The 72,089-nt window shown below is 43.4% G+C and overlaps 1 protein-coding gene, 1 long non-coding RNA gene and 4 other non-coding genes across 6 annotated transcripts; 3 read left to right on the forward strand and 3 right to left on the reverse strand.

Moving 5' to 3' along the window:
* Positions 1-4,774: 4,774 nt before the first annotated feature.
* Positions 4,775-5,952, reverse strand: LOC142783978 (uncharacterized). Its single transcript, XM_075882595.1, has 2 exons — positions 5,626-5,952; positions 4,775-5,502 (listed from the first exon to the last, which is right to left on the reverse strand). Exon 2 carries the CDS (start codon positions 5,291-5,293, stop codon positions 4,823-4,825), a length of 471 nt encoding a protein of 156 aa, XP_075738710.1. The 5' UTR covers positions 5,294-5,502; positions 5,626-5,952; the 3' UTR covers positions 4,775-4,822.
* Positions 5,953-12,212: 6,260 nt separating this feature from the next.
* TRNAT-CGU (transfer RNA threonine (anticodon CGU)) lies at positions 12,213-12,285 on the reverse strand. The gene has a single exon. It is a non-coding gene; the product is annotated as a tRNA-Thr (tRNA).
* Positions 12,286-13,102: 817 nt separating this feature from the next.
* On the forward strand, positions 13,103-13,175 carry TRNAT-CGU (transfer RNA threonine (anticodon CGU)). Its single transcript has one exon. It is a non-coding gene; the product is annotated as a tRNA-Thr (tRNA).
* Positions 13,176-13,558: 383 nt separating this feature from the next.
* Positions 13,559-13,631, forward strand: TRNAT-CGU (transfer RNA threonine (anticodon CGU)). The gene has a single exon. It is a non-coding gene; the product is annotated as a tRNA-Thr (tRNA).
* A 1,349-nt stretch (positions 13,632-14,980) lies between these two features.
* Positions 14,981-55,939, reverse strand: LOC119164616 (uncharacterized). The gene is made up of 2 exons (XR_012888592.1): positions 41,959-55,939; positions 14,981-19,256 (listed from the first exon to the last, which is right to left on the reverse strand). It is a non-coding gene; the product is annotated as an uncharacterized LOC119164616 (transcript).
* Positions 53,828-56,487, forward strand: LOC142784069 (uncharacterized). Its single transcript, XR_012888593.1, has 2 exons — positions 53,828-53,903; positions 55,913-56,487. It is a non-coding gene; the product is annotated as an uncharacterized LOC142784069 (long non-coding RNA).
* The last annotated feature ends 15,602 nt before the right edge of the window (positions 56,488-72,089 follow it).

Below are 72,089 nucleotides of genomic sequence, written 5' to 3' on the forward strand. Positions count from 1 at the left end.
TTTTCTTCAACCACACATTCATCCATTCAGGGGAAGCTTGCATGCAGTAACTAGTTTGGAAAGCAGGTAAGGTTCGTGGAAAGTCACCTCACCTACCCTGATTTGTTCCAGGTCAACGCTCTCGAGGTGCGTCAAAAGAGGCGACAACACGAAAGTCATACTTCGAATTCTTTAGGGCTGTTGGCTCCCCTCGTCAAAAACTCTTTGGACACGCCTGACTGACTGACGGCCTAGGAAGAGCTGTCGGAAATCGAGGCAGCTTGATTTGTTCGACGTGCCACGAGACGCGCTGAATAATTAGCCGAGAGGTTGGGATTCGTCGTCAGGTATGTTTCCCACACTCTGTGGTGCTTTCAAGTCTTTCACTCCCCCACGCCCTAGCCTGCCTAGCGCTGCAGGCTCTATTCTGCACGTGCGATGCAACGTTATCGCACTGTGCTGTGTTGTGCGTATTATTGAATTATGACCTACGTTGTGTTTCTCTCTCGCCGTGTGACGAACTGAACGTGCATCGTTTCTATTTCCTGGGTAGAAAAGAAGGCAGTGTTTGACTTTCTCTCTCTTTCTCCTTCTCGTTTTTTTTTTATCTTTATTCGCTGCGCCGTGCTCCCTGCTGGGCTGCAGAAATTAGGCGCCTTCTTCTAACCACTACCCCCCCCCCCCCCATTTGGGGGACGGAGATGAAGACGGCAATTTCTTTGGACTGCCCTGATGAGCCAAGATCTCCTAGGAGACAAGACAAGACAAGACTGCCCTGGACTGAATGGACATGCAGTCTGTCCATTTACAGTGATCTGCAAGACGGCTTTCCTGTAAGGTTTATTTTCTAGCCAAAAACTATCGTTCACAGACTGCTTTTCTCCCTCATTGTGTCTTTACCTCTTCGAATTCCAGCGAATGCACGCGAGTACTACAAAATGTCACCTCTCCAAATTCCAGCAAAGGCACGCGAGCACAAGATCTCAAAAAGGTGAATGGCAAAAACAAAATGAGCGAGAAAAGCAGTCTGTGAACGAGAGTTTATGGTTGGAAAACTAACCTTACAGAAAAGCTGCCTTGCAGATTATTGCAAACTGTCTATTGTTTTCTCCTGCAGAGAATTTTAGGAAGATCACGGCTTAAAACGCGAGCACCGAGACGCTCTGAACCAGCTCTCAGAAGCTCTCATCAAGCTTCCGTGATGCTACCTTTAGTGTGTAAATAGTGAACATAAACGTTGCTCTTATCAGCCCCGGCTACTCTGCTTGACTTCTACCTGAGACTTGGCTAGCTCCTTCGAACACATCACGAGCAAGCAAAAGGGCACGGAGTTGTAAAGATGAAAATGTGCAACATCACATCGCTTTTATTACGTGACATATTCGTTCTCCGCCGCATTCGCCCGATCGTGTCCACATATAACTTTCCCGTTTTATAGCGACGACACACCGTTGATTGCGGTCACGTCATTGAATGTCATTTAAACAGCGGTTGCATTATTTATTTGCAAATTACTTCTTCATAAAGTATGGTGAAGTAATTTATTATTTGGCCACCTGAGGAGCTTTCTAACTTGACTTGTTTTTTTATCAAGACTTGAATATAATGTTAAACTTTATTTGGTTGACTCTGAGCATTACCTTCGCAACAGAAGTACATCTGTCAGCGACAATCATTCTTAACCTCTCCCAGTGCCAATAGGTCCGTTCAAGTTACGTGATGAAAACCAGTTTGCTGAACTATGTCATATATGACATGTCGCTCAAATGTCGGTCTCTGCATTTTTGATGAATCCAGCCGTCTTTTGTAAATTGTCTACTGGCAAGTTTTTTAAAATTTTGTTTTGTTCTTTTTAAAACTGGTGGTCTCAGACAAGCTTATTACGCCGCTTCTCACCACTGGATAGCCGTTGTTACGCGCGGCGCCTGGGCCGATGGGGGAGGGCCGCGTTCTTTGTTCATCAAAAAAGTCACCGAAGGGCTGCCAGCCTGCTCTCCGCCGTGTACTGTCCATCTTAGCCGGGAAGTAAGGTGGCATTCCGACACCATAAGACGTTCGACGAGACGACCACAATGGTTTCTTGGTGTCACAGGTGCAGTGTGGTGGCCACGCCCTAATCAAAGACCTTGACTTGAGCGAGTGTGAGCGGCACCGTCAGAAATGGTGTGTATGTCTCGTGATTCAACAGCGCATTCTGGACCGATTCCCTGATTAAGTCAAAACGTACACTTTATAGTGAGCCACCCAGCTCATTCGCAAGAGACCTCTCGCCCTGTCTGTACAGAATGTAATAAATACTCTGTTAAGTTTGCCATCTTACTCCTGAGTGCACATGCGTTTTCTTTTTTGTCTCTCTACACGCCCTTTCTTGCCCCTATTTCTCAACCCTCAGTGCTAGGCAGCAAACCGGATGCCAAGATATGGTTAACCCCCCAGCCTTCCTTTCTCTCTCTTGCCATCTTACTGCCTTGGCATCTCCATCCCGGGTATCCAATGTCTTGAAAGGCCGGTACAGACAAGTTAAAAAATAAAACAGATGGTGAATATTTTCTGCAGCATGTTCAGACGCTGCATATAAGTGGTCATCCTCGAAAATTATCAACTTTAACACCGCGGACAGGTGCTGATATACCCTGAGTAGGTTCGAGCATGTATTATGCCTCGACACTTTTAATCTTCATTAAACTTCTCCCTTTCGATTTCATCCTTCGGGGTTTTGTGTGGTTCTTCATCTAACGCCTAACCTCCATGTCCTTCCTCATTTATTCCTCCTCCTCTCTTCATCTAACGCGCTGCATTCGTGCTGCACTGCTACCACTTCATTTCTTCTTTATGTACGCCCTGTTTCGGGCACAATTATAGGCTGCCATCTTGGACTGATAATGAGGCCGTTTTCCATCCGTATGAATATTCCAATTGTGCTATGGCGAACTCGCACGCATCAAAACGATGGGCCATTACATTCAACGTCATATGACCATAATCATAGCTAATTACGACACAAAAAAACAGATAAATTGCTTCAAAGCCTAAGATGGCAGTGTCTATGCTTTACTGTAACTGTTACATTTATTTTTTGTCAATTTGTCCAATATGTCAGTTCATGCAGCGGCCGCCGAACTCGTTCCGCTGTTCATAGTGGTACTCTCGGTCTCTGAAGCTGGATGAAGATAACTAAGAAGCCTGGTTTTTACTGGCTACATAAAATGTGAAACGAAGCTATAAATCACGATGAAAAAGAAGACAAATCTGTGAAAAGTCAGTACTGGCGCATAAATGGCGCGCCGATTGCGCCGATGAAAGACGTCGGCGGCGCGGCGAAAACTATCGGCGGCGGCGCGCCGACCAGTCGGCGCACACCTCTACTCTTCATTGGCATGTGTAGAGTGGGCCGGCGTCGGCTGGATATTGGCAAATGCAACGGCAGAACGTCGGCCCCAGGTTGGCTTGAACATCGGTACTACATCGGAAGAAGTTGCTCTTTGCCGATTTGCCGACCTTGGACCGATATTGCAGCCGACGTTAGCCAATACCGGTCCAAGATCGGTCCAACGCCGGTGTGCTGCCTGGGTATATCTAACCAGGACTAGAGTAACTGTACATGATCCTAAAAGCCCCTAATGCTGTCGCTAAAAGCCCCTAAAAGGCTGTCGCTGAGACTGAAATCGGTGCGGGCAAAGAACGCGCGGGCGCCGCGCTACTGTGCACGTGAAGTTGGCTTCGCCGCGTGAAATTGAACATTTGACGTCATTTTGCCACACGTGACAATGCTGTTAGGACCACTGTTAGGAATTTGCTCTGTCGCGATGGTAGCGGTGGCGAAGAGCGGCGAGCCGTCGAGCGGACTTCGCTGAAGCCTTAGCCCGAAGGCGAAACAGGGAGGCAATCCGTTTTGAAAACAGCAACAAAAGTAGCGTTTACTGTAGCAGGTTGTCGTTTTTACAGAGCCACACGTGACAATAGCGGCGCGAGCGGCAGAAGGAAAAGGTATGCGCAACTCTGTTACCTAAAGGTATATCTAACCAGGACTAGAGTACGTAACTGTGTATGGTCCTTGGGACCATACACAGTTACTCTCGATTGTAAGCATTTGACAGAAGTCTGTCTGGTTGAGTATGAAACTGGGAGATGATATCGACTCCAACCAAAAGTTTTGAAGGAACCCGACGTTTCGGAACCGACTTGGCTCCTTCCTCAGGGGTGACTGCGTAGGCTATGTAGAAGCAGCGTCTTCAAAGCACTCGAGGGGTGGCTAATGGCCCCCCCCCCCCCCCCCCCCTGTCTTTCTCGTTTTGCCGTGGAGCGCAGTCCGTGTGTGTACACTGAGGGGAAGGGTTTTCAGAAAGCGGTTGACGTTATAGGCTGTTCTCTGTATGTGCCACGACTCTAGTAACAACCTTTTCCTTCAGTTCGGCTCGCTTTCGAGGATGGCCGTCGCTTCGAAATTTATCTGGTGGTCTAATGTCTCAGCATATTCGGCGACTGCGCTGCGCTCTTCATAGAACTTCCGCACATCGTTGGCGTGTTGCTTCAGTCATTCTGGTAGGTTTTTCCTGTCGCCGATACACGATGCGGGGCACTCGGCCCACGGAATTTTATGAACGACATCGGGGCTCCTGTTCATTGTTGGCTGGTCTTTCGGGCGGGGGTGGAGGCGGCCCAGCGTACACGAAGCCACGTGCGCGATGCGAACTCCCTCCCTCTTGAAGATCCGCGCCAGCGTCTTGCTGGTACCGTGAACGTATGGAACCGGTATGCGTATCGGGGGGGGGGGGGGGGGGCTGCCAATTAAGGTTGAATGGGGTTTCCTAACTCTCTGTTGCTCTGCGCGGCGGGTGGCGGCTCAAATGAAGTTTGTTGGATATCCGTTTTTTCTGAGGTCAGCAACTACGCGGGCCTCTTCTTTCTTTCGCTCTGTGTCATTAGAGCATAAGTTCCGGGCTCTTTCGAGTAGCGTGGTCACAGCCGAGGCGTTGTGGCAGGCAAGGTGGGAACAATCGAATTGAAGGTAGCGGCCAGTGTGCGTTGGCTTCCTATGAATGGTCAACTCGAGGCCGTTGCACCTCCTTGTCACCTGGACGTCAAGAAAGGGCAGACAGTAGTCGCTCTCACACTCGGTCGTGAATTGTATGGCTGGGTTCACGGAATTCAGGTGTTGTCTGAAGTTTTCAACTTCAGCCGTCTTAATGACGCAAAAGCAATCGTCCATATAACGCAGAAAAAGCTTGGGTCGCGGCGAGAAGGAGCTGAGTGCTTTCTCTTCTATGTACTCCATGGTCAGGTTTGCCATCGTGACGGAGATGGAAGCTCCCATCGCGGTTCCGCTGTTCTGTCTGAAAATAGTTCCTTAATTTGTAGAAGTACGTACTGGAGACGCAGAACTCCAGTAGATGACAGAGCTCGTCAACCGCCAAAAGAGTCGTTTCAATCAGGCTTGCGTCCTCCTCAAGTGCAGCACGGGCAGTGAAGAAAAAAGAGGCCCGCGTAATTGCTGACCTCAGAAAAAACAGATATCCAAAAAAACTTCATTCGAGCCGCCACTCGCCACGCAGAGCAACAGAGCATACGGAAACCCCAATCAACCTTAATTGGCAGCACCCCCCCCCCCCCCCCGATACGCATACCGGTTCCATACGTTCACAGAACCAGCGAGATGTTGGCGCGAATCTTCAAGAAGGAAGGGGTTCGCATCGCGCACGTGGCTTCGTGTACGCTGGGCCGCCTCCACCCCCGCCCGAAAGACCAGCCAACAATGAACAGGAGCCCCGATGTCGTTCATAAAATTCCGTGGGCCGAGTGCCCCGCATCGTGTATCGGCGACAGGAAAAACCTACCAGAATGACTGAAGCAACACGCCAACGATGTGCGGAAGTTCTATGAAGAGCGCAGCGCAGTCGCCGAATATGCTGAGACATTAGACCACCAGATAAATTTCGAAGCGACGGCCATCCTCGAAAGCGAGCCGAACTGAAGGAAAAGGTGTTACTAGAGTCGTGGCACATACAGAGAACAGCCTATAACGTCAACCGCTTTCTGAAAACCCTTCCCCTCAGTGTACACACACGGACTGCGCTCCACGGCAAAACGAGAGAGACAGGAGGGGGGGGGGGCATTAGCCACCCCTCGAGTGCTTTGAAGACGCTACTTCTACATAGCCTACGCAGTCACCCCTGAGGAAGGAGCCAAGTCGGTTCCGAAACGTCGGGTTTCTTCAAGACTTTTGGTTGGAGTCTATATCATCTCACAGTTACTCTCGGTTGCTGACCGTTCATGTACATGTGACCAATGTATCACTGACCGATCACCTTGTTTCCCATCCTTAAAAAACCGCCGCAATAAACACGGCATTGTCTCGTCCGCCACCTCGAAGACCGTCTGTGTGCCGTCACTCGCCGGTCGCTAGGCATCTCCGTCGGCTTCGCCGCACTCCAGCCCTACACAACAATGCGCAGTCATACTTGATATTTGGAAGTTGAGCTTGAACTTGTTGCGCGTAGTTAGAAGTATTACTTTGCCACTTGTCTGCCCAATTTCATGAAAAATATTCCAAGTCAATTTTGGGATTACATTGCCGAGAAAAAAAAAACAATATCAGAAGTGACAGTGGACAGATGATTACTGAAAAACTACTAAGCACTTGCTTGCAATCTCTTTATTATGTTTTTCACAGTGCCTTTTCTAATTCTAGTGATTTTTCACAGTACTGTGATGGTGATTTTATAAATGTACCGGTTGTACTTACTATGCTGCTAAAAATTTCAAACCCAAATGTTCCAGAGGAACTGATAATATCTCTAATTCGTTCTTCCATATATATATATATATATATATATATATATATATATATATATATATATATATATATATATATATATATATATATATATATATATATATATATATATATATATATATACGGTAACCTTATCAAAGTTTCTTATAATATTTCGTATGTCACTGTTGTAGTCAGAATTACCGAGTGACTGGAGGACAGCCTGAATCGCACCAATTCATAAGAACGGGACCATATTCTCATAGAAATCTACCATCTTATTTCTTTAACGTCATCATGCTGTAAACTTAATGAACATATCGCAAACAGCATAACCACATATTTAGATAAACATCCTGTTTTAAATAATTGTCAACAAGGGTTTACGGAGGGGGCATTTGACTGTCACACAGCTGATCACTGTTGTTTGTTTCTTTGAGAAAAATTAACAAGCCGACATAATTTTTCCTGACTTTCGAAAACCCTTCGATACTGTCCCTCATAATAAATTAATTCTGAAACTTGAAAGTGCAGGAATTCCAGGATTGTTTATTTCTTGGGTTGCTGCATATGTATCAAACTGGCATTTATTCATATAGATTCATAGTGAAAAATAGGGCTCTTTTTCAGTCACATCGGGTGTGCTGCAGGGCAGTGCCCTCGGCCCTCTCCTTTTTATTACCGTATATATAGTAATAACGACATTGTTAACATGGTCAAAGGTGGTGTCCAGATTTGATTGTTTACTGATGATTGCGTGCTATTTAAGAACATTAATTCTGTGAGTGACCAAATTAGTGTACATAGTAGCTTAAATAGTATTCTTAAATGGTGGAGGTACTGGGGAATGACACTAAACACAAACAAAAACATAGTAATGCAAATGACACAAAAAAATCACCTTTGCTTCATACGTATGAATAAGGTTCATCATCCTTGCTTGAAGCAACCCAATAAAACTATAACAACAAATCAACAAGGAATGAGCATGTAAGCAAAGCTTTATCCTTCAGAACATTTCGCCTCCTGAGACATAAACTTAAAAAAGCACCATCTGATATAAAACTGCTATGCTACAACATGTTAATCAGAATTTAACTAGCATATGCATGTATCATGTGGGATCCGTACATAAATAACCTCGAGACAGAGAGTGCAGCAAAAGGCCGTAATATTTATATTCTCAAGACAGGATTCACCCACAGAACTCATGAAAGTTAACCATATTGAACCACTCGAGATAAAAAGACAGAAGCAGAGACTGGAAATTACTTAAACTGCTTTACACGAACAATTCACCACTAGACTCATCTTTATACCTATCGCCCCTTTTAACCCCAACCACTAGTCACCGTAGACAAGATGCATCAACACTATACAATGCAAGAATGAGCATATTTAAGCATTCTTTTTTCTCTCACACAATAACCGAATAGAACAGTCTAATCGAATCAAGACCATAATGCTGATTATTATTTTGTTTGTATAGCATTTCACCAAACATAATGACTCCATTTCTGTATTATAGTTATTGTTTTGTTTGTTCTTTTTTTCTTCAGTATGTTCACTGTTCTATACCATTTTATTACTCTCCCTGCTTGGACTACGTGTCCGCAGTATTTAATGAATAAATAAATAAAATATCTGGTGAGGTGTGAAGGTGATTAGAATTAAACAAGACTGTGGCCCATTCGGCCTTTTTTTGCACGCTCAGTTGCATCTCTTGCATAGTTCCAACGTAGCCTAGTAAACCGAAGAACGACCCATTTTCATTGCAGCCCCTGTGTTCAAAGTGCACAGCACAAGTTAGAATTACTGCTATGCCAAATTACCGAATATTGATGTCGCTACATGGAGGGACATTGAGGTGATACAAATAAAAGTACAAACATAAATACTCTACAACAACAATCTGTTAAAAGAGATGATCTCTCCTCGTTCCTTTGAATGAATGGATGCTATGACTGTCTACTTTATAACACCCATAGCATTCATTATATTGGGGTTGTTTCAAGCCAGGCATCCCAGCCAATTTGTTAAACATCTCCGATATATTGAAAAAAAACTGTGCTAACTTCTTGCATTTAGAACACTAAACTAGCAAAATACAGTGAACTCCTTTCAAGATAAACTCTGTTAATACGAATTCTCGCTCAAGACGAATAAGACGGGAATGTTTGTTTGGTTTCCCATAGACTCAAGGCAAATAAAATGTGCCTAAGATGCATTGCGTAACAGGCCTCTTCTGTTAGGACGAAATCTCACAATGACCAACAATGGCGACTGTTGTGATCTCGTAACAAGTTTTGCTGTAAAAAACAAATAAAAATAGAGCCCCTGTAAGGCGAACTGCCTAACTACAGGGACCCTTAAGCCATTGTATTCTTTTATTCTCTCTACGTTCTTCAGTTCCCCGACAGGAGTACAATGGAGAACAGAAAAAGGCAAGAGCGTGGCTAGATAGATATATGGGATTTAACGTCCCCAAACCACCATATGATTATGAGAGACGCCGCAGTGGAGGGCTCCGGAAATTTTGACCACCTGGGGTTCTTTAACGTGCACCCCAATCGAAGCACACGGGCCTACAGCATTTCTACCCCCAGCAAGAGCTTAGCTAGAAGACGAAATGTGAGGGCATGTGAACAAAAAATGCCAAATGAAACAAAAAAGAAAACCGAAACCACATTTGTGATGCTAGCAACTCCACCAGCGGGGTCAGATGCACTAGCTGTCATTGCCATCACACACGTGGTCATTGCTTTGCATAGGAGCTGTGCGCGTCATATTTTTTCCCAGTGATGAATGCACCATTTTCATTATGAGAAGAAGTTCACTTTGCACACTGAATATAGCTGCGTCATGATTTTTTTGTGTGCACAAGGTTTGTAACCGTAAGTAGCGAAAAACCGAGATCTTCAGCTGCACATCAATCGGGAAAATTTACTGTGGGCTAAAAATGACAAAATATCGAAACCTTGAAGCAAAGCTTGCCGACTTTCTTAAGCAACTCTACATATATTTGCTTTTTTGAGGAAACAGCACACAATGGGGGCGTATCCAAGAGTGATAGCAAACCCTGTAAGACAGGCTCACAGAACAAACTGAAAAATTCTTTTTTCATTCTTTGAAGGACAATCGCACTTGTCTTTAGTCTAATTGTCAGAACAGGGTCATACAGTTTTGTTGTTAAAAAGTGGTAGCAATTTATTTGTCAGCATATTTACTATGAACTCGAAGGACTCAGTAGATTTGTGTAAATGCTCTACTTGAAAACATTGTTTTCATCAAGCTGAGCCAATTAATTGTGTTCTTGTTTTTTTCCCTGCCATTGTACGTATACTTACTCCATTCAGTGCTTTCATGCAACTTGAATGCACTTTGCACGTTGGCATTACATTTTTGGGGGCACTTGTGATAATTAAGCCAAATTCTTTATAAAACGAACAAATGATTATGGTCCCTTCATCTTAATGGGAGTCTACTGTATTTCGAAGACGAAAAATGTTAAGATTGCAGAGAAGCCTTCTGAATTTGGCAAATTGTCGTGAGAAAATTAATTCTGACAGTAGAGCTTCTTGTTTCAATGCCGAATTCAGTATATACCGTATTTACTCGCATAATAGGCGCACTTTTTTTTTTAGAAAATCTGGCTCGAAGTTAGGGGTGCGCCAATTACGCGGGGTAAAATTTTCGAAAATTTTTTCATCTCGGTTCTCGCGCTTTAAATGTGCACACTGTCAAGTAAAAGGCGACTTTATCGTTTATTAATTAATTCAGCATAAAACAAACATACCTACGTACCTTTTAATGAACAAGCGAGAGCCGTCAACTGCACACACACACACGTATAATTTATTTACACAAAAGTCGTAGCTGTTCCTCCTTTTCCCTATTCGGAGTCCGAGTCGGAGATCACACATTCATCCTCGCCGCTTGCAGCCTGGTTGCCGTGCCCCAGCGCGTACTGCACTGCCTTCAGGTTAAACCCAGCCGTGTAGCTCACGTACTTCCCCATGGTGGAACCAAAGTTCGCCCACGACCACAACATACGCACACCGCTTGCAAAATGGCGTTTCTTTCTTTTTCTCTGATGGTGGTGATGGCGATCGAGCCCCCGGCGTTGTACACGTGACCTCCAAAAAGCGCGGCGATTTGGGCGCTATCAGTAATTGATGGAACAGCCGTTTTTTTTTCGCTCATGGACGCTTTTTTTTTTCAAGTTTTATTTCGAAAAACACGTTGGTTAGGTCGTTGCACTTCGAATTTTTTTTATTTGCTCGTCGATTTGCCTTCTTTTTTTTTTCTTCAGGGTACGGGGACCGCGTTCCAACTGTACCGCTGGGGGGTAGAATCGTTTCTGATCACGGCCAAGTTCGGGGTGCGCCTATTATGCGCAGAATTAAAAAAAAATCGAATTTTGCGCGACCAAACTTGGGGTGCGCCTATTATGCGAGTAAATACGGTACATTAAAAGAACTGGCCAGAAAGTGTGATTAGGTCCTAATAGAGACAATGAAATGTACTCACACATTTCAGCATGTTTTTCACATTCTTGGTAGGTCTTACATTTTAAATCGTATTTAAAAGTAAGAAAAACAGTCATGTGGACCAGCCTAGAAGTAAAGGATTGAAGCTGAAATGAAGTATGTAGTCAATCACTTTCCTACACGTATTATTGTATGTGCACCAGTCCTCAAATTTTAAGTAAGTCATCCCACCTCGCTCAATTCTGCGCTGCTTACGATATAAAAGAGTTGCACGGTGAGAAGCAGCGCTGATATTGCAGCTGTCAGTGGATCGAGTCGAGCAGCAGCGCATGGAGTGCATGCATGTGCAGTATTAAACCACCACACTAGAAAGCGAACCACCCTTGCACTCAATGTTTGCAGCATGTGACTAATTCTGATTAAGAATGCTTCGCGTCTTTTTCTGCCTCACCATTCCGTGATTGGACTTACTGACTGGTAATATATATATATATATATTATATATATATATATATATATATATTATATATATATATATATATATATATATATATATATATATATATATATATATATATATATATATATATATATATATATATATATATATACGGTAGAAAAAGAAGTTGACAAACGTGCGAAAAAACACTAGTTTTACTAACATTTCGGCAGGTGGGCCTGCCTGCGTCGGAGCGAACCATTCACTCCGACGAAGGCAGGCCCACCTGCCGAAACGGTAGTAAAACTAGTGTTTTTTCGCACATTTGTCGACCTCTTTTTCTACCGCATTTTCCACCGGATCCATTGAATTTCACCCCACCATATATATATATATATATATATATATATATATATATATATATATATATAATGAGATATAATAGACAGTAATGCCAAGGAATGTACAGGGGAAGTTATTAACATTAATGGAATGTAAATAAGAAGAAAGAAAAGTGGATGAAAAAATTACCAACTGTAAGCAGGAATCGAACCTACGACCTTCGAATTACGCGTTCGATGCTCTAACCACTGAGCTATTACAGCGGCCCTCCCTCCATCCACTTTTTTGGGTTTATCTGTGAATTTAGAAGTAGGAGCGACAGTCAGCGCCATCTATAAGCCAAACAACGAGTGTGAAAACACTCTTATGCGCATGTTTGGCGTCACGTAGCACGTGAACTTATTATGAGCGGGCAGCTGATTAATTGTCCCTCTTATACAACCTAGACACACCAAGTCTGCCAGTACGAGACCCTCGTTCAATGAAATAGGGGAAAGAAGTGTATACCTAAGGGCTCGTTTTTCCGTGTTTTTAACACAATAATAATGAGATATAACAGACAGTAATGCCAAGGAATGTACAGGGGAAGTTATTAACATTAATGGAATGTAAATAAGAAGAAAGAAAAGTGGATGAAAAAATTACCAACTGTAAGCAGGAATCGAACCTACGACCTTCGAATTACGCGTTCGATGCTCTAACCACTGAGCTATTAAATTCTTTCTTCTTATTTACATTCCATTAATGTTAATAACTTCCCCTGTACATTCCTTGGCATTACTGTCTGTTATATCTCATTATTATTGTGTTAAAAACACGGAAAAACGAGCCCTTAGGTATACACTTCTTTCCCATATTTCATTGAACGAGGGTCTCGTACAGGCAGACTTGGTGTGTTTAGGTTGTATAAGAGGGACAATTAATCAGCTGCCCGCTCATAATAAGTTCACGTGCTACGTGACGCCAAACATGCGCATAAGAGTGTTTTCACACTCGTTGTTTGGCTTATAAATGGCGCTGACTGTCGCTCCTACTTCTAAATTCACAGATAAACCCAAAAAAGTGGATGGAGGGAGGGCCGCTGTAATAGCTCAGTGGTTAGAGCATCGAACGCGTAATTCGAAGGTCGTAGGTTCGATTCCTGCTTACAGTTGGTAATTTTTTCATCCACTTTTCTTTCTTCTTATTTACATTCCATTAATGTTAATAACTTCCCCTGTACATTCCTTGGCATTACTGTCTGTTATATCTCATTATTATTGTGTTAAAAACACGGAAAAACGAGCCCTTAGGTATACACTTCTTTCCCCTATTTCATTGAACGAGGGTCTCGTACTGGCAGACTTGGTGTGTTTAGGTTGTATAAGAGGGACAATTAATCAGCTGCCCGCTCATAATAAGTTCACGTGCTACGTGACGCCAAACATGCGCATAAGAGTGTTTTCACACTCGTTGTTTGGCTTATAGATGGCGCTGACTGTCGCTCCTACTTCTAAATTCACAGATAAACCCAAAAAAGTGGATGGAGGGAGGGCCGCTGTAATAGCTCAGTGGTTAGAGCATCGAACGCGTAATTCGAAGGTCGTAGGTTCGATTCCTGCTTACAGTTGGTAATTTTTTCATCCACTTTTCTTTCTTCTTATTTACATTCCATTAATGTTAATAACTTCCCCTGTACATTCCTTGGCATTACTGTCTGTTATATCTCATTATTATTGTGTTAAAAACACGGAAAAACGAGCCCTTAGGTATACACTTCTTTCCCCTCTATATATATATATATATAAATATATACATATATATATATATATATATATATATATATATATATAACACTATAAAATTAGTTATCAGTTTCTTTACAAAAAAGGTGTTTGTGTGAAACGTATGAAGCTCAATAATGTTACTGCAATGCAATTTATCTGTAATATGCCTCTCTAAAAGCTTTGACCAAATGTCCCCTTTTAATAACATAACATGAGTGATGAATACATGCTCTACAGAAGGTAAATTTTGCATTAAATGTTTCTAGACCACAGAAGTTTTTAGGTTTCCCACCATCTGGTGCTCCGATTAAAATTGAGCTTTACACCTCAACCGAAAAGAAATAAACAGTTCTTATATGGCAAGTTTTACCATTAAACTTATTGTTTTAAGGGAAAAAAAACAAACAAAAACTTTTCATTAAACTTCCCCACGGATGGTTATTGGGAACTTACATGATGATATGTGGGGTTTAACGTCCCAAAACCACCATATGATTACGAGAGACGCCGTAGTGGAGGGTTCCGGAAATTTCGACCATCTGGGGTTTTAAATCTGAGCACATGGGCCTACAACATTTCTGCTCCATCGGAAATGCAGCCGCTGCAGCCAGGAGGAAAACTTACATGAGGGAGCTACTATATGGCCCATGGGGAAACAGCCATTCATGGCGAACTTCAAAAATTTTTATTTAAAAAAATGTAATGATAAAATTTTCAATACAAAAACTACCTTTTTTGCTTTTAATTTATGTATACAGTTAAACCGCCTTATAAGAGGCATGCTCCGGGCAGCAATTCTTCTCTTTTATATGAGATGTCTCTTATAAGCAGGGTACCTCATAGACATTTTCTTATCAACCCTCATTTTACTGTAGGTACACTGGTGTGTCTTATACCCATTTCTCTCTTACATCAGCATCTGTTATGAAGAAATTCAACTGTAAGGCTCATTTTCAATTTAAGTACCACATAGAGTAAATCGCATTTTAATGTGGATCAGAATGAAACACTTCTCAAATTAGCGATTTTTTTTTTCTGATACAATTTTGAAACTTCGCTGGTCTGAAAGTATCTTTAATGTAAAGTACACTTTCAGTAGCATAGGTATTCATTACTCAAATATTAATAGATAGTGTGCTTTTAGAAGAGAAAAATGCAAACAGAAAATTTTGACAAAATTCCTGGAGGCACGTTAGGTAGCAAAATTGCCGTATTATTGAACTTTGAAAACCTTACACAAATGCATTTGTTCAATTTGTAAACAAACCTTGGTATTAAAAGAGAAACACAATACATTCAGGATACATTTTCTGATAAACAATACAGAAACAATGTTCTGTGAAATTTGGAAGGCTCTCACGAGACCAAACATGTTTTTTCTCAAAATATTCTAGCCACTCACTGTTTACAATGCAATAAGTAAGCACAATTTTTTTTAATATACTGGTCGCCAGAATGACTGGGATATTTGGTGAGGTCTGTAGATGTAAATTCATGCACGAATTAAGACGCACTGCTGACGAATGTGTCTAATTCACATGACACAATTCCAAGGCACTCAATAATACAACCAAAGAAAAAGAATTAAGTAATGTGGTGCTTTGAGCCAGTTGCACCAGTTATTAGTAATTAGCATGTGGTTAAATACATTATTATGCAGTCAGACATATCTCGTTTTGACATAAAAAGACTGAAATCATAGGCTACGATTGAGTGTAATATCGGTTGCATTCATTTCAAGAAAAGACTTCTCTAATGTGGCATGTCAAATGATCCGTTGAACACGTAATGCCTTCACTGAAGTGATCGGCTACACAGCACACCGAAGTTAAGTCATTTCGACTAATTCCAGTTCAGCTAATGAACAATGTCAAGAACTCGACGAAATGGTCAGGCATTGGATAAGATGAAACAAGGTCACTGACCAAGTCTGACGATGACCTGATGTTTCGGAAAATGTATACGTGTTCCTTGTTAATTGAGCTGGACTAGAAGTCGATGTCAATTATGAAGCCAGTAGGTGATGCAATGAGCGTACGTAGATAGGAGGCATAGTCCCAGTTATCTTACTCATTGTAGCTGGCAATGACTGGATGATTAGAAATTCGAGAAACCGGCGCAATGATGTGTTTTTTTACTTGGCGATGACAGTAGCATTATCCTTGTGGTTATGTTCATGTGCATGCTCAAAAACGTTTCCTATGCGGCTGTTATTAGTGACGTAATGTTAGTACCAACGTACACATGACGGCAGTCAGCACACTATCTTATAGACGACTCCTGGAGATGACTCACTCAGTCGCCTGTCTTTCACAATAAAAAGCTGGATCCGAAGCTGGTAGGTACGTACTTGCGCATTGCGCAAATAATATTTTGAAAATACCGTATATGTGAAATAGCCTCGCTGATTCCTTCAACATAAGGGATGGCCGCATGTTCACAGGCTGCTGCGTTGCTCTGTGAGCTTGGCGGTAGCATACACTTTTCAGCTTTAGGGATGAAATGATAAGGATAGCCGTTGCGGCTTAGCTCCCGATGTATCGTTCCTAATTTATTCTTAACTGTATCATTATCTTAGTAGATTCATGCAGCACGTGTTCATCAGGATTTTGCGTAGTAGAGGCATTCAGTTTGATATTTTTTTCGTCTTTTCCCGGAGAAGCATGGTACCTGCTGCACACTTGCAAGAAATTTTGTGCAATTTTTCAATGCTGCAGCTGACAATGATGAAGAATTATGCTTGAGTTTTTTGTTGTGGTTTGGTGCATTTGACTACCTACCCGTAACACAATTCACACTGCATGATGCCTGGTTCTTTCTTTGCTGCTCTAAAACGCTGTAGTAATCACATTAATCAAATTACTTTTTTGACATGAAGCCTGTTTAGAGCCAGTTTGCAACGGAAATTCAAGCATCGGTGTGGCTCAATAGTAGAACACTGGGCTAACACGCAGGAGACTCAGGTTCTAATTTCATTGTGTTTTTTATGGTATTATTTTAGTTGTTTTTTTTACTAATTTCTATAGTGGTTATAGACACCAGCGGTGGCAGACAACTATGGCACATAAAATGATCCTAGGTGTGATCTCATGACAGCTTTCGCTGTAAAAGTGACGTGACGTAGAACAACACCACAGTGTCGTCTTCACTCAGTGTGATGTCCTTTACCTTTAGAACAAATGGGAAAAAATTCTAAACAAGCGATAAGGTCTTGCTCGCTAGAGGACTCTGAAAAAGAAAATGCTACAGGTCTTGTTGGTCAAGGACAACTACCATGAGAAAATGCTGACCCTACTCAGAGACCATCACAAGTACGCTGCCATAGCTTATGACCCTATAAGCAGGCTGCGACTAAGCTGCAAAAGTTGCTGTCCAGGTTGCCCAAACTGGTTCCTTCGCACCAAATTCAACTTTACTACCATCTGCTCTGCACGAATGCTTCAGCCCCGGTAATGTATGGCCTTCCTACAGTCCACAAGCCTGGCGTTCCACTTTGTCTGTTGTCGACTTGACCAAATCACTGCTCTACCGACTAAGGCCACCTTCACGAAATGATGAGTTGTCTAGCTGGCAGGACCTCAATGCACATCAAGAATTCGTCTGCATTCGCTTAAAAGGTAAAAGACCTCACACTGAGTGGGGACGACACTATGGTCTCATTCGACGTCACGTCACCTCACTTCTTGCGAGTTTCCACTGGACTTGACAGTAACCACATGCAAACAAGCCCTAAAAGCAGGCAGTGGTCTTTCTGATCACACCATCATTGACACTCCCGATTTTGGTGAGCTGCTGCGATTTTGCCTCAGCAACACATATTTTTCACGCAATACCTTCTTTCATCAGCAAGTGCGCGTTACGGCAACGGAAGCATCATTATCAGTCACCACAGCTAATGTGGTAATGGAAGCCTTGGAAGGAAAGGTCCAAGTAACCTTCACTCTGGCATTAAGTGTTTTACAGGTACATCGATGACTGCTTCTTTATTTTGAAGGAGCAAAACATTTAGCAATTTTTGGGCTGCCTGGATGCCCAGAATGCAAACTATCAATTTACCATTGCACACAAAGACAACATGTCTTTTTTTGAACGTAGAGGTTCGCCAGGATGGGAGTACCCTAACTTTCTTTGTAAATAAAAAAACCCACCCACACAAGCCATTATCTCAGTTTTAATTCCCACCCTCCCGTTGGCCACAAGACATCCATGGTCTTATCCTTGGTAACATGTGCTGTATGGGTATGCTCAGATAATGATACATTTAAGAAACAAATTACGGACGTTCCATCGGGAGCTCAGCCACAATGACTATCCTGATCATTCCATCCCTAAAGCTGAGAAGCAGATGCTACAGCCAAGCTCACAAAGCAATGCGACAACCTGTGCATGTGCGGCCATACCTCACGTGAAAAAAATCAGTGAGGCTATTTCACGCATATTTTCAAAATATCATTTGTGCGATGCGCACATGCGTACCAACAAGCTACAGAACCAGCTTGTTAATGTGAAAGAAAGGTTGCTGAGTGAGTCATTTTTAGGAGTCATGAATAAGACTGCCGTTACGTGTACATTGGTGAAACAGGAGCACTAACATGACAACACTACTAATAGTTACACAAGCAATTCCATTGCTGAGCATGCACATGGACATAATCACATCATTAACTGGGACAATGCCACTGTCATCGCCAAGAAAAAGAACATCTCATCCCTCCAGCTCCTAGAATCTCTGATCATCTAGTAAATGCCAGCTACAATGAATTAGATATCTGGGACAATGCCTGCTATTTACGCATGCTTGTTGCGTCACCTACCGGCTTCATAATTGACCACGACGTTTGGTTCAGCTCAGTGAACAAGAAAACTGTTTCCGGTTCCAAAATGTCAGATCACCATGCTACATCTCATCTTGTTTTCTTTTTGGGACACACAACTAGTAGGAACAAGCCGTGGACTTAGCCGCTGCATAAGCTGAAGGGACTTCAGCGTTCCCTTCTGCTGGCGAGGTTAGAAGCTATCGCACTGAAGTTTCATTACAGTAAAAGTACTGAAGAACCTTTCACTGAGATCCAGGAAGGTTTAGGGGTGTACTGCATGCATGTGTGCCCTGAGCTCTTTGGGTGAGTTGAACAAACTGAGACAAAGCGTGCATCGCTGAATGGATGGCATCAAGGTGGTGGCACCACCATGGTGTGCGTGCAGGTGCGCAGTGAGTGCACCGTGCTGGGTGAAGTTATGTGGGCACATGGGACACTGGTAGGGCCGTTCTCCCGTGTGCGTCCGCAAGTGGCTCTTGAGGTTGCACTTGTGCGCGAAAGTGCGGGCGCACAGGCGGCACTGGAAAGGGCGCTCGCCCGTGTGGGTACGCTGGTGCACAATGAGGCTGCACTTGTACACCGTGGTGAAGGAGCACTGGCCACACCGGAACTGGCGCCGAGCTGGAATTGTCATCAGGGCTGGAGGAGAACCTGCAGGACACACCAATGTACCACACTTTTCGAAAATATCACTATTAAGAAAGTCACAATGTTACCCTAATAGAAGAACATTTTCCTAGGTGAGTTGGTGCATAAGCTTACTAAACATGTTGATTGCGGTACAAAGCTTGATACATGAACCCAGGAAAGATCAACTTGGTTGGCACCCATCTGTCCTTTTTCCTTGTCACCATGTTTCATGTTATACGCTGCAAATAACATGTTAAGTAAATACCATATCACTTTCAGGCAGAGCGAGCTATGAATTAAATGTTTGATTAGTGAAAAAACGTTCACCCACCATAACACCCAAATGCAAAAGTTACATCTCTGGCAGAGTTGAGTCACACCGTTCTTTTGGATATTTAGGTAGCAAACACATGCTGCATAACGCAGATGAGTTGGACATAGCACTGACCCGTCGCTAGAAAATGTTCTTGAGAGGGGGGCGGGTGAGTACATTTGTTGCAGATCTTGAAAAATGCCTATACTGATTATATTATTTTGCTCAGTAAAACACCCTCCTCCATCGGAATTTCGGGGGAGCCCGGGCTACTAAGGCCACCCCTGTCTGTCTATGGGCTTAAACGGGGCATTATGGTGGCATGCACAGCACGTATGTGATTAGAGAAAAATGTGGAATAAAGAGAGGTCAGTGCCTTTTTTCCCACATTTTTCCACATTTTGCACTGTTAGAGCATTATAATGAAACAAATGCCATTGAATAGTGTTGTGTCCTCTTTCTTTTATAGTCTTGTGTCCCAAATGAAAAGCTTAATTTACAGCTGAGTTATTGAAACAGAAGTGCTTCTACCTGAAAAGATTTGTGCTTTGATAATCCGCTTCGAAATGGTTAGGCATCTAACTGAAACTTGACGAGTTTCCTGCCGGAGTCAGGCCATATTCTAGCTGGATATTCATCAACTTCGAGTGTTTTCTTTGGCGGTGTAGATGCAAAATAAATTACTGGGAAATACTAACAAACTGCTCTGCATGCTAGAGGGATGGTCAAACTTGAATGCTTGGCAAATAAATGCGACTCCGACAACAGCGATGATTTTTCGTCTCAGACGTACAGCTGTATTGTGCCCTCGATCTTTAAGCTATGGATCCAAAAGCATTTAAATTGAGCAAGCTTTGAAAACCCTTGGTGTTTGGCTTAATAAAAAGTTGCAGTGCGACATCTATGTTAATCATGCATGCTTAGCTGCCTCACACTTTAGTGGTCTTTTATACCAGAGTAATCATGTCCTTCCTACCAAAAACAAACTGTTTTCTAATCTCTGTTTATGACACAGGTTAATTATTATAAGAGTGTACGGGGTACCACCACATTCACACATTCAGCAAAGATTAGTCTACAGCAAAAGAAAGCCTTAAGTTTTAAATATACGCTTTATGCAGAGATAATCCTACTGCACAGTTCTGTATAAATTGCACCTACTTCTCTGGTATAAATATAAAATGAAAAAAAAAAAATCAATGCTTAACGAAATAGCACGACTAGCCAAATGCATTTGTATGTACTCGTTGCAAATAATGAAAATATTTGAGGTTTTGTCCTCACACAAAAATTACAGTGCCCAAGTGTTAAGAATTACGTTACCTCCTTTTCTAAATGTCTTAGCAGGAAATGATGTTGAAAATGATGTATGTTGTAGATCTGAGCCGATATCTGCACTTTTTGAATGCGGAATGGCCTTCATAAAGTATTTTGTTTCAAATGTTGACGACTATCTGTATGCAATCAGGGGTGGGAGTGAACTTCAGTGTTTTGGAGCAGCTTTGGCCCAGTAAAAAGGGAGTTTTGGCGCACATTCAGAGCACCAAAAGGTACGTTTTTAAGCAACGTGAGTAAGTTTTGGAGCAGCTGTCTAGGGTCAAACATAATTGTCAATCAAAATTATTTCTGGAAAAAGCAACTCCAATGGTATTTACTAAACCTTTAGTACCAATGAGTTTACCAGACTTACCACACGTGCGTGCAAGTGAGAGAGAGATATAAAACATGCCCATTTCATACTCAGCCTGAAACTAAAAGAAAAATATGTTCTAGATCTTAAAAACACGAAACTAATTCTTTGCGCAAACTTATCTACTACAAGGAGTCTCCCTAGGATCTGCAGCGTTGATGTGTGAAACGCAGTATAGATAATGCGGTGCACTTCTCTTGGCGGAAATTTGTTATCCTGATGCTAATTAAACACTACTCTTCTCATCTGTGCTCAGTCTGGAACAAAATGGGGATGAGAAAATCACACAGCAAATCCGCGCATGGTACAGCGAGCCACCTGGCAGCAAGGGTGTAGGCAGCATAGGTGCCGTGCTGCACACATTTAACCAGGAGATGATCAGAGTCCACACGACCACTCCTTCTCAATGAAAGTGTCAGTCATCACAAAGTATCATATCGTGATAAAGAAGCACACAATATATCGTGGAAAACCGACGGTGTCCGTTTGTCGCTATTTCAGCCACTGCATATCCCGGACCAATATATTCAAAATGCTCCTTGGCGTCGCCACTGTGCCTGATAATAAAAAAAAATCATACGAGTGCCAGCAACAGATGATCTTTCCCGTACTGTGACAAAAAAGGAAAACTTTCTAGTAGGTACATTACGCGACATCTGCTGTGTTGCTGTATTTGTTTAATGGTCTCAATGGGGCATGTCAGAAGATGCACATTTGCATTTGCAAACACGCACTGTCGTTCAGTGCATGATCACACAACATCCCCGGCTGGTACAAATCATCGAAGTTTCACTGTATTATTAAATAATCAACAATTACACATGTTGGTGCCACCACTTTTGCGGGGAAACTACGGCGATAACAGCATTGTGAGCCCCACGAAGTACCGCTTTACAACAGATCAAACTTTAGTGGATGTGGATGCGGCTGCATCCTTCACTGCATCTAGATCCAGTGGATGTGGATGCGCCCAAGGACTGAGCCAACGCTCAGTGTTGCTCGCTCAATGATAATAATCGGCTGGGTTGGGCAGTTTACATTTACGATCGACAATTATCACGAAAATTGCCATTTATGCACAGCCTGGCACAGCAGGTCAAATTGGCGCAGTATGACGCAATTGTTGCAGCACTTCTACCCCTGTGTGATGAATGTTTTCATTGTTTTTTGTATATTTTTATTGAACAGCGTGTACGCTGACTGTGTGATGCTCAATTGTAACAGGCTGAGAGGCCTAGTTAAACTCTGCTGAGTTTTTTCTTCCCAATCCCTCGGCTCTGTGAAGTAGTAAATAAATGAAATTAATTATAGTGTTATAGAGCTGTACTATCGAACTGGAAATCTGTCCAGCTAGAAAGGGTGAATAATGCGATAGGGAATAAAAAAGTTTCACTCTGACGCATGTATAATGTCCAAATTTAACCAACATCGAATTATCGAAAGATTACAAAGAAAAAACAAAAATAAGCAAGCATCTGCTACCCCAACACACTTTCAGCTCTTTGAGGAGCAGTAGACAACTCCTATAGTCATTTTGTGTAAGAGCAGGACACATGCTGCAACATTATTTTCAATGCGACGAGAACACAAGACTCCGGTGTTAAATTAGCCTCGAATGTGCTTTGCAAACATCGCTGATTACGTACCACCATGCGCATCTGACGATAGTTTCTTCGCAGCTATAACGACTGGCAACTCCATAGTAATGTATCAAACGTGTTTTATGCCAGCATACTGACTGCAGCGAAAAGATATTTGTTTTCAGTAGCTTCTTCTGTGTTGATATTGTGCCTCATTGCACCAAGTGAAGCTGCTGTGCTGCAAGTGGGTGAGGAGAGACAGTGCTGTGTGAGTGCCGTTTCAGCACTTTTGCTTGGCACGCTTGGTGGATTGTTCCAATGAACCCGGTTGTGGCAAAATTAACGAGAATTGGGTGCCATTAAACAATGTGGGAGCTGGCTGACACCATAAAATATATTTGAATTATGATATTTTTTTATTAATGAGGGTAGAATAAATAAGTTTTTGCTGTGTGTGCATGCATGTATATATATTAAAAAACACACACTTGGGGAAACTCCTATCCTGCACACTCCCAGAAATTCCACTAAACCAGTGTCTTTTACGAATCCAATTTTTCAGTCAGTTTTCAGGATATGTTGAATCAACAGTTGCCAAAACCTACAACAAACTGCTCTACATATGTTGCACTTATACACTCTTGTACGTAACAATGATTTCATGCAATGTGGTAGCGTGCGAGCTCAAATGAAGCAGTCTGATCAACCCTGTACTTAATTCTGTAGTGGCTTCAAGAAGTTGTGAGAATGGGAATGCTTCCACAGAATTGTGACAGACAGACCGAGTTCAAGTGAGGCCAGGTTTAAGCTTAGAGAAGACACTGACACACAACTTTTCTGAAATGCTACTATGTTTACTTCTACATCATATTTGTTTTTTTTCCTCCTCCAAGTTTCATTAGGCCACGGTTTGCTGTCGAAGCCCTGATTGGAGGTGAGCCAATGCAGGCAGTTTGCATTAACCAGCATAGTAAGAGAGAGAAGGCAGAGAATCTATGCAAATTGCTAACTGCATGGCACAATAAAAGGCAAGAGGCACACCATGGGAACTTTTCCCATCATATGAAATGAGACAGTCATGGTGGCACAAGTGAGGTATCAAAATGCTGTATTACATCACTAAGCATGCTAGTGTTACAAGACAATAGTAGCGGCACTTCTACAGTTTCTAAGAATAATAAGTATACATCATAAAGATCACCAATATGTTAAATAATTTATCATATCCCCATAACCACTTTTTGTTTAACATATATTGCTATATTCTTCAATTACACGACACAAAGCAAGCATGAAAAATAAGTACATGGAAGCATATTTGGGGTGCCCTAAGGCACCTTGACTTAATACAATTATCAAGGTAGAGGGTCACATGATACATAAAAACACAGAACCTAGCCAAGATGTGCACACAAATACACTAATGTGTTCAATATACTAGTAAGAAGGCAAGCCAATGTGCCTCTTTGAGAATGCTCAGCATTAACAATTAAGCAAGGACTTTACCTTAATTACACCAACTTGCATAGTAGTGTGATAAAACTACAATGATGTCAAGAAAAGATTTTGGAAAACTATAATCTTGCGAGGCCTCTATGCCAAAAGATCACTCAGAACACAACCCCTGCAGACCAGCTTGTAGACAAAATAAAATGAAATAATTTTTTAAACAACATCACTCTAAATGTGAGCTGTGCGAAGCCAGCAATTATGTGCTTCACTGGAGCCTCTGTTCCTGATGAAAATGAAGCAATTGAAGAAAGGGGCAACATGCTAACATCTTCGTAGATTCTAACTGCTGCTTTTTGCAAGGGTAGCTCAGTACAGTTTAGGCTGTAACTTGACAGCATCACAGCATATATTAAAACCCACAAGAAGAGGGAGGCACATTCTAGTTCACACAGGGCTATGAAATAGATCATTGCAAAGCCTGCCTTAGATGCAGGTTTGTAGAATTCTTAGTTTCGGCTAATGTCAGTTGTATTACATGAACGCTTTGTCCATGGCCTTACTGACGGATATTATTCAGCATGTAATTCTAAGTCAAAACCAACACGACAAAGAGAGCGACACTACAGCCTTACATAACATTAATATCTTTACTTAGCTGCTATAGGCATCATAAAAAATTATCTTATAGCACAACCTCATATCCTTGGGATCAAATACAGAGGGACCAATGCACTCAAACATAAAGAAAGCACAGGGTGATACAGTATGCAGTATGACTGTGTCACACACAGAACAGTCAAATCAACTTGACAGCTTCTCCTGTTGCCACATGCACTGTAATGCAACACAGTAAATGTAATAAAATACACATGCTAACTTGTAATACGCTTTTAGACAAAATGTAACATGATATGAAAGTGAAGAAACAGCTTAAAGAACCCCTGACAGCAAAAGCTTTGTTTGTCACTGTTTTACAGCAATTTTTAGCTTTGCACCTGGTCATGACAAAATTGAATCGTAAATACTGTAACACATCTTATACCTAATGCTAGCATCTTTAATTCAGAGTAAGCTTCCATCAGTATGAAATGCCCACCTAAATACTGTAAGAAACTAGCACGACACAGCAGGGCAGCGCCCGAGACTATGTGCGCTTAGGCTTTGGTGACACTGAAGGAGCCGTTTTAAAATAGGGGGACTCGTGGTTGGTGAAGAATGAAATGATGTGGGTGCTTTGAATGCGTCCCCCTCACTAAAAGAAAAGGATTCCTGGCATAAGCACCCAAAACCACCTTCACAGCAGCTAACAACAGAGCACGAGGGGTCACAAACAATAGTCTTTGCCAGGTGCCAGTCGGGGTTTTGTCCGCACCCCGCAGATTTTCTGCGACGCCGACAGTACTTGCTGACCTCTGAAGCATTACAAGGGGGCTACTGTACGTCAAACCACAGGAAATGCCGATTGGACCTGAATACTCTGATGAACATGCACCCTTACTTCAAGGCCAAATTAAAATAGCTTAGTGGCAACGCTCATCACTGATAATCGGTCAGAAGTGGCCCACCATGCAGGACTATTAAAGAACACAAGCATCTCAAGTTTCCACGTTTGGTGTCAGGGGACCTTTAAATAAGCACCAGAAATATTCAATACAGTATATAAACACATGTAAAAATAACAGCTTAAATTAACTCACCCATGACAAACACCAACCACTGTTACTTAAAGAAGCACTGACACAAAAATTTTGCACTTTGATGCAATATGCAGATTATGACCCACTTATCATGACTGGTAACATCATTTGCACGTGTGTGCAATGGTTATTTATTAGTGACGTTTTCAGGGCGACATCAAAGAGCACCGAGCTGGGCAGGAGCGGTTTCGGTAAGCACGGCTGGCCACGTGGGTGGCGCCCCACTGACAGCTAGCATGGCCAGCAAACGCAAAGCCACAGAGGAAAAAAATCCCAGGTAGTTCAAGGCCAGCCAACACAAACTCGTGACATAGGTTTGTTTACACTCCTGCCATGTTGATGCCGGCATGGCGAGGGGCTCCGCACCTCGCTCAGTCACGGAGCGTGTACTTTAAAATTGATTTTAACGCGATAGCGTTAAAGAGCTCGTGTCGCAGAAAACCCGTCGCCAGCGTCAGCCCCGTTGGTTGTAAGTGAAAAATCGTCTGTGCATCTGTGACCGAAAAATCAAGTTACCGAGATAGCCGTGGGAGGCCGCTACTTGTCCACATGTGTACACGCGCGACCAGATTGAAGCCGCGCATTCCAAGAAAAAAAAAGTGCTCAAGGTCACGAGACGCGGTAGAGTCTTTGCCCTGCCACCTCTCCCTGCTTAGCTTCTAGCGCTCTTGTCAGGATGAAAGAAGAGATAACGCAATTGCAGCATGCGATAAACCTTTGCAACTCCACTCGCACTGGATGGATTCTTATAAGATTTGCGGCATTGAATTCATGAGGCAATAAGCGCTTGTAGTGAATTCATTCCATGGCTACATAAAAAAGTGTTTCAGGGCCCTTTAGTGCATTTTATACGACAGGAGTAACGATAAAAACAAGCCCATTTGGCGAAAGTAGTGCGCGCTGGTCCAATTTACTGTGTGCGTACAAGTGTATGCAACAAAACATATGAATAAGTATGCACTTAGCAGTTGAAGGGTGCACTAGGAGACGGATTTCACTATCTCGTTCAACTCTTAAAGGCGAAGCTCAAGGGTTCCCCAATGTTTAAATATGTTCTAGGCTATATTTGCCCTTGATATTTCATGGATATTGTGTATGCCTCTAGATAAATCCATCTCACTCATTATCTTATCTTCGAACTATTGTGTCAGTGCTCATTTAAGGACTGATCATGTAACTAATAGAATGTACAGAGTGCTACTATATAAACAACACACACTTGGACATGAGAATGAAAATAAACATTCCATTTTGTGTAATATAAAGTATGGTATTGTGCATTATAAGGGACGATGCATTAAAACATGTTTATTGTGAGCACTCAAACACACAACTGACACCATAACTTTATAAGAACACCTGCTTGGCCTGAAAATGTATGTTGTAGTACAGTGTGTTTGGTACTTACAATGCTTTTACATAGCTTGTATCAGAATACAAGAAAGATAGAGTTCAACTTTAAAATATAATAAACATACTCTGCATGCAAAACAGTGAAGGCAAAAATTAAGCTACAGAAGAAATGGCCTTTGCCTCAAGTTATGTCTAAGTAAAGTTGAATAGCCTGAAAAAAAAATATGACAAACAGTGTTTTTCAAACAAAACGAATCAGTTTTCTATGGCACAGTATCTACATGTTTGCAATTAAATAACACATGAAATAAGAAAAACTTGGGGTGCGATTGCCTGCCTTTCAATAAGGAGTGGCTTAGGCAATGTCGAGGCTGTCGTGCACCACCCACCAAATTTACCGGGAGCACTGTAAACTATCATCAATCTTTTCTAGGACTTATTGTCCCACCCAAAAAGACACTCGAGAATATCAGACCACAGCTTACTTGGAACGCAATGCCCGTGCAGCTGGGGCCAGCTAATTCATATCAGACAAAGCATGAAGTTTTCATGCATTTCAGTGGCAAGTACACTTGTTGGGGGGATCGCTGCACAGCACATGAACCCACCACACAGAGGTTCCCCCATGAGCTTCAGAAGCATGCCGGGAGAGATGGTGAAGTCGAAAGATGTCAAACTCGTGATGGTGTACCGACACGAAATATATATATATATATTTTTCAGTTTTCTTGGAGGGGCAAGCCCTCAAGAGCCTATAAAACATAAGCATGAGTACACCCCAAAAAAGTCAATACAGTAGTAAGTAGTAGTTTTGGTTCCGAATACACCCTGAAGTCACAGTATGGTATGAGCTTCTTGTCACATGCTTGTGCAAGATATTGTGACGTTTACCCAGCCACTCTGCACTGCTGCTGATGCACAAGCATCAATTTTGGAAGTTTTGGTACTTCACATTATTAAAACTAGCCAGGCTGCAGCGTGAAGTCACCAAAAGTAGTACCATAGCCTTACGTCAAGCCAGTGTTGATGTCGGCGAGTGTGCCAAGGAAAACTTAATTTAATTTCAAAATAATATATCTTACCAGCATTTGCTGAGCTTCACACTCTCTCAGATTGATTGATTGATATGTGGGGTTTACCATCCCAAAACCATGATATAATTATGAAAGACGCCGTAGTGGAGGGCTCCGGAAATTATGACCACCCGGGGTTCTTTAACGTGCACTCAAATCTAACCACACCACTCACTCAGAGCCGTCTAGGTGCACAGGAGATGGCACAGTAGACGCAGCTTTGAAAAATGGTGTCAGTACCCTTTAAGGCAGGTTTCCATCATTGTAGACAAAGCACACCAGACCACTTCCGCACGGCACTCAAGTTTTCTAGGCCAAAATACAGCTGGTAATTACGGTTCTGATGGGACGCCAACCAGGCTGTAGGTAGCGGAGCAGTGCAGTGACCAAGGGGATCAGCACGACCTGCTTTTCTTAGCACGACCTGTTTTTCTTAATTTTCTTGCAAATAAATCTTTCTCATACTTCTGCTGGAACCTCAAGTGGACCAGATTAGAGTACACAGACATTCTTAAAAAGACCCTAAAATAATTTTGACTATTTCGTAAAAACACATTGGGCCGGTAGACCAAGTCTTCTAAATTGGGCAAATTGGTCTGTCGTACTTGAACAGCCACAGTGCATAACGGTAAAAAAGATATGGTCGAGCAGACTTATAGAAGAGGACATAGTGCTAACTCACAACTAATCTTCATTCGCGAAATGCATGAAATATGTACACTTGCATAAGCATACAAAGAACACCCAAACGTATCACCATGATTAGACTCGCATCGCTATGTCGCATAACAAAGATTCATAGACAGTTCGCTTGATTAAGGAAGGACACTTCATGTTCAGAGAAAGCCAACGAAACTCTGTGAACAAAGCCAATAAAGTTCTGTTGTCTTGTGTCAGTATGCTCGGTCACTTCTTTACTGTAATGCGCTATACCAATTCAAGTCCTAAGGGTCATTTACATACCGATTTGAGCTCTCTGAGTAAATGGTGTAACTTATTACAATTTTTTAAACTGCAAGTCTCTGTAGATCACTGCAACCCAACCAAATGTGTTACTATGTGTTTGAATAACATGCTACCAGGCCCGTCACCGAGGTTGCTGATATGATTGGAGGTAAAATGCGTGGAAATAAGCTGGTACGGTGGTATCACCTGTCGGAGCAGATATCAACCACTCTGTGATCTTTGTCTCTGCTGCCGAACGGCGCGCGTGCTGCCGGGCACACTGCGTGACGGCCTCCGTAATTGAACGCAACCTATTGGCGTACAATCTCGGAGGTCTAGAGTGGGTGATGCTCAAATCGTCCAGTGCGCTCATGAAACTCTGCCATCGACAGCCTTGCCAGCGTGCCCCATGAGTTGAGGAGGCAAAAAAGAGGTGAGAAGGAGAGTATGACTTAATTGTCCGTAGCCTTGGGACACGGCATGTCGCTACAGCTGTGGTGCAAATGGTTTGATGATGCTCTAACCTACACACTGACAAAACTTTAAAAAACTTCAGGGTCCCTTTAAGCTACACGAAATGACCTGGAAATAAGTCACGGAACACCACAAGCACACTGTTTTTTTATGCATTTTCTTGCTGACATCCTGGTCATTTCGTTAAGTTTAAGGACGTCTTAACAGCGATAAACCAACGAGCCCACCAGGACATCCCACTGGAGTGGACAGAATAATGCCATCTTGCACTGCAGTGCTGGTCACTAGAAGATGACTCTGCTGGACCTTTTTTACCACAAAGCTGTTCTTAGTTGAGCTTTTCATGTCAAGTGGCGCTGATCATTCTACTGTGATGAGAGTGAGCCTTGGTAGGAAGAGGAGGGCTGTGTGTGCTGCGATGAAAAATATCGAAAGGTGAACCTTTGAGAAACAAACTAGAATGGGGCCAAGGTGAGATGCAGTGGAGTGTAAAATAGCGTGTCAGTGTTCATGAGTTTGAGCTTACAAGATGAACATTTCTCATTCTACTGATGAAGAAACCAATCGACGTGTGCCTGAGTTGTTGCTAATGTCGTCCCCGAGCCAACCAGGATGTCTACGCAAGAGAGGCAGAAGCTGAGAGCAAGTGAACAAAACATTCCAAAAATATAGAAGTATGATATAGCCTGCTCAAGGATGGGCATAAGCTTCACTATTTTGACAGTGCTCATGATGTAGAGCTGGCTGAATTAAAAAATTACGGCATATTCACGGGGTGAATGATGATGAATGGGCGAAGCTCCGGAGGGATTCATCGGTAAACTGTGAATCTTCCGTGTAATTCGCCCAGTCGATCATCATGTAAAGACGTGAGGAACGCTGTGTGTGCATATACACAAATCAACTTTTATTTGTTCTTAGACGATGGATGGCTTGCGATGTCCCTTGCCTCGCGCGCTCGCACATCGGGATTCTGTCTGCGAGCGCGCGCTGCTGCCGCCTTGCGCTCTCTCCGCTGTGCAGCCTTATCCATCCGGCGACTCCGAGCGCGCGCCAACAGCGAACGGATTTTATTACAACGCTCCCCCTAGCGTACGTCGCCGCACTAAATCGAACGATTGCCTTCAACCAATGACACGCGCCATATGTGACATCATTCCTATTTTATAAGATCTCGCGTCTTTCATAAACTACAAGTACCGCTTTCTAGTTTATAACATCTTGCATCTTTTCATCATCAGCTACAAGTACCACCATCTAGTAAACACTACAAGAACTAAACGAGAGGTGGCTACATACAGGAGACGGTGCCGCCATCTAGTGAACACTGCAAGAACTAAACTAGAGGTGGCTACATACAGGGGACGATACCGCAATCTAGTGAACACTGCAAGAACTAAACTAGAGGTGGCTACATACAGGCTACAGGGGACGCACAGCCCACGCCCTAAGGAGCTTCGCCCCTAAAAAAAGTTTTTGCCAGTAGTAGGCAAATTACTTGGCCAAAATTTTTCTGAAAAAAACTTTAGCACGAAAAATACACAATTTTTTTGTAAGGAAAATATGTACATTTCATTGTATTATCTCCATTTTCAAAAGAATTTATGAAGTACATTAGAATACTAAAAATATCACAGCCTTTGCAATAGCTTCTACTCTCTTATGTAGATGAAGCATGCAACATAGGAAGAGAAATATTAATTAGAAATACAAAAGTCTACAATAGAAAGTTGCCATACTTAAATTTCTAGCATAAACCGTATTTACTTACGTAATAAATGCACCACCAATTTCAGTCGTCAAAATTTGGATTGTTTTCCCCGCGTAATAGACGCGCCCTCTACCATCATCCACTGCAGTCTCGCTAACCGACAAATGGCACCTCCTTGCCTGCTGGATCTCTTCCTTTTTTTTATTATTATTAAGCTGACCCCCTTTGGCCACCTCAGCTCGTTCCCTCCCCACCTCTGCCTCCTGCGCGCCGTATTGTTTTTCTTTCTATCTATGCACGGCATGTGCCCAGCTTTTTATACGTAATTATCTATGCACCACAGCCAGGTTTAGAACGGTGCAAGTGTAGAGACATTGCAGCTGATAAGTACACAGCGAGCGAACGTTATGAAACTGCCCGCACCAACTGACGGTCGCTTTCTGCAAATACAAAACTTCAAGGCCCAACCACATGCACACAATTTTCAAGCCGCGATGACAGGATTTCCTGTCGCCATGGCTGTCACAAAGGGCTATTCATCGCCATCACGTCACAGGTTTCTGGAAAACCAGGGGAAAGTCACTTGTCCACCAGAAAGGATCGTGACGAACTCCGTAACATGGTAGCCCCCCCAATTCTTGGTTCGGTTTGCAATTTTCTCTTCGTGCTTGTTATCTACGTGTAGTTCAAGGAATGCAAGACATCGTCTATTTTTTCTACAGCAACTTCTCATGTGGACAGCGAGGCGGCGGCCGTATTCTGTCGTTAATCTTGTATCAACGGTTCGCTTTGATGCTTCAGTGGTAGCTTGCTGCAATACTGGTAACTTGCTACAATGTCAATGGCGGCGTAGCAGTCGTTGTGCGAGGTTGCAGTGAAGTTGCCAAAGTGCATCGTAGAGCACGCTTCTGGGCGTTTTTCGAGATCCTAGCGGATAACACTGTTGCGGTTCAACGACTGTGAGAAAAGATAGTCGCAAAATGCTTTTATGCCATGCACGGGCGGCGCAGGGACAGCTTGCAGAAGATGGTGTCATCAACCATGCACCAAATTGAAGATGAGTGATGTGCAACAAAGAAGCTTCCTGAAACACTATACACGTATGTCAATTATGAAAGGCTAAGGGACCTAACTTTTTTTTTTGCTGTACCGCATTTTTGCTCATCATGAAAAATTTTTAATTAAACTTGCTCCATATAATAAGCGCACCACCAACTTTGCTCCAATTTTTAAAGAAAAAAGTGCGTTCATTATGCGAGTAAATACGGTATTCTAGAAGAGTCTCGGCAACAGAAGTTAGCAGGCGATTAGGAAAACCTGCATTTTATCTGGTGGTGACAAGAGCAAGTTAGAGATGCCTTTAGGCCGGAAAAAGCAATGCTTCGCTTGACAAGCTTCGAATGGGTGGATGTAAAAGAAAGAAGGCTTTTCTTTGAGCGTGGCTTGTATCGCCAACAGACATGGTTTACCAAAAAAAGCATTTCTAAATCTAGAAATCGTAGCTTGTCATCAGAAACTAGCTCCGACGTTAAATCTAGTTGCTTCATTTCACACAGAAATAAGCTTTCTTTGGTAGATCATGTCTGTTGGCGGTACGAGCCACGCTCAAATAAAAGTCTCTTTCCTTTCACGTCCACCCATTGGAAGCTTGTCAAGCGAAGCATTGCTTTTTCCTGCCTAAAGGCATCTCTAACTCGCTCTTGTCACCACCAGATAGAATGCAGTTTTTTGAACCAAGTTCATTGCCTTCAACAAGCAGGTTTTCCTAATTGCCTGCTAACTTCCATTGCCAAGACACGCTTTACGACACTAAGAGTGCCTGATAAGAGACAAAGCAATAGCCAACTCAACCAGCCTCATTCTAGCACAGCTGTTATTCCCTACGTGCACGAGGTTTCCCACAGGCTCAAGAAGGTTGCTGGCAAAATAGGTGTAAGAGTCGTGTCCTGCGCATGCGACAAGCTCGCTGGGCTATGTCACAGGGTCAACAGTGAAGGCCCCAAGAAAAACGCATGCACTAAGAAACATGCTATGTTGAATGTGTTTTGGCGATTGTATACAAGATATTGTTTACTTGTTGGCTCTGTTAAATTGGCCGAACAGGCCAATGCATAAATGATCGGTTGAGAAAGCACGCATAATCTCTTAAAGGGCCACTCACCAGGTTTGACAATTTCGAGCTGACAAGCGCAATGCGTAGATGAGGCGTTCATGATCACGTCTGCCAAAATTTGCAACACTACGCTTCGCGGAAATGGGTCAAATTTCAAGATGAACCCTGTTCCCCCTTCCTTTTGCAGGCATGAATGGCCCTACGTACACGGAAATGCAGTGACGTTGGTCCTCTACGCAGGCAACTATGCTCTGACGTTGCCAACAGTAGCACGTGACATGGCGAAAATTATTTAGCACAACATGCGTATGTGATTGTTGCTTGAAGAGATTAATAAGTCTCTAAACAAATAATGAGACGCAGTAAAGGAATGTGAGCATTTTTTCTTTTTTTTTTCCTGTGAATTGCTACTAGATGTGGGGCTAATGTGCGGGCACTTCGCATGCGTTTGTGTCCCCTCGGCCAGCGCATCGAGCAGACGACAGCCGTGCAACGCTCCTATGCGTTCGCGCACTCATTGTGCTCATCTATTCCACCGCGTCTAAGACAGTGTTTCCAAACCATCCCGCAGAAACAGCCAGTAGACCTCACAACAACGCTAGTAAAAAAAAAAAAAAGAAACATGCCGCTCGCGTGCACGGTGATTGGGCTAGTTCGGGCACGTCATGCACACGTGACCTCTTGGTCGGATGCCGGAGAGGGTAGGGAAGAAATTTGGCTTGACGCGGAGGAGCGGCAAAGGTTCAGAGCTCGTCTCTTTTCATCCTCGTTTCGCACCGCTTCTAAAAAACAGTTTTCTCAGCTCGTAATGGACCGATTCAGAAAATTTTTGAGGCAAAATGTTCTTCATCAAACACCCAACAACTTCCACAGTCTAACTAAAATTTGGTATAGGGCCTAGTGAGTGGCCCTTTAAAGGCTCCGTTCCCAGCCACTTGGCAGACCATTGTAAAAAATGTTGTCAGTCAATTCTTGACAAGTGTGTGATCATGGGGCGATATGAATATTAGCACGAGTGCAAGATTAGCGAAGCCTTCCACATTAAACAACTTAGTGCTTCCTGTGTTAGCGTACCTTCTATTTTTCTTCACAGGTGTGAAATTAGTTATCTGGAGTCCACTGATATGACCGGCTCTTGATAAGGTAGGCCGTTTGGCGCATGTATGTGCGATTTGGCTCATGTTGTGTGGTTATGCGCAGATCTGTATTCCTATATATTGCAGTTGGTTTGCAATAAACATTGGTTGTTAGTTCAGTGCTTTGTTCTCCTCTCTTCTATAAACTCCTGTCGTTTGCACTGTTAAGCACTTCCTTTGTTTACCAAGCAGCACCAACCAGCCCAATCAAGCACTTTGTTCTACATTAAAACACGCCTTGAATGTCAGGTCAAGAGGGTATCACATGGTCTTGCCAACATACTCGGACGTTTCCTTCGAACTGTGGCACCTCAACTTTGCCGAAATAAAAAAGAAGGGCGAAGCCGTGGATGAATGTACATGGTTTGTAGCTGCCAAGCCAAGTAAAGAGACAAACTCCATTATTCAGCTTCTTGAAAGAAGCAGCTTCAGAAATCAGGAGGTTGTAGTGGACGACAACAGACCAGCTTTCTGAAGTGACAAGCTCCATGTTTGGGCACAACAAAAAAGGGTAGAGCTTAGTTTTCCTGCTCCTTATCAACCCAAAGCCGATTCTCTAGCTGAAAGGGTAATTCACAACCTGAAGACATTCATTGCACACTATCCACAATTTAAGAAAGGTTGGAAATGCTCACTCCAAGCACTAGTCTGACATCATAACCGCTTTTACACAGCTGGAATAGGATGCAGTCAAGATTTTACGGCTTTTGTAACAAGTGCATGGCTTGCGGGTGATAAAGAGCTGGACATCGTTGAAGAAGTGTCACTCCGAGAAACACCGTTGTCAGCACACAGCGGAAGAAGCACCGGTGCAGCATGAGTAGAAACTTCGATAATGAACACATGGTAAAGCTGCCAGCGTGACACAGGCGTGACTTTCGGCAATGACCTGACGCCAAATTGCACGTTGCGTGGCATACATGCTGCTGGCATGCGGACACAGGCCAACATTTGCTGGAACGTGGCATAGTATTTTTATCACGATGCGTAACCGTAGGTTGTGGGCTGCACAGCAAGTGGCGGGGCAGCGTTGGAAATGTGCCGTCGACGTTTCTAGTGCTGTGCACTATGTCGTCGGCACACTGCCGGCCGCTAATGTGTGGAGCACTGATACCAGTCTGCCTTTCCCATTTGACGTGTCAGGAAGTGCCTTCGTCGTACTTGTGCCTTCTTGCATGTGCCTTGTGAGGGTGCTGACACTCCCTGTAAAGTTGTTTGCGCCTCGTGGTGCTTGTGTCTCGCGCAGAAGCCACATTCAGGGGTCGCAAATATCGAGCGATAGGTGGAATTGTGTTCGTGAGGGTTGAATACCACTGTCATCATCATCATGGTTAGAAAAACGTTAGCGCCGGCGGTGACTCCTGGCGGCAGGCAAGCCTTGGTGGTGGCGGAGAGAGTTGAGAGAGTCTATTGTGGTGTGGGGCGGTAGGGCCGACGGTTGCCTCCAGCGGTGGGTCTGTGCCGCCTGCAGTGGGCCCACGTGGTGAGTCAGGCGTTAGCGACACTGCCTTGTTTGTCATGTTGTTGAGTGTTGTTTAATATTGTGTAAGAATGTCTTAGCGTGTTAATTAAAATTGTTGTATAATAACTCAGCCGACGATATTGTCGATCAAAAAGTACCTAAATAAATGATGCGGCGATGGCGTAGTAATTAGAGCACCCGCCTCGCATGCAAAAGGTCCCTCGTTCGAATCCCGGTGCCGTGCAGTTCTCTACCAGATAAAAAAAAAATCTGCGTGGGAATGGAACTGCGTTAAGAGGCCTGGGGTGCGGCCTCACCGGTAGCCACCGTTGGTAACGCACTCCCTCACCAGAAAAGGATTGGCCACCCTGGTGCAGTATCTGGCCACTACCTCCCACATGCATACGTCAATTATCTCACGGCCATCAGTCCCCAGCAGCTATTAAGCAATTGACCACGGCGGTGGTCAGATCTGCAACGCAGCAGAGAGTGCTAAGAATCTCTGGATCCGGACAGGCCGCCATTGTAACCTGAACTTGGCAACGTTTACACTAGAACCTTATCTAGTGAGGGAAGTCTAGCTGCACTATTCGAGGAGCTAGGGGGCGTTAAATGAGATATAATAGGGCTCAGTGAGGTTAGGAGGACAGATCAGACCTATACGGTGCTACAGAATGGGCATGTCCTTTACTATCTGGGCTTGGCTGACAGAAAAGAACTGGTAGTGGGGTTCCTAAATCACAGAAACATAACTGGCAACATAGAGGAATACTATAGCAATAATGAAAGGGTGGTAGGTATTGTAACTAAACAGAATAAGAGATACAAGATGAAGGTGGTACAGGCTTACGCGCCTACATCCAGCCATGATGACGCTTTAGCTGAAAGCTTCTACGAAGACGTGGAATCGGCAATGAGTAAGGTAAAAACACAGTATACTATACTGATGGGAGACTTTATTGCAAAGGTAGGGAAGAAGCAGGCTGAAGACCAGGCAATAGGAGATCATGGCATCGGTACTAGAAACGCCAGAGGAGAGCTACTAGTAGAATTCGCAGAACGTAATAATTTACAGATTTTGAATACCTTCTACGGAAAACGAGGAAACCGCAAGTGGACATGGAGGAGCCCTAATAGCAAAAATAAGAAGGAAATAGACTTTATAACGAGTGCACACCCAAGCATTGTGCAGGATGTGGAAGTGGTTGGCAAGGTACAATGCAGTGACCATAGAATAGAACGGTCTCGAATTCGCCTAGACTTGAAGAAGGATTGACAGAAACTGATACACAAGAAGCCAATCAATGAGCAGCACTGAGAGGGAAAGTTCAGGAATTCAGAGTCTCGCTTCAGAACAGGTACTCGGCTCTTAGTGAAGAAACCAACCTTAGCGTATATACAATGAATGATAATCTGACGAGTATCATTACGGAGTGTGCAGTGGAAGTTGGAGGCAGGGTAGTTAGACAGGACACTGGCAAGCTTCCCCAGGAAACGAAGAATCTCATTAAGAAGCGTCAAATCATGAAAGTCTCAAGTACAACAGACAAAATAGAACTGGCAGAGCTTTCGAAGTTGATTAATAGGCGTAAGGTATGCGATGTAAGAAGGTATAACATGGAGAGAATTCAACACGCTCTGAAAAAAGGAGGAAACGTCAAAACAGTGAAGAGGAAACTTGGGATAGGCAAAAATGGGATGTATGCACTAAAGAACAAAGAAGGCGAAATAACTACCAATATGGATAGGATAGTTAAAATAGCGGAGGAATTTCACAGAGATCTGTACAGTAGCCGGGACAACCACGACCTTAATACTATAAGAACTAGCAGTAACCCAGATGACACCCCACCAGTAATGATAGAAGAAGTCAGAAAAGCTTTGGAGAGCATGCAAAGAGACAGAGCTGCTGGTGAGGATCAGGTAACATCAGATATGCTGAAAGATGGAGGACAGATTGTGTTAGAAAAACTAGCCACACTGTTTACGAGGTGTCTCCTGACGGGAAGAGTACCAGAGTCTTGGAAGAACGCTAACATCATCTTAATACATAAGAAAGGAGATGACAAGGACTTGAAGAATTACAGGCCGATCAGCTTGCTCTCTATAGTATACAAGCTATTTACAAAGGTAATTGCTAACAGAGTAAAGAAAACATTTCAATTCAATCAACCAAAGGAACAAGCAGAATTTCGAACAGGCTACTCAATAATCAACCACATTCATACTATCAATCAGGTAATAGAGAAATGCCCAGAATATAACCAACCACTATACATAGCCTTCATAGATTACAAGAAGGCGTTTGATTCAGTAGAAATATCAGCCGTCATGCAGACACTGTGGAATCAGGGCGTCGATGAAATATATATAAACATTCTGGAAGAAATCTACAGGGGATCAACTGCTGCCATAGTGCTTCATAAAGAAAGCAACAGAATACCAATCAAGAAGGGTGTAAGGCAGGGGGACACAATCTCCCCAATGCTATTTACCGTGTTCTTACAAGAGGTTTTCAGAAGCCTAGAATGGGAACAGTTAGACATAAGAGTTAATGGAGAGTACCTTAGTAACCTGCACTTCGCCGATGACATTGCATTGCTGAGTAACTCAGGGGACGAATTGCAACTCATGATTACGGAGTTAGACAAGGAGAGTAGAAAGGTGGGTCTTAAAATTAATCTGCAGAAAACGAAAGTAATGTACAACAACCTCGGAAAAGAGCAGCGCTTCGAGATAGGTAATAGTGCACTTCAAGTTGTAAAACACTATGTCTACTTAGGCCAGGTAATAACCGCGGGATTGAAGTAACTAGAAGGATAAGAATTGGGTGGAGCACATTTGGCGAGCACTCTCAAATTATGACAGGTAGATTGCCACTATCCCTCAAGAGGAAGGTATATAACATCTGTATCTTGCCAGTATTTAGCTACCGAGCAAAAACCTGGAGACTTACAAAGAGGGTTCAGCTTAAATTGAGGACGACGCAGTGAGCAATGGAAAGAAAAATGGTAGGTGCAACCTTAAGAGACAAGAAGAGGGCAGAGTGGATTAGGGAACAAATTGGGGGTAAAGGATATCATAGTTGAAATCAATAAGAGGAAATGGACATGGGCCGGGCATGTACCATGCAGACAGGATAACCGCTGGTCATTAAGGGTAACTAACTGGATTCCCAGAGAAGGCAAGTGGGTTAGGGGGAGACAGAAGGTTAGGTGGGCAGATGAGATTAAGAAGTTTGCGGGTATAAATTGGCAGCAGCAAGCACAGATCCGGGTTAACTGGCGGAACATGGGAGAGGCCTTTGTCCTGCAGTGGACGTAGTCAGGCTGATGATGATGACGATGATGATGAAATAAATGATTGTTGTTTTCGTTTGTTCCAACTGCGTCTGCTGTGTCCGTTCACTCCAAGAGTGCGAGACCCCACACTGGCTGCACAACGTGGAGCTCTTGGGGCGTTGGATGACAGTTTTTGCGGTTCGGTACAAGCTTTTGTTAGAGCCGGGGTAGAGTAGGCCTAGGGGGACTTCTTTGCTAGCTTCGGCGGTGTGCTTTGTTGAGAGTGAGTGAGATAAGTGAGTTGAGAGGTGAGTAGTTTTTGTGATGTGTTTGAATTTGTCAGCACGTGAGCTGTTTTTTTTTTTTTCTGCTCACAAGTGCTTTTGTTGTTCTTGTGGTTGGTTGGTTGGTTGTTGCAGCCACCTGTCGCACGTGGCACAACTAGGTGGATCGTGGCACTGAGGTGTTGCACTCTGTTTCCCTCATTTTTTTTTTTATCTTGCGATGCACAAGTTAGGGAAAGGGACCTTTGTTTTATTTTAGCTGGGCGTCTCAGTCACCGCTGATGGATTAGCAAGCAGTACTGACCATCGTACCACATGGAGCGAAAACCTGAAGCTCCCTTCCCTTTGGCCTACTGCATTGTTCTTTCGAGTGTTTTGGAATGTACGCAGTGGGAGTAATGTAACCGCGGCTGGCTGTCTTCCGCACATAGTCCGCGCTGCTGGCCAGGAATGCGGTCGTGAGGTCAGGTGATAAACATGCCTGGGACCTGCGCAACAACAAGTGCTGGCTGCAATCGAAAAACGTGTCAGTGTGAGTGACGGTTCCTCATGCTTAAGGCAACGTAGCTGTTGGAGAACCGGTACTGAGGTGAAGTCGTCGAGCCAGACAGTGCAGCAGTGTCGACCGGCGGCGGTGTCGTGGTGCATGGACATTATGTAGGGGCATGGGTTGTTATGTTTAGAGCTTGTGTAGCAGATTTCTTTTCTTTCATGATATGGTTTGCATTAAGTTCGAAGTATGTGGGGGTGCTGACACATCCTGTAAAGTTATTTGTGCATCGTGACTCAGATGCCTCGCACAAAAGCCACATTCAGGAATTGCAACTATTGTGCGGTAGATGGCGTGTTCGCGAGAGTTGACCATCACTATCATCATCATCATGGTTGTTAGAGCGCTGGCGCTGGTGGTGACCCTTGGCGGCAGGCAAGCCTTGGTGGCGGCAGAGAGAGTTGAGCGAGTCTCTTTTTCTGGTGGCGTTTAGCACGAACGGTTGTCTCTTGCGGGTGACCCCGGGGGACGACACCGTAGGCCGTCTGCCGGGGGACCTTGTGGTGAGTCAGGTGTTAGCGACACCGCCTTGTTTGTCCTGTTGTTGAGTGTTGTTTAATATTGTGTAAGGATGTCTTAGCATGTTGGTCACGATTGATGTTATAATAATTCGGCTGATGATATCGTCGATCAAAAAGTAGTTAAATAAATGTATGTGTGTTGGCTTGGCTTGTTTCGACGGTGTCTACTGTGTCCGTTCACTCCAAGAGCTTGGTGGCGCTCGGCATACTGAGACCCCACACCTTACTTCGCTTTAACAAAACAATTTGTTGTCCCATTCACTGCTTCGCCTTTAAGTGAAACTATTTTTCTCAATCGTGAGCTACTGATCCTGGAACAAAGGGTACAAACTTGTGCTTGGTGGCTTAGATTTATAGTAGAAAACAGTGCGGATACACAAGATCAACGCCAAGTCCTGTCAGTTTTTCTTGTCCCATGTGTCTGCACTGTTCCGTGCTATGACCCTGGTAGATGAGTGGCGGATGTACCACATAGCATAGCTGTCTCACATTCGGCCTCCTGACACCTAGGCAATCAGAAGGCCCAGCTGACAGCTGCGCATATTCAAACACTGCGGCTGTTCAAGCAAGGAGGCATACTCTAATTATTCAGACTACATATTAAAACATGAGTGAGTAAAATATTGGAATTGGTGTCCTAACACTCACACGAGCTCAAAAGGGCTGTGCCTTTAAGGCGGTATTACCGCAAAAGCGATTACCAGCTGGGATGTGCTGATGGAAGAAATTTATGAAAAAGCCCTCGTGGATGAAGATCTGTGAATAGGGCATATTTGTGGAAAAGCATAAATGCATTCACACCACACAAGTGCTGTTCCATTGGATTTGAAGCACAAGAAATTTGATATTGCCTCGCCAATTTTCGACCATCTCCAATCATGCTGAAAAAAATCGTGCAGGTATATGTGAGTGTGAGAAGTAGTTACTGGGCAAGGCATTATATTTATGATTTGTCAGTAATGGTTTGTATTTATGGTTTGTCAATAAAACATGCAGAAAGTTTCAGAAGAGTAGGTTTTGTTTTAAGGAAGAAAAAAATGTTCCATCTGAACAAACACTAGGTAGTAGGAAGCTTGCCATTTCCTCACCTTCACTGCATAGGACGTCAGCATGAGGTTCTTGCAAGGGCTTTTCGGCTACGAATAATGCATGTCATACAACCGCTGTCACTCGTATTAGTATTACTGTTATACAGTTAAACTTTGATATAATAAATTTATAAATTCCCTTAAAGTTTGTTATAAAGAGCACTTTGTTATATGCAGGTTCAGTAGGAAAATTTGCAAAATAAAAGCCCAAATTAAACAAGAGGGGTACTTAAGGCAGAGCTAACCCAAGACACTTATTTAGAGGTAAAAAAACTCTGTTATTATTGCAATAGCAATTATATGGACACTCTCGGCAGATTTTTTGCCGTCGCCGGCATGTTCCATAACAAGTCTAAATTGTTAAAATGCCGCCAGCGCATCGTATCTTTCACAGGTGAGTGAAAGCGTGCGAACGCTGCTGAAGCACAGATGAAATGAGTCGGCCTATCTCTATCGCCTGGAAGGCGCAGATGATAACATACCCCGCGTATTAGAACTGCCGTCGAATGTTCAAACAGAATGGATACCACCCGTCTTGAACGAGCATAAAAAAACGCGAGGAGGGGGTTGCTCAAGTAGCAAAAACAATGAGCTTCAATTTTAATGGGGGTTGCGATCGCTGGCACGCGTGCTATCTCAGCAACGGCAAGTATGTCAGTGCGCTATCAACGCGAAGAGACTGTGAAAGGAGCACTTCTCCCTTCCCTGCAGCAGCCGTATTTGCTAACATCAGCGTTTCGTAGTTCCTCAATAACGAACGGATCCAAAAGAGTTGGCTGGCAGATACACTTCGTTTAACATTACAATTTGTTGCTATCGTATTCATTGATTTACTTTGCATTCAATGCGCCATGCGTTGCATTCAATGTACCAGAGCTAATCGTCTAATCATGAAAGCTACGAGCCTGCGAACTCGCGACGCGGCGCAAGACGGAAGCGCGTGGTGAGTCGACCTCTGAAGGTCCGTCGCCACCGTTGTCTTGGAGAGTTTTTATCAGCGCCTAATCCGACATTCTCTCGGCAGTGACATGACCATTGTCCGCATTAAAAAAATGAAAAAAAAGCATCACTGAACTTTGTCGCGGGCCGCACCATGCGCACGCAGTGAAACCATACACGCACACACGGCGTCGAAAATAAAGATCGTACAACACGGACACCGTGCAAAACATTACGGTAAAGCGCCCTCCATATGCAGTGCGGCCCCACATATGTGACGCTAACTAAAAGCGTGGCACTGTCAACACAAGAGTAGTTTTTTTTTTTAATGTTTTTAGATTGGAGAGGTGGAGGGGGGGACACACATCCACCCGCGACAGGAAGGACAGCGGCAATGCTGGCTGCTGGTATGCAGGCCTCTCTGCCTGCCTCGTGCTCACCCACGTGCAATAACGAGCGCTCGCTCTCACGTGGTTGTCGCAAGGGTCACGAGTGCGTTGTACATGCTGCCGTCGCTTCATGCTTGGTTAGCGGTGGGACGCCCGCGGAAGATGCAGGCTCGTACCAAAATAATAAAAAGCAGGGCAAAATTACTAGATTGTCCACAAAGAAAAATTTTTATATCAAGGTTGTCTACGCTCAAGGTGTAAGAATAAGTTAGGTGCTGACACTCGCCGCTCCGCACAAGGGGAGCGCGCAGGCAGATTGTGTTCGCCAATGACCTTAAGCTGCCAGTAGTTTTTGTGGCGCAACTTGAGATGGGAGGTGATTTAGACTCCAACCAAAAGTTTTGAATAAACCTGACCTTTCGGAACCGACTTGGTTCCGCTCGGTGTCTAATGACACCGAGCGAAAGAAAGAGGAGGCCCACATAATTGCTGATCTCAGAAAAAACGGAGGATACCCAAAAAACTTCATGCGAGCCACCACCCGCCGCGCAGAGCAACAGAGGATACGAAAACACCAATCAATCTCAATTGGCAGCCCCCCGAAACTCGTACCCGTTCCATATGTTCAGGAAACCAGCGAGATGTTAGCGCGGATCTTCAGGAAGGAAGGGGTTCGCATCGCGCACGTGCCTTCGTGTACGCTGGGCCGCGTCCTCCCCCGCTCGAAAGACCAGCCAACAATGGACAGGCGCCCCGGTGCCGCTTACAAAATTCCGTGTGCCGAGTGCCCCTCGTCGTATATCGGCGAGACGAAAAACCTACCGGAACGACTGAAGCAACAAGCCAACGATGTGTGGAATTTCTACAAAGAGTGCAGCACAGTCGCCGAACATGCTGAGAAGTTGGATCACAAAATAAATTTCGAAGCTACAGCCATTCTTGAAAGCGAGCCGAACTGGAGGTGAAGGTTGTTACTCAAGTCGTGGCACATACAGAGGACAGCCCATAATATCAACCGCTCTCTCGGAAACCTTCCCCCAGTGTATTCACACAGACTGCGCTCCACGGCAAAATGAGAGAGAGGTGGCGGGGGGGGGGTTCATTAGCCACCTCTCGTGTGCTTTGAAGACGACGCTCCTACGTAGCCTCCGCAGTCACCCCTGAGGAAGGAACCAAGTCGGTTCCGAAACGTCTGGTTTTTTCAAAACTTTTGGTAGGAGTCTAAATCATCTCCCAGTTTCATACCCGACCAGATAGACTTCTGTCGGATGTTTACTTTCAGATTTGAAATGGTGATAATGTATGGAACGCCAGATATTCGCACGGCACTTGTTCTGAAATTAGATTGCAAAAGAACATCTTCCTGAAATTTTTGTGTGCACCGGATTTGGTGATTTAGAAACACTTTGCCTAGTGCCAGTGTTTATTTGCACTTTGTGATTCAGAGCATGTATACCTTGATGCTGCATACGAGTTCTATTATGTGTCAGTGGCCTTGTCGCTGGCTGCGCCTCGAAATGAGAAAGGGGCGTTTTGTCCCGAACTGCAAGTCAGAGTATCGGACTTGTACGGAGCGTGTGTCGGTTTTCAAGGCTCCGTGCCAACTAGAGCGCTTGAATAAATGGCGACAGGCAATTTCGAGAGCTGATGGCGCCTTGCAGCCTACCGACTATGTGTGCGCCAAGCATTTTATCATCATTTAACATTTATTTTCCCTATAGGGCCCCTGACGGGGTATTACATAAGGGGGGGGGGGTCGAACAAGGATACACAAACGCAATTACAGACCAAGAACCCAAAATAGGTTACAATTCAAGAATTGGAATTACAGGGCAATAATAAAAACAGAAATCGTTATACAACTAATAGCATGATAAAAGTGGCATTAAAATGAGAGAAAGGCTACACAAAAATTATGACGGTGCGGTTATAAAATGAGTTTCGAGTAAGGTTTTAAACTTCAGAATATTACATTTTCCCGGAAGAAGTGATCTCTGCCACATATCATGCAGAACATAAGATAAACAACCACTTGCATCAAACACGCACAGATTCCTGGGTGTGTATGTGCATGAATGTATAGTGTGTTCGCACTCAAATTAATTTTTTGAAATGTTATAGCAACTAGCCCAACAAGTTCTTTTATATTACTTATCTTCACTATTTGTATTAAGTAGACACTGAGAGAGACCAATATATATTATACTTTGGATGAATTTAACCTCCTGCTTAATAAGTTAGACTTTATCTAACTTCGTTTTGCAGTGTACTGATACTTATGATCACTTTTCTGAAGGCACTACCACGTTCGATGAATCGTGCGATGTGCCGCTTCCTGCGAGCAATGTGAAAAGAAGAATTTTACTGTGCTCAAAATGAACATAACAGAAAATAAATTTGTACTATATTGTCACGGGGATGAGAGAATGAATGAAATAGATATATTTACAAAATATGCAGGGAGAGTCAGAGGCAGCTGCAGCCAAGATGGCCCAACAGCAACAACAACACGAGCACGGTCGCTTTCATCGTCTTCGTCGTCTATGATGCTCTTTCGTAACCGATGTCATAACCCCCCGCCGCTGGCAGCGCCGTCTCGGCGCCTAAAGGAGAGTAGGATCATATGCACGGTTTGAGACGGGTCATGTGGACGACGATGACTGACTGTGTCCAACGAAGCAATCTCGTATGTGACATCGGTAAACCAGCATAAAACCTTGTAAGGCCCTGAGTAGCGAGACAGGAGCTTCGAAGAGAGGCCAACGTGGCCGCATGGTGTCCAGAGGAGGACCAATGAACCTGGAGAGTAGGAAACTACTCTGTAATGGCTATCGTAGCGGGCCTTCTGAGAGAGCTGCGAGCCAAGAAGACGTTCCCGTGCGATTTGGCGGGCCACTTGAGCCCGAGCAGTGGCATCCCGGGCGTACACTGTAACCGTTCGCGTAGTTGATGGGACAAGAGTCTCGAAGGATAACGCTGGATGGCGGCCGAACAATAAATAGAAGGGGAAAAAGCCAGCGGTGTCGTGGCATGACGAATTGTACGCGAATGTCACATAAGGCAAAGTACTATCCCAATCAAGGTGATCTTTGGAAACGTACATGGAGAGCATCGTTGTCAAGGTTCGATTTAGGCGCTCGGTAAGACCATTTGTTTGTGGGTGATAGGCCGTAGTGAGCTTGTGACGCGTCGAACACGTGCGAAGGATGTCACTTACTACTTTTGAAGGAAATTAGCGACCACGATCAGTCAGCAGCTGCCGAGGAGCGCCATGGTGAAGAATTACGCCATGAAGCAAGAAGTCCACGACGTCATTGGCACAGCTTGTCGGTAGCGCTTGTGTGATAGCGTATCTTGTGGCGTAATCAGTGGCTACGACTATCCACTTGTTTCCAGTGAGAGAAGTAGGAAATGGTCCAGCGAGATCAAGACTGACGCGGTAGAAGGGAACGGTGGGTGTGTCTATTGGTTGGAGCGGACCAGCTGGTGGCAAAATGGAATGTTTGGAGCGCTGGCAGGACTCACATGCAGCAACGTATCGACGCACAGAACGGTAAAAGCCTGGCCAGAAGAATCTACGCCGCATGCGATCGTACGTGCGCATGACCCCGAGATGTGCCGCTGTTGGGGCGTCATGAAGCTGTTCAAGTACAGCGGATCGGAGTATCGCAGGAACTACGAGTAGTAGCTCTGTTCCCTCGGCGCTGGTGTAGCGTCGGTAAAGAATGCCATCGCGTACAACGAACAAGTGTAGCGACGGGTCTACGTGGGGCAAACATAGACTCTGCATGATAGACAGCAAGTAGACATTGCTGAGCTGTTCCTTGCGTATGTCGGTGAAAGCCGACATGGCAAAGACACAAGGGTCAGAATCATGTGCTGAAAGGTCAGGTGGGTCCATGAGGTGGCGGGATAGACAGTCGGCAACCTGGTGCATTAGGCCAGATTTGTATGCCACGTCAAAGCTGTCTTCTTGTAGTTTCAAGGCCCAACGGCCAAGTCGTCCAATTGAATCTTTAAGGGACGACAGCCAGCACAAGGCATGGTGATCTGTAATTATCGAAAAGGTGCGGCTAAACAAGTACGGTCGAAATTTTCCGACTACCCAGACTAGTGCGAGGCACTCACGCTCTGTAATGGAAAACTTTCTCTTCGAAGGAGAAAGGAGGCGACTGGCATAAGCAATGTCGCGATCCTGTCCTCGTTGCCACTGGGCGAAAACAGCACCAATTCCATGTCCGCTGGCATCGGTATGAACTTTAGTATGGACTGACGGGTCGAAATGGGCCAAGATGGGTGGGGAAGTAATTAATGTTGTAAGGGTGCTGAAGGCAGCTGCTTGGTCAGTACCCCAATAAAAAGGCATGTCCTTCTTCAATAGCTTCGTAAGTGGTCGGGCAATGTCAGCAAAATTCTTCACGAAACTTCGAAAGTAAGAACAAAGGCCGATAAAACTCCGTAAATCTTTTGCTTGGTACGTGGTATGGGAAAATCTTTTGACAACTCGAATTTTGTCAGGATCAGGTTGCAAGCCTCGAGCATTGAGAAGGTGGCCCAGCACAGTGATTTCCCGACAGCCAAAGCGACATTTGGAAGAGTTGAGCTGAAGTCCTGCTGTCCAAAAAACTTCAAGAACAGCCATTAGGCGACTAAGATGGCTTTCGAATGTTGGTGAAAATACGATGACGTCATCGAAATAGCACAGGCACGTGGTCCATTTGTATCCACACAAGAGAGAGTCCATCATCCTTTCAAATGTAGCTAGCGCATTACACAATTCGAATGGCATAACCTTGAACTGGAAAAGTCCATCCGGTGTGATGAATGCGGTTTTCTCACAATCTCGATGATTGACAGAAATCTGCCAGTATCCTGATCGCAAGTTGATAGATGAAAAGTAGGCAGCCCCATGTAGGCAGTCGAGAGCATCGTCAATCCCCGGCAGTGGATACACATCCTTACGTGTTACTTTGTTCAAGTGACGGTAGTCTACGCAGAAGCGCCAGCTGCCATCCTTCTTTTTCACTAGCACGACCGGCGATGCCCATGGACTGCAGGAAGGTTCGATGACGTCTTTTGCGAGCATTTCTTCAATTTCGTGCTCGATAACTTGTCGCTCAGCATTAGACACGTGAGAAGGATGTCGTCGGATGGGGCTGCCGTCTCCAGTGTTAATCCTATGAGTTACAAAGGATGTCTGACCCAAAGGGCGGTCATCAAAATCAAAGATGTCGCGATAGGATTTCAGCCGGTGCCGGATGTCAGCTGTCTGTGCTGGAAGAAGGTCCGGAGCGATTATCTTGTCGATGGTGGCATCCGCTGTGCTCTTCGAGGATGAGAGCGGAGCAGAGGACGAAGAAGATTCGGCAACGAACGCCGAAACGGCAGCATCTATAGAACAAACTATTGCCAAAGTCATACCATCTGGGATAACTTGAGCGCACCAGCTGAAGTTTAGGATCGGAAGAGATGCTGTATTTTCCGTGACTGTCAAAAGTGTGTGAGGCACGGCAACATTTTTGGCCAGCAGAACGTCAGCAATAGGTGTCAACATGTAGTCACCACCGGGAAGAGGAGGGACAGATCTCAGGTTCACGTAAGTAACGGCTTGAGGTGCTAGGCGAACGTGATCTGCAGAACACAGACGGGGTTGAGCTGGTGTTGGGTCGTCATGATAACACGGTAAATCAAGTTGAAGCATGCCTGTTCCACAATAAATAAGGGCAGAGTGGGCAGATAAAAAGTCCATGCCGAGGATAAGTTCATGGGAACATTTCTCGAGCACAGCACATAGCACTGTCGTGGAGCAATCAGCCACACTTATACGCGCGGAGCACATTCCAAGCACTGGAAACATGCCGCCGACGGCGACCTAGATGAGTGGCACTGTGGGTGGCGTTAAAACTTTCCTAAGGCGGCAACGAAGTTCTGAATTAATTACTGATATGTGAGCCCCTGTGTCCACAAGTGCAACAACGGGTGTGTCATCTACTTCAACGTCAATAAGGTTGCGTCGAGTCGGCAGCATGGTCAGAGGATTTGGCGGGCAAGTGGTCGATGCAGCATCACCTCCGGGAGCTGCATCATCTAGTTTTCCCGCGGCAGGTGGTCAGTCGGCCAAATTGGGGCGAGCGAGGCGACGGGCGACGGGAGAGCGGTGAACGGGACTGGTGAGCATGCGAAGATGGAGAGCGACGACGATATGGCGGCATGGAAGGAACGTCTTCACTGGTGGCCTGAGGCGACTCCAGGTAAGTTTGAAAGCGTCCATGATCCCTCTCTGGCCGATGGGTGTACGCATAGGATGCCTGATGCCGATACCACCGAGTGTTACAATGGCGGGCCAGGTGTTCGATATGGTGGCAGAGGAAACAAATCGGGCGATCGTCAGCAGTCCTTCACTCGGCTGGATTGCGAGGGTGCGCTAGAAGGTTTTGGCTTTGGGCATACGAAACAGGGGGTCGACGACGGTCGATCAGCTGAGAGGGAGCTGTAGTGCACTCGGAGGCCAGTCCAGCATTCGAAAGCTTTTGTCGCTCAATGGCATATACCAGTGGCACCATCTGAGGGCTAGAGTCACAGGCATGGGAGCACGTGGACGCAGGAGACAGAGCTTCAAGTTCACGTCTGATGCCCTTGGTCACGTGCTCTGCAGTTAACGGCGTCTGTAGTGCAGGCCCGTCTTCGCACGACCAGGTTGCTACTGTGTTTGGTAGTCGAGTGAAATTATGGGTGATACGTCGACTTTTCACGGCCTCAAAACGCTAGCACTCCTTAATGATGGCATCGACCGTGTTGCAGTCCTTGCATGTGAGAAGGTTGAATGCATCATCTGCAATGCCTTTTAATATGTGAGCTACTTTTTCGGTTTCTTCCATACCGTTGTCTGCTCTTCGGCAAAGGGCAAGCACGTCCTGTATGTAAGTCACGTAGGACTCTGATGACATTTGCGCATGAGATGCCAACTTCTTCTTGGCCGCTGCCTTTCTACCCACAGACTTGCCGAAAAGGGCGCGCATCTTTTCTTTGCACGCATCCCAGCTTCCGATTTCATCGTCATGGTTCTCAAACCACACTTTTGCTGTTCCTTTCAAGTAGAACAGGATATTTCCTAACATAAAAGTTTCACCCCAGCGGTAATTCTTACTTGTACAGTCGTACAACGGCAACCATTCTTCGATGTCCACATCATCCGTGCCACAGAACGTGCCAGGATCTTTTAGCTGCGGAAAGACAACAGTTGTTGTTGTAGTCGCCTCGGCGGGAGTGAGTCCCTGGTTTGCCATGGTGGAAAAATCCAAGCGTCAGCCACTGCGGAGCTCCGTTATATCGTGTTGTACCCCGCACCACCACCAAATGTCACGGGGGTGAGAGAATAAATGAAATAAATACATTTACAAAATATGCAGGGAGAGTCAGAGGCAGCTGCAGCCAAGATGGAGGCCCAACAGCAACAACACGAGCACGGTCGCTTTCATCGTCTTCGTCGTCTATGATGCTCTTTCGTTGCCGATGTCGTATAACAATATTCCTTGCTTGAGACCTTACTTTATTTATGCAAAAAGTAAGCAGCTATGACTTTAGGGTAATGAGACATTCAATTAAGAGTTAATTAGGATGAGCTGCTATAAGACCCCTACATTCGAGAATTACATGATTATTTTTGTCGCAATACAGTCAAACCTCAATATATCGAACATGGATATATCGAATTATTGCCTATATCGAACGGTTTCTATATCACGCGGGAAATCGTATGCATTATTGTTTTTTTATTTCGAACAAAGTTTGACATATAATGGATATATCGAACTCAGCCACCCCAAACTGCCCGCGCTCCATTGACAGGCGGCGAGCTTTCCCGCAACTCTCGAAAGTAGCGGTAGAGCGGTGGGCGTTTACGAATGCTGCACACATCGATGGCGCCGAGAGCGCCACTTTAACGAAGTGGCATACGCGTGCCGCAGCCTTGCAGTAAAAGTTCTTGAACGAGGAAAGTGAAGAGAAAAGCGCGGAGCTGTTATTGTCTTTCAATACGAAGGCACCGACACGGCTTCGCGCGGCGGAAGGGGGAGTGGGAGGTAAAGATTGAGGAGGAAAGTATAGGAGGGAAAGGACACAGACGACTGTCTCGGATGCGGCCCGCGCTGCCGCCGAGAAAGGGAAAGCAGTCAGGCGAGCCGGCATGGGCGCGCCATGTGCGCGCTTTACACCCGGACTCACGCCGCAGCCTTGCAGCTTGTAGTCGTTGCAGTCTCTATGGTGTCAACGGCACACTGCACACTTGTTGCAAGCTCCTCCCTTGTAGCATCCGCAGGCATCGGTCGTTGTGCTTGCAGTGTTCGTGCGTTTGGAGTTAGGCCTGTTGCACGCTGTGCGCAACAGGCCTAACTCTGAACGGCGGAGCTCACGGCGGAGCTCACGGATGTGGAGATTGTCGCCGAAGCTACTGCTGAGCAGCCAAATGAAAACTCTGCCGAGGTGGATCCTGCAAGCGCTGATGGTGCCCGCTCCCGACATTAGCTGAGGTCGCAGCTGCCTTGGCCCTTGTGCGCCGCAGTGATTGAAGGCACCGGCCTATCGCTTATGGATCGCCTGGACTATATTGAGGACGCAGTCGTCAAAAACGCCATGGCCAACAAAAAGTAGGCTACTCTTTTTCAATATTTTAAACCAACACAATAAATACTATGGTTGAATCTTCAAGTGAGTATTTACTACACCACGCTTTAACGGTTCGTTGGTTGTTTTCAGCAAGCTGTTGACGCATTTTTTTCGTAATTTTTTTATATCGAATTCTGGATATATCGAACTATTTCGCGATAACCGCGCCGTTCGATATATCGAGGTTCGACTGTACCATATTGAGTGCCTTGCATTAACGGTGTAGCGATTTGACACATTTACAAAGTTCTCCATAGATGGCGTCTGAAAGAGTTAAAGGGCAGGATATTTCAACCACTTGTCAGTCCCAAGGGGGAAAGTTACAAGGCAGTTGATTGCCTGCATGACAGTAGTGGAGCATTGTGTTTGGCTTCTGATAATTATTACATATGCTCTTAATAATATACAACGACCTAATTATAATATACTTTACCTAAGCTGTTTTTATGTTTCAGGAATAGTCCGATGCGTGATCACTTACGACTGGAGTGCATGATCAAATGATGTATCCTAGGTGTACACATTCGAAATGATTTGTTAGTGCGCCTGAAAATCTGATGAGCTATGCATTGAAGGTGAGGCAATGGTGAGATATGCACTATAATGTAGTTGTTCTGATGAAAAATTTTCTTTTCCTTAAAACAAAACCTGCTCATCTGAAACTTTTGCATGTTTTAGTAACAAATCATACTACATATTAATATCTATCCGATATTTTTACTTGGACCGCTACATTGCAAAAATTGAGACACAATATGAGTCAAAATGCTATTTTTTCCAACTTTGTTCTAATAATCTGGCAATGTTTTTGCTTTAATTACTCCCAAAGTCGTTTAATCATATTCAGTCGAATCCTGCTATAACGAATTTCACTATAATGAAATTTCCACCACAACGAATGATTTTCGATTTCCTGTTAGCCGCCCATAGAAGGCAAGGTTAAAAATGGCTCGAATACTTCATCTGAATATTTCCACTTTAACGAAGTTCTCTGCCCCGTAATAAAAAGGAGCTTGCCTTGATTGCCACAAAACTCCAATACCAACTCGACCATTTCTCGACGTCTTGTCACATTCAGAGTGCATGGCCTTGTCGCAACAACCGTGTTTTCATTTAATACACACTTTCTGCCATCACACGCACATCCTGCTGAATTTATTGTGATTGAGATACTCAGCAACAGCTTGCCCACCCACCATGATGCTGCCGGTAGATTTGGTGTAAGTACCTGCGGGCTGCAGAATCGCGATCCCCAAGAAACCCCGCCAAATATTTTCCACGACGCGCTCAAAACTAAGCTAGCACTCATCATTACTAGCCCTGCGATCGTGAATGACAACCACACCAGGTGATGCCGCGCATGTGGGCAGCACAGACTTAGTCCTGCATTCTGTCGGAACCGCTACGAGCACAAATCGGTCGTGTCGAACGCGATCATGGGTGACTATGAAAGTACACGCGCAGTCAACGCACACCGACTGAACCCCATATTTCTAGCCGCAATGATGCGAACAAAGATAGCAACGATGCAGTTCATAAGTTGCGCACGGCTAGTGCAGTGCACACAGATTGAAAATGAAACTAGTCTTTGCAGCAGCCGCTGCGCAGAAAAACGTGCATGGTCGCTATCGTCTAGTTCATCGATAGCAAATACGATCCGAAGGTACGCAGTTAACACAGCCGTAGATTAAAGGCAATAAAGCCATAAAACGACACGAAGGATTGCGGCTTTTCTGTTGTTCACTTATGTCCATGATAGTGCGAAGCTTCGTCACTTTCAATTGCAGTTATCAGTTGGCCTCTAAAGAAGTTTTGGCACGCTCGTTTGCAGCGCTGTTCACTCGGCACGTCTCATCTGAATATCGTATCTTTTTCTGTACAACCCGCCTGTAGAAGAAAAGGTGTCTTCGCCGGTGGAGTGAGCGAAAAACAAAGATTTAATGACTCAGAGAGGTAACAAACGCATCCAATGTCTGGCAAACGTTTTTCCTGCGCATCCCAGGCACGAGCTCTCCGCTCGTGCGTACACATCATTCTCTTCTTTCTTCTATTATATATTCAACAATATTTAACACCACCGCTGCATATAATCGGCACCCCCAGCGCAAACCACGGGAGGAAGAAAATAACTACCTACGTAATGATGCAAGGCCGCCTTCTTTGCATTGCTGGGAAATCGGGCCGTGAAGCCAACCTTCACGCCAAAATTTTTGTATAATTTACATTCAGACTTCAGCTCTAAATTTTCTATATATTTTGATCACATTATACCAGAGAAAATACGTTCACTCAGTATTCGGCCAAGTACGTCTGACTTGGCGAGAGTTCAATGTATACGCTAGCAGGGACCAAAGGACGGGTCATAGTCATCAGATCTTACCAAATTTCAGATCTTACCAGCTACAAGTATTGTAGATTCACTTATAAAACCCTGTGGTACTGGAATTTTAATATTCTTGAAGACAAGTATCAGTTTTAGCGTGAATACTGCACAGCGCGGGCATAGAATAGATACATAGACCGCATTCAAACACTTACGTCTGCCTAAAAAATGTATTCATAATCACATTTATACTTACTACTGATGGAAAAGTTGTCTAAAATGATCAAAATAGTGCATTTCCACATTTATGTCTAAAAAATTTATGCATTTTGTAATGCTCGCAACGTAACCAGCTAAAGTACACGTCGTCTGCACTAGTCAGGGCTGCAGGTGCCCCCTGTCGGCTCAGCGTGAACTAGACGCGATGGCGCAACAGAATAGAAAGGGCAAGAACTGAGCAGACACAGAAAGTATATAGGAGACTATGGTTACAGCAGTCTGCTATGGAGAGAATGAGATGCAAATGACCCACATGTGCAGTGCAGCGTGGCTTCAAGTATGGCACATGGGCCGAGGAACTGCAAGGTCAGGGTCCCCCCATCTTCTTTTAAAAGGAAGTGCCGACGATCGAGGCTGCTTAAAAGCCAGAGTACTTTTAAAAAAGAGGCAGAAATGCCAGTATAGAAGAGCAGTAAACTGTGACCAATGTGAAAAAAAATGTACGATACTATTGAAAGTGAATCATGTTACATGACCTATGCAAAATGCAGTAATAAATGCACATGACACAAATGCATCCTTGGATGCGTTGGAAATATCGCGAAGATTATGCACGATAAATTTACTAGTTAATGCCAACGAGACGCATACACCTACATATTCCGCATCACCAGGAACTGTATAACAAGCTGATATGTTTTTTTTTTTCATTTTTTAACAATAGTATATCAGCGGGGCTCACATCAGTATTTGGAAACATTTTACCAGTCCTTTGTGACAAAAGCTTTCAAAGGTTTTTCTATGGCAAGACAACTTATCAAGAAAAAAAAATGCTTTGTTTAGCAATCTCATGTTTGTTTTTTTCATTTTTTAACAATATCATATCAGTGGGGCTCACAGAAGTATTTGGAAACATTTTACAGGTCCTTTATGACAAAAACTTTCAAAGGTTTTTCTATGGCAAGACAACGTATCAAGAAAAAAATGCTTTGTTTAGCAATTTAAGTACAAAGCAAGCAAAACTGCACAATCCACTAAAATCAAGACTACTAAATGTGCTTTGCTTATGGATTGCATACACATTGAGGCTAGATGCCCAGACAAAATTTCGTGAGCCATGAAAAAATATTTATATAAATAAAAATGTATTGAGGCACTTGATGAGGTTCTAGGTCTTCAAGGTCTCAGAAATTGTGCTTCCTGCTAACAGCGTTGAAGGTGCTCAAGGGCTGCTGCATGTCCAGTATCACACAATGTCATTGGGCTAAGTTGACCACAAAGCATTGTAAATGGAATAGCAAGCAAGTAGTTCCTTTTTTTTTTTATAACACTTACCATGTCAAAAAAGTAGCCCTGTGAACAGTGCCATTACATAATGTACAAAGGAAGTTTCAGGTTGGTGACGGCTGTGGCGTCACAGGTACCACAATGGCATCTGGTGCCCCCCAAGGGGAACAGGAGCGCAGATGTCTCCACAGCTCGTGCCGAGTCAGGAAGCCCCCCGAGCAGTAGCCACACTTAAAGGCCAGCTGCATTTCATGCTCCTGCTGCAGGTGCTCGGTGAGGAGCTCACGTCGACTGAATCCCAGCTGGCAAAACTGGCACCGGTAGGGACAGGCACCAGTGTGGAGCCGTTGGTGTGCTTTCATGTTGCACTTCTGGGCAAAGGTCTTAAGGCAGAACTCGCACTCAAACGGTCGCTCGCCCGTGTGTGTGCGGTGGTGACGCTGTAGTGTCTGCTTGTAAATGGTGGAGTAGTTGCAAAAAGTGCAGTGAAATCGTCGCACATTCTGTGGAACTGCTGCTCGGCTAGAGGACCGGCTGCCCCCTCGAAACCCACCTGCAAGTGAGGCATGGGCATCGGTAATCAATCGCCAGCTCCACTGGAAGGCGTATCACATCATCCGACTTAATCAAACCAGCTAACATTTTGAGACTCAAACACACATTCTCTCAGCACTCATTATTAATATAGTAAAGACATCTGCTTCCCGAGTGATGTCCAACTTCAACTTACTGGCTTGGAGAGGCACTTACAATTTTCGAAGCTAAGTTTACTTGGCCGTACAAACCTCCTGAACACAAACCATGACACTCAGAAAATTCTGCTAAATATTTCATTTTGACATTAAACTAGTTTTTGCATGGCACACTAACTAATATCGACACATGTGACGTCAGGCTACATTATCAATTTTGGCGACTTATCCACCAGTATTAATAGCATCTAGGCACTAAAGCTACAAAATGGTTGCTTGTGCCTTACTAGCAAACCCGGACAGTGGAGCGACCATAGAAACGCTACAATATTTTGCACGAGCACATAACAAGCTCATAATGTATTGTGACATCAAGGTAAAGTATGAACCAAATCTAGCATTTAAAATCATGCTGTGTGTAATTTTTCAGGGCACACTTTATGCTTCCCAGTATCTCAAGGATATTGAAAGCACAATATCCTTGAGATGGCCTTTCATTTGACGCAAAAGAGCAACAGCTGAAAATTTTCCTGTCATCCCTTTGACCACAAAAGGAAAACTCAACTACATGCGTTCCTTCTTTTATGACAACTTAATGCATTTGAAACCGTAATACCAACAAGAAAGTACTGAAATACACTGACCTAATCGATGCAAATGAGCTAACCTTCAAGAAAACTGTCTTTTAAACCAACCGTTACATGCAACAGTTGGTACCTTTTGCAGAAATATCAATCACATGTAAAAAAGCGTAAATTTGCCAGGGTGCCCAATAAGGAGAAATTGTAATTTCCTAAGCACTAAAATTTACCAAAAAACAATGAATCATTTCAATGATCTCTCCTATGCTTAATATAGAAATTCTTAGCAGCGTTTTCATCAAATTGAAGACAAGCTCTTTGCAATGACAGTTCACATGACCTTTCACTTCTTTTATACATAAAATATTCAGAACACAACTCCCTATCTATGATAGAGCTAGTAGTTGCAGTGGCACGAACGGCGTGGTTACTCAAACAATAGAAAATTCATACTGATGAGCAATCTATGCTATGGCATTTGTGTGCACTTCAAGATGAGAAGACTACAACGTAAATTTTAAATCACATAAAATCCTTAGTTCTAACACCCTACTAGTATTCAAGCAAGCATGGCTGGGAAATCAACTAAAAATAAGAAAAAAATGTCTCAAGTAATTCAAGAATTACGAGAACATAGATACACAACCACAGATAAGAGAAAATCTCTTCCACTATAGAGATCACATGACAACCAACAAATATGAGCACTTATTGTTTAACAGCACAACCAAACCTGCTTTGCATGAAGGTGACGAATGATAAAACACAAAGCAAAACAAGATGAGCCAGGAGTGTTGCACACTTTGCACAGTAGAACAGGCTGCTAAAAAAGTAAACAAATGTCCGCTTTCCAAGTTCCTTGTTAAGCTACCACTACCTAGCATAGACATACTACTAATCTTTACAGTACCATAAAACCAAATTACACAGTGGGATTCACAGAAATGAAAGTTTTTATACAATAAAAGAGACACTAGTGACAGCATCGCAAAGAAGCTGAAAGGAAGCGAATGTGAGCCACAAAAAGCATATAGTGCAAAGCACATAAAAAAAAACAAAAATTATGCTAGGTCAGCTTGCACTAAAGGGTTGACAGCATAATTTTACCAGAACATTCTCACACTCTCCAATGACAGGGTGGACTCTTCTTGAGTATCACTATGGCAATCAACTGCCCTCATTCTCAAAAACAAAGAAAGTGCTTTGATTGAAACTACAATCAACAAGAGGCAATTTGTTTATAGACAGGGTGAAACAAATAATAGTTTGGGATTTCGTCATGCACTCTTCACACTATCCAAAGTGAACAACCGTGCTTACAACACTAAATGGCTCAATATTGCTTCCTTTTATACCTGATGCTATGTTGAGTCTTCTCAGTAATTAAGCTTGCATTATTCCACAGTATAGCATCAGCGCTGCTGTTTCAACAGCCTCCACTTGATGCAGATTTTGGCAGCACATTGGTTATAAACTTCTTCAGGTAGGTTGCTCTCACGTAACGCTTATGACAGGAAAGCACCTCAAACAAAGCACTCAGATAATAACCATGACGCTGTCTGACAAATTGACTTGGAAATGTAAAAATGTCTCGGTATGGTTTCAAACTACAATGAACGCATCACACCCTGAAGGTAAAGTAGTGCACTGACTAGGCACAAGAAAACAGGTCTCTCCTACACTCACGTGGTTTACTCACCCAACTTTAGAACAAAAGCACATACTTGATGTAGAGACACTGCTTTAGGCAGAAAGGATTGTTCAAGGCTCATGGCCACTGCCTACTAGTGATGACAGGCATAACAAACTGGTATTCCAAATGACCAAATAATATTGAGCACTAATTTGCCAACTGGATCAGTGAAGTTTTATAGCTGCTTTGTGCTATGTCTATTCTGCTTGCACATTGCATTAAACTACTCGTTTAACTACACCTGGGTCTAGTCACAAGAGGTAACACCAGCATTTAACATCAGTGTTTTAGTCTGCATCATGTCCGAGCTGATAGTGCGATCGTGTTCTTATAAATTTGATTCGTGTAGACACTCTGTCGGTTTTCAACTACAAAAGGCCCCATGAACAATAGTTTGTGTGATCGTTTATTTCACTGAGAGTGCATGCCTCAAAGGGGCCATGCCACACTTCTTCAGCACAGTCAGGACACGCTGTCGAATGGTAGTCGAGGCTGCCGAGAACAAGTGAGCAATAAGTGCGACATGCTGCTGACATTTGTGCTCGAATTTGGCTCAAAATTATTCTCTCTTTTACTGACAAATGATGCTATATACCCAAATGACGGTGCCATATACCTAAATTCATGGCCATTGGCTGATTTGAGCATCTGCACAGTTACCATGGCCGTCGCAAGATGCCGCCACGCGCATGTGATGGTACTGAAGCAAAGCATGTGCGCACGTGCTTGAAGGAGATGTAAAGGTTCTCATGCCATCCCTCCCTACTTAGCTTGTCAGGATGAGAGAAGGGCAAACGTAATGCAACAAAACTCCACCTCTACTTGATGGACTCTTTTGCGGCGGTCTACTCACGAGGCAATGAACTCCTTTAACTCTTTCCAGCACGGCTGCACCCCAGGTAACCACATTTTCTTCATTTTTAACTTTACAAACACTTTAGCCATGCGTGTAGCATTTTCAAAGGCGCATTTTTTAAAGCTTTGGACAATTTGACAGAGATGACGCTACTTCGTTTGGGCTTCAATGCAATGTGTTACGTTTGCTTTCTTCTGACTGCCGTCGTCTTAAAGGCGTGCTAGACAGAGGGCTCAACATATTTTACAGATATAAGAGTATGTGCTGTCCCTTTTATGTTGATAGTGCAGAACAGTATGTTGTATGAGTACCTAACACTAAGGAAGATAAAGATAAAGAGCGGTACTCAGTCAGTATAAAGCGTCATGTCAGCGAATTTGGTGTGACCACAGTGCATGAAGGGTCTTAGTAGGCTGTTGATATGTATTATGGGAGCACCAGCTGCAGATGCGCCTACCATAGAAGAGAACGATGAACGATGACGTGCTGGCAGCTTACACTGACTGGCCGCTGACAACCATCGAGCTCCGTCAGCAAGAGAATATCATCATGATCGCGGCTGAGGCTAGGACGAGTACAAACGTGTTCTTTTGTGCCTCGGTATCGTCTCTAAAGTGTTCCTGGCCAGCCGCCTCCAGAACCCCACAATATATATGCCGAAGTTGAAACCTTCCTGAATTGTGGAATTCCTAATATCGACCTAATGCATTTCCAGCAGATCGCTTTTAGTCTGCCAGCACGAATGAAGCACCCATAGCGTATGTACTACTATCTGACAGAGTCGGTCATCAGGTCGTCCATGTTGCTAATACCAAGGAATCTAGAAATGAAAAGTTGTACTCGATCACTATACTTAGCATCACGACACTGATTTTGATCATCTCGGGCGACCTTAGAAGGGTGATGACTTATTATTTTTATTGTTTTAATGGAGCTGTTTTGCAAGATATATACAAGCACTCTCAAGAAAAAGATGAATGTGTGTTACACACAATGTCCATTTGCTTCTGCGGAAAAAGGAGGCCTGCTTTGTGGCCTTTCATTGAAAGTGACCCTTCCTACACAGTGGTACCTCAGCTGACCATTTCATATCTTTTGTACTAAAATTGCCAATTTTTCACTTCTTAAAAGAAAATCATTTTCTGCAAAAGAGTTTGCCATTTTTTCGATAAAACTCATTTTTGTGCCAAGGACGAAGATCTGTTCATAAAAGAGTAAATAAAGCCCTTCAATGGTCACATGAAAAGGTTTGTAGGGCCCCTCGCAAGTATGGCAGTCTGCAACAATACACGAGTTAAATGTGTTGAAAAATATAAACTGCATGAACGACAACATGTTACTACGAATCCACTTCCACTGATGAATGAACTGCCCATGTCATTCAAAAAGCACTTCAGGGTCACTGCCACTGGTTTCTACATTGGCGCTGTAAGTCGAGATGAAAGGTTGTGGGGAGTAGAAAAAATTTTTTTCCCAGATTTCACCCCCGATGAAGCATATTATGAAAGCCAGTGCTACTCCGTTGCCTTTTTTTGGGAACTACTCCAAACACAGCCGGGTGAAATTGTATGTTGTGAGAGAAGAAATTCTATGTGTGATATTAAACAATGCAGACACACACCACTGAGCACAGAGTACAATGTTTTTCAATGTGATGTAGCACTGATCGGTAAGCCAGCAGTGTTCAAAAGTTACATGAACGTCAATTCAAGCACCCTTTACAAAGTGACGCAGTGCCAATGCTCACTTAAGCACAATATCCACTAAAACATAGTTTGTATTATGGGATTGTAAAAGCAATACTGACATTACAACTGAAGAAGTACAATGCTTAAAGCAACAGCAAAGGTAACCTAGGCAAAAACACTCTGAATATTGATATGGTCAGTATTATAACTTGACACGGTGTTGAAGTAAGTAATGATTAGCAAAAAATTATACAGTCTCCTGCTAAAGGGAACCATGTGTAGATGCGAAGCAGTGGGCGCTTACGCTCATACACAGGCAAAGACATTGATGCTGGCACTCATCGCAGCATTGTACAGGAGAGAAACCTGGGGAGGCGTAAAGCACGCAGTGATGAACCGGTGTTTCCTACTGGAACATGCCAATTGCTGCTAATGGGCAGTGAGAGACAGAATGCTCCGACTGGACACAGAGACCCACTGTCCGCTTTTAGTTATCGTCCACGCTGTGAATTTTTGTTGTTCAACAATGCACAAAAATCTCCTACTGGCACTAATTTAGAGGTCAAGATCCAGTGCCTATATACAGGGGTGGCCAGTGAATGGTTGTTCCGTGAGAGCAGTTGATTTTTAAAATCACGAGACTCTAGCAGACGCTGCCTGCGTCAGCGTTGCAAGGCCAGACAGGGGGAGGGCACATGCGCCATAATGGTGTAAACGCCAATGGGAAGGATGCCTAGAGGAGAGATAGAGGCAGTGAGTGCAAACAGGTCGTAGAAGAGAAGTGGAAAAAGTAATGCGCAGCTGTTGGAGAGAAGGAAGGAGGAGAGTTACGCATGCATAGTGTGAATGCAGACACAGACTCTGACGTCAGCACGGCGGGATATATAACCAAGCAAGAGATGCTTTCCATCTAAATTATTAGATGGTATTATTTACGTTCAGTATGCAAACAGAAACCTGCTAAACTGTTGCATATAAGTTATATGTTTTTTAATATGTTCTGTATATTAAGATGGCAACAGGATAAAAAGGTGGGTTAGCTGGTAATTCATAATTGTTCAGCGAACTGGGAGTGCGGGAGAAACACACAAGAAGCAAAAAAGAGGCACACAGCACGAGCAGTCTCGCTGTGTGCCTCCTCTTTACTTCTTGTGTGTATTCCTCCTGTGCTCCCAGTTCGCTGAACAATCTTAAGACTGTGTTTGATAATTGTATTCCCCTGTCTCCTGCTTGTACATTTATGAGTGTTATAGTTGCATGGATCCATACAAATGCTCTGCTAAGGATCAAAATGTTTCTAATATGTTTTTGTTTTATTGTATTTCATTTAAAGGAATACTGAACAAAATTTTCGCCACCAACATTTTCAACCTAATTGAAAGATCTTGGGTCCTGAAATTGGTAGAGACAACCTTCATTTCAGGCATAAACTATAGGAAAATAACAAACTTATAGCGTTTTTCTCAAACTGCGACGTCTAGCAGCCGCCCCGTGAGCAAAAAGAGGTGACATCTCGTGACGTCGAACCCACCCGGAACGGGCAAGCCAACAATGCCAGACGTCGCTTGCGTCTCTCGACTTGCTCATCTCCCCCTGGTTTCCAGAACCGGTATGAACAGCACCAGTTGCGAACAATTCTGAGGCAAAACATAGGCGCTTTTGCGGAAGAGTGAGAGTGGAATGAAAAAGAGGTGGAGAAAAGAAAGAGGAGGACGGGAACTCGTGAACCTCGGCAAATCTGACGTCACAGCTCCCGCTCGCATGAAACCGCCGCACGCTGATATTCCATCAAAAATACAGCGAGCTGTTCAAAAATATGGAAAATTCACTCCATCATAACAGTGGCAGCTTCCGAGTAGAATTTCGAAGTTTCATCAGCTTTAGTAATTTTTGTTCAGTATCCATTCAACAAAGTTCAATTCGAATAAAACTCAAATAAATTCAAACTCAATTCAATACGGCAGAGGGCAAAAAAAAATGCACGCAAAACCTCAAAACAGTGCATCCTCTCTGACAAAGCAGTAGCGATTTCTCAGCAGCTGTTCAATAGCATGACTAACATTCGCAGAGATGTGGATGGCACAAGCTGGGCATCCCCAAAGCTGCTGCAATAGCTTCAAGAAACATAGTGTTACGCAGAACTACATTCTCCCCAGAGAAACATAGACTTGCTTTGCATAACAGTCTACGCCACAGCCTATCGACAATAGTACAGCGTAAAGAGGCCATCAGAAACTGAATTTCCACTGCTACTGCAATTGTATTTTAACATGTATTAAATGTCACACTAAGAATAATATTTTTAGATGCTATTGAAGAACAACATTTTTTGGGTATATAACCAGAAAACTGTGAGATTTAATTTTCAACAAAATGTAATTTGACCTTCTTGAACCCGACAACTGCTGAAAGACTTAACTGCTCTTTAAGTCATTTATCATTACTGAACATGATATAATGAATGTAAAAAAGTAGTTTTTGTATAAATATGAGTTTAATCTATGTCCACATAAGTGGAGAGACCAATTATCTTCTCAACTTCTTTCTTGTGAGAACTACTTTTACTGGTAGTTCTCGCAAGTTAAGACACACCGTACATTAATTAAGTAGACTGCGCATGTTGAATTGGCATCCTAGATTTTTGTGTCAACTTGTGGCATCTGAAAGGCCACATTTTGTCTGTGGTGACACAGTGGCGTTGATCAAATCGGTGTGAACTTGCACAATATGACAACAATGGTACTTTTAAACAACTTCCATTCAGCCCTGCCGGCATCAAATTGTATATCCAGGCTGACTGTTTTATGCAGTAACAAGTCAATTGCGAAAACAAAACAAAAAAACTTCAAGACACCTAGTTTTGAAGCCAATGACTCAATTCCCCACATAATGAATGCAGCTAGTGAGATTATAACTGGCATTTTTATTTAGTTATTTCAATACTGCTATCTTAAAAAAAATCATTGCAATATATACATGCTTGAATAAACAAGCAAGGTACAGCACACAGTAATAACAGTGCTAGATATAGTACAAAAAAATAAAGCATGCTCATGCACAAAAATGATACATGTTAAGTGAGGCTACTTTAAAAATAATGGTAGTGCAATTTGTGAGATGGTGTCATTAAAAGAATTAATCCAGTCTACTGTGACAGGGTTGTGACAAAATAGTTCATGGAAAACAAAAACTGATGATAATTTATTCACAAAGTTAGAGAAACGATCCTTTGACTGTGTTGATTTCGTGTGGTGTAGCCCAAAGAAACATTTGAGATGCCAACATTTAAAGCTACGTGCAATAATTGCTAAAAAATTTTGCTTTCCATTTGCAATAGATACTTCTCAAAATAACTCAGACACTGACAGTACGTGACAGACGGTACTCATAGACTGACTACCCATTCGTATGACTAATAGGTAAAATGCAAACGTTCTTTCTTTCACTTTTTATAGTTAATACTGTTCTCAGTGAAAGAATCCTATATTGTAACTGCATATTCCATCAATGGTCGCATAGGTGTTTTATATGCTGGCATGCACAGAAGTGCATTTAAAGGAGACGTAGAAAATATTTCAAAGGGACCAACAAATGGCCAGAACATGTGAGAGATCCAAGCATCTCTTTCACAATACAAGCAGGATTCATACTTTCAAATCGCATTTAGAAGCAAAAAATTGTTATGTCATGCTGCCCAGAGAAAGGGGCTTACAAAACCATTTCGTACAATTCATTTTATCTAACAATCGTAGAACCACTAGCATCAGTTTATAGAAGAGTGATGGAGAATTGCCACTTTACTATAATAGGACCACTAGCATCAGTTTAATGAGGAGTAATCTAGAATTACTATATCTAGCCTCACGACGCAAAGACATGCGCCTCTCTCTTTTTCATATGACATATCATCATCGTTTTTTAGGACTAGTTTCAGCATCACACCATATTTAATCTAGCGTTGATAATGTGTTCCATCTAGTGGATTTTCCACTTACCCACTCGGTAGGAAATTGACGGCACAGTACGCCCAGAACTAGAGATAAGGTTCCTGCTGTCCTTTTTTTCTTTTTCAAATTTAGGGGGCTCAATTGGAAAAAATTAGTTTTTTGCACTGCCATTTGAACCTTGTGCCTCATTGACATTTTGATAATTGGGTGAGCACACTAGTTACAAACATAATTATGACTAGTTGTTTAAACCTCTAAATTATTCACTACTCCCGCTTACAAGAAGTATTGGGTTTGTTTAATCATTCCCCTATTTGGAAGTATTTCTGCATGGGCCACCCTGTAAATAGCACACTGGGTGTAAACAGAAACATAATAGAGAAGACCCCTAATGCAGAAATTCAGCAGAGATAATCTTGCAAGATCTTTAAGCGGCAAGTAAATGCCTATCTGTGAAAACACAGGTTTAACAAGTGCACGCGACACTTCAGTTACAGAAGTTAATGAGCCCAATTCTTCTCCCAAAACTAAAAAGTAGTAAGGACGAGTATCCATACTGTGTTATTTTATATAATAAACACCTAAACAATGTAAGCAATGGAGGAAAGATTGTCACAAAATAAACTTGAACATCACTGATGCCTACACTTTAACAAAAAGCGGTGTGTTAGGGGTGCATTTCTGTCATACAACAGCAATCATTATGAGGTTTTTCATTCTTTTTTTCGAAAACTGCAGGCTTAATACTTTCCTACCAAGAGTGCTATATCATGTTCATAGCGCAGTTGCCATTTGTGACTTGGATGAGCTGAGTTTAAGTGAAATTGACAGCTACAAGAAAATCCATACCATCTCGTATGGAAAAATATGTAAAGATTTAATCATGCTACAAACAGGTGGTTGTCAAATTTGCCTTCTTTAACCTTTCAAAGACATTGTGGCATTCCAGAGAACTGATTTGAAGGGATGTACTGGGTGTGTAGCAGTAATGCAAGGAAACATTAGAGACTGATGATAATAATGGTTGTGTTACAGAAAGGTATATTTGACAATCCTGATGCACTGTTTGAACGGGACGACTGACAAAAAAACACACATAGCACACAACACAAGTGTGAACTAACTGCTCCGCGCAAACTAACAATATTTAGTTCTTGCTTGTGTGGTGTCATACGTGTTTTTATTGTGCGTCTTTCTTTGAGCTGAAACAGCATGAGGTCGCAAGTGTAAAATATACACAACCAACTAGCCACTACTCTAGCTTTTACAGAAAGGCACCACAATAGATTTTTTTCATAAGCAGAATGGACCTTAAAAAACTTAAAATTAAATGTATACTTATATTTTTAGGCAACAAGAACCAAATTCATTGAAAATCACTGACTTGCAGCAGAATGTCGGATAACTGAGTTCACAACTTTGGTTAACGAACTTTGCATAATTTCCAAGATTAAGTGTCGTTGAATACACTACTTGTTAAGATTTTAAAAATTTAGGAGCTTAAAACACGTTAATATGTTTGTACAATAGCTGAACATAATGGGCTCAGCAATTTGATATACTATTATGTATAGCAGCACTTGAGCTAAGCACAGTAAAGAGATTGCTGTGCTTAGCTGTGCAAAGAAAAAAAAAAACTTGAGCTAAGCCCAGCAAAAGATTACTGTGCAAAGAAACATGAGCCTTTAAATTTGCACTTGTTTCCTTCATTCCAGGCAGACTTCAGGTAGTACACGAGGGATTATTGGCCAGCTACTAAGTAACTATAATAGGCAGAAAAAGTGTTCGACACTTGCCACCATGGCTACAAGCAGCGCTGAGTAAATGCACATACCTATGTATATGCCTTGTTGAGAGCGCGGGGAGATGACTGCTTCTGTAGCTGAGTTGGTAAAGCGTCAGACCTGTTATTCGAAGATCGCAGGTTTGAACCCTGCCAGTGGGCAAGCCATCTTTTAGTGCACTTTTCTTTCTTCACATTTACATTACAACCAATAACATTCACTATACATTCCTTGGCATAATTGTCTGTTAAAATTAATACTGTGTCTAACGAAGAAAATTAAGCTCTAAAATCTTCACTAGTTTCTTCATGGAATAGAAGGAAAAACACTATCTTGCATCAAAATTTACTTCTTCAACAGAACACAAAGTGAAAAAATCAACACCTTTACTTCTCATGCCAGATCCGTTTTTCACCTTTCCACAACATTGTGAAATTCTACAGAACTGATCTGAAAGGACGTGCTGGGTATGCAGCAGTAATGCAAGGGAGACAGATGATGATTGTGATACAGAAAGGTGTACTTGGAGTACTACAGGGAACTATTTTGGGTTAACATTTATCTGAATTATATTAAACCTTAGGCAAAGTTTATTGTTAATGTGGACGACACAAGTATTCTTTTCGCTGGTAATGACATTCATGCTTTAACAGAACAATGTAATAATACAATGAAAAATTTAGATGAATGGTTGACAATAAATTTAATGAAAATAAACACAAAACAAGGAAAAGGCACTTTAATATTTAAGCGAAGAACAAGCGCATACCTCCACATCAAGATATGGTAAAGTTCTAAAGTACTGAAATTAACGAGAAGTTCAAATTTCTGAATGTGAACCTTTCATGATAATTGTGGTAATTACATCCTTAATAAAGTAAGCAACATACCTGGAGTAGTAGGCCATTTATGCAACATTTTCCCGACATATATTAAACTATTACTATGCAATTAACTTTTAAATAACATTTAAACTATTGCCAAATTGTATAGGGTAACACAGTGTGCACTAATCGTGACTGCATTTTCCTATAAAAAAAGAAATATTTGCGCCATGCATCGGCAAAACTGGTCAATTTCCACTAAAACTAAAACAGCACATGTATAACGTGAAAAAAAAGTAGGAGGTTTCATCGAATGTGCTAGCCGAGCACGCGCAAACGTCTAGACACAAAATAGACTGGCATAACACAAGAATAAGAGAAAAGAACTGGTTATTTCGGATTCATCTAAAATCTACCACAATCCAGAGAACGGCTACACACATTACTTACGTCACATTTTATAACATGCATAACCAGACCGCTGATCTAGTCATCTTTTACAGTAGGCTCCTATACGGGGTCGAAACATAATGGTTTTATTTGCTATTAATCATGGTCAGTGTGTTGTTTTGATATTGCTTAGGACCAACTCCACATTCAAACTATGAAAAACTAATACAGAATGCAAAACCTATCAAACAGATAAAAATCGGTACAGGAGATGTATACTTTTCGTGGCTTCCCTCAAAGAACTGACACAGATGTAAGTGGTTTGGATAAAGGTTCATGCTGAAATCTGTATACCTCTTTGATTTGGTTGCCTTTTAATGTAAAAGTGTGCGTGGAAACATGCTCAAGCCCAAGCACACTATTACATATATGTCTCTGTATGCTTGTATAAGCAAGTAGAAGTCTATATATACAATATTGCTTCATTGCCAAAATAATTGAAAGGCTAGTCAAGCTACAGCATTCTTCCATCCCCCTTCTGTACTTCACAGAACATAACAAAACAGTTTCTATTCATGTTTACACATCTGGTGATTATTAGCTTATACATATATCCACGTGTGAGTTCATGCTATATCCAGTGGGCCCAGTGACTTGTACACCTTCTCCGCTAAAAGAAATCGTGCTAGTGTGTATGAACGTGAATAGTAGCTATTGAGGTGTTATTCTTTCGGAAAATATTTTCTGGAACCAAGAGGGTACTTTGAACTTGGTACACTATTGCTTACAGGCATTCCTAATAATTTTTTTTTTCTTAATCTGTAGGTGCCAGTCTTCTATCACTTTAATGCTTACCTTTCATTATTACACAAGCTTTTATTACTTTTGGCCAACATGCATTAATCCCATGCAAAACGCATCAGCGCATCACACTGAAAGAAGCCAGGCCCGAGCGGATGTCCTACGGCAAAATCACAGCCGTAATCCAGACGTCAGATATACAGATGCAGCCAAATATGCCAAAAAATGCCTACACTAAATGGGAACAGTTAGGGATAAGAGTTAATGAAGAGTACCTTAGTAACCTGCGCTTCCCCGATGACATTGCATTGCCCCGCCGTGGTGGTCTAGTGGCTAAGATACTCGGCTGCTGACTCGCTGGTCGCGGGATCGAATCCCAGCTGCGGCAGCTGCATTTCCGATGGAGGCGGAAATGTTGTAAGCCCGTGTGCTCAGATTTGGGTGCACATTAAACCCCAGGAGGTCCAAATTTCCGGAGTTCTCCACTACGGCGTCTCTCATAATCATAGCGTGGTTTTGGGACGTTAAACCCCACAAATCAATCAATCGATGACATTGCATTGCTGAGTAACTCAGGGGACGAATTGCAACTCATGATTACGGAGTTAGACAAGGAGAGCAGAAAGGTGGGTTTTAAAATTAATCTGCAGAAAACGAAAGTAATGTACAACAACCTCGGAAAAGAGCAGCGCTTCGAGATAGGTAATAGAGCACTTTAAGTTGTAAAAGAGTATGTCTACTTAGGGCAGGTAATAACCGCGGACCCGAACCACGAGATTGAAGTAACTAGAAGAATAAGAAAGGGGTGGAGCACATTTGGCAAGCACTCTCAAATTATGACAAGTAGATTGCCACTATCCCTCAAGAGGAAGGTATATAACAGCTGTATCTTGCCGGTACTTAGCTACGAAGCAGAAACCTGGAGACTTACAAAAAGGGTTCAGCTTAAATTGAGGACGACGCAGCGAGCAATGGAAAGAAAAATGGTAGGTGTAAGCTTAAGAGACAAGAAGAGGGCAGAGTGAATTAAAGAACAAACGGGGGTTAAGGATATCATAATTGAAATCAAGAAGAGGAAATGGACATGGGCCGGGCATGTAGCGCGTAGACAGGATAACTGCTGGTCATTAAGGGTAACTAACTGGATTCCCAGAGAAGGCAAGCGGGTTAGGGGAAGACAGAAGATTAGGCGGACAGATGAGATTAAGAAGTTTGCGGGTATAAATTGGTGGCAGCAAGCACAGGACCGGGTTAACTGGCGGAACATGAGAGAGGCCTTTGTCCTGCAGTGGACGTAGTCAGGCTGATGATGATGATGACACTAAAGCGTCAAGGATTCTTAGGACCTAAAGCTGGCACCTGCCAATGTCTGCACCTGATGTCAAGAAACTGCCGAAGGGGTAGGAATCACACCAGCAACTGCCATGTGCTCGGACATTATTACAGACTTGCAAGCAGCCATGCGAGACTACACAAAAGATTGTGCATCTGCACAAGATATTCAAGCGCCGAAGCGCTCTGTTGTTGTACACCTGCGTGACATGGGTTTCTAGGCACGAGGGGTTGAAGGAGGCGAAATCACACCTACCAAGCTACCCTCTTCCACTCTCCAGATGCCAGGCCTGCGTCCGCAGAGGCAGAGTCCCTCACCTACTCTGCGATATATCAACATCAGAGGCTGGCACCCCACCCAAAGCTCAACAAAGAAGACCGCACCACACTGAGAAGACTATAGAGGAACGCTCAAAACCATGGCACACTGGTTTAACCAACATTACACGAATATCCATGTCCAATTTCCAGTGTATCTGACACCTTGGCTCCGCTGATCCAAGCATGCCCATGCATTATACACTCTGGCTTCACAAAATGGCTGGAATGCCATTCAAGAAGATGAAGACCTTCAAACATGGGAGGGCAGGCTTATGCCAGAAGACCACGACCAACAACACACATGCCTTGTCACTGAGGAGGCAGTGAAATGGTTCCTGGAATGAAAAGACCTGCTATGTTGTATTGAAGCTGGACTATGTCGCAATACAGTTTTGAACGACAAAGTAATCCTCATAGCGATTGCAAGTTAGGGAACCCATAAATGAGGCAAAGTTTTTCGTTATCACAATACTCCAATGAGAACTGACAACACCGTCAATGAAAGTATATGAGACGATATTAGTAGTAAATGTAATGTAAATGTGTAGAAAGAAAAGTGAATGAAAAATATAACTTGCTGTGAGCAGGGACCGAGCCTGTGGTTTTCAAATAACACACATGTTCTACCAACTAAGCTACCACGGCGACTATAACCTTATCCACTTTATAGTTTATACAATCGAGCCTGCATGTAACAGCCCCACTTTTGCTCAAAATGAACAATACCCATGTGACCATGGCAATATTTATTTCAATGGCACAAAATCACACTTACAACGAACATTTGGAGAGCTGCCGATCAGTTACAGTGAATAGAGTTGGCACTCCGGCGACATTTCGGCACACCACTTTCGACCACCGATAAGCCATCAATAACCTTGCACGGCCCCACCGACTTCAATAATTGCGTACAGTCGTCTTTATGCTTCCGTGCATGTGCAAAGGCATGCTGAGCATAGTGCGAAGCAAGTAAGAATAAGTCCTAAACAAGGAACGAACAATGAATTGTCAAAGTCAATGGGGTAGCGCAAGTTTGTGCACTGGAATGATATGAAACTGATCTAGACAAGATGCAGATGATCGGGTACAGTTGGCGGCCAACACGTTGGCCGATGGTTTGGTCACTCTAGGCTGGCGACAAAACCAACTATCAAAAACTGAGGGGTGACCAGTCAGCCGTCCGGTCTTAAAAAGATCGATGGCAGTGCGAAAATGCTGGCCTCGTCTGATAATGCGGTGTGCTCAGAGTAGCTGGGGTGCGTAACAAAAAATGCGGTGTGCTCAGAGAACAGAGAAAAGGGTGCGTAACAAAAAACACACGGTCAGGGAGAGCGACAACTAGAGGGCTACAAGGCGCAAGGTTGGCGTTTAACAATAAGAACCTGTGCGCACTTTGCCAAT

The sequence above is a fragment of the Rhipicephalus microplus genome, unplaced genomic scaffold, assembly GCF_043290135.1.
Source record: "Rhipicephalus microplus isolate Deutch F79 unplaced genomic scaffold, USDA_Rmic scaffold_13, whole genome shotgun sequence".
In the NCBI taxonomy this organism is placed as follows: Eukaryota; Metazoa; Arthropoda; class Arachnida; order Ixodida; family Ixodidae; genus Rhipicephalus; species Rhipicephalus microplus.

Bases quoted from the DNA above. Each gene is read 5' to 3' on its own strand.
- LOC142783978 (XM_075882595.1), bottom strand. From the start codon at position 5,293: ATGGGAGCTTCCATCTCCGTCACGATGGCAAACCTGACCATGGAGTAC.